Below are 72,089 nucleotides of genomic sequence, written 5' to 3'. Positions count from 1 at the left end.
TGAAAGGGACCTCAAGAGGTCATCCAGTTTGTTGCCCTCACAGCAGGACCAAGCACCATCTATATCATCCCTGCTGCTAGCTATTTATTCAACTTGTTCTTAAATAGCTCCAATCATGGAGCTTTTACAACCACTCAAGGCAATATATTCCAGTACTTAACCATCGTGACAGGAATATTTTTTTCAAATGTCAAACAAAAACCTCCCTTGCTGCAGTTTAAGCCCATTGCCTCTTGTCCTATCATCAGCGGTTAAGGAGAACAATTTTTCTCCCTCATCTTTCTAATACTCTTAGATACTTGAAAGCTGCTATCATGCCCCCTCTCAGCCTTCTCTTTTCCAAATTAAACAAGCCCAGTTCTTTCAGTATTCCCTCATAGCTCATGTTCTCTAGACCTTTAATCATTCTTGTTTCTCTGCTCTTCTCTGGACCTTCTCAAATTTCTCCACAGCCTTCCTATAATGTGGTACCCACAGCTGAACACAATACTCCAGTTGAGGCCTAATCAGCACAGAGTAAAGCAGAATTACTTCTCCTGTCTTCCTTATGTCACACTGATGACTCATACTCAGCTTATGGTCTACTATGACCCCCTAAATCCCTTTTTGAATGGCATATTACTATCCTTACAAACCTAATTCTTGGCTCCCCACCACCTTCTGACCCTCTGCTCTCTGATTTGCTCACCTTGATAATATTTTTCTGATTTGTCAACCTTGATTACTGTTTTTGGTTCTCTGTGCCTTAAATATTGAGTCTGTTCTGGTATGGCTACAATCTGAAGAAGTGGGTCTGCCCCACGAAAGCTCATCACCTAATAAATTATTCTGTTTGTCTTTAAAGTGCTGCTGGACTGCTTTTTTGTTTTCATAGTATATAAACTAGCACGGCTACCTCTGTTACTATTCAACATTTATATAAAGTCTTTTTACCTCTCTCTTTTGAGGGTTCTTTTAAAAATGTAAGATGCCTGACTGAATAGTCACAGTCAGAATTTTCCAGATCTGAAGTGGGTCTGTCTCACGAAAGTGGATCAATTAATAAATCATTGTGTTAGTCTAAAGTGTGACAGGACTGCTTGTTTTGTGAAGATGGCTGGGTGTTATGGTAACAGGAGCCATTTACAAAAGAAGAAAATGAACAGTCATGCATATACAGGGGAAAGAAAAAGGCCAAATCAAAAATAAGTCATATGTATCCAGGAAGAAAATACAGGCCAAATCAAAACTAAGTCATGAAAGCTTATGAACAACTAAATATCCAGAAAACTAAGCACACACAGATTTATCTTGCATTATATGAATCATTCTTGACACATGATTGTAACGGCAGCCTTCTTAGGAAAGGGGAACAATACAAAGTTCTAAGAAATTGAATGGGAATGCTTCCTAACGTTCAGTGGTTTGGCATTATTTGTTAACAAAAGTGAAGGAAACATATATGCAGCATTCAGTTATGTGGTGCAAATGAGCCCATGTAGAAACTTGCAGTTTTGTACACGAAACTTACCTGCCCACTGTAAAACAGAAAAAGAAAAAAACGTCCTCTCTTACTGGTATGTCTAGTCTCAGCTTTATGCACAATCACCATTTAAAAGGACCAAAATTTAAAAGGAGGCAACATTAGCCTTAAGGATGTTGGTTTTTATTGGGGGCACACCCCCATCCCCCATTTCCTTTCTCAACTACTTCCCATTCCAGCAAGCTAGTTTCCCCATATTCTACAGAATAAAATATTTTCAGAGTTCTTTCAATTATGCAACATTGGAAAAATTGACCATTTATTCACACTGCTGTTTCTTGTGGGAAGGGAGGATGAGGGGAATATCTTCACCCCACTAGCATTCAGTCACCAGTGGAGTTTGAGGCTACAGGTTAACAAAGCATTCGGCACTCTCTTCCTTTCCCCCAGTCAGCTACTGGTTAGCTGTTATACTGGTCAGCTAGGTCAATGTCAGCCAACCAGGATGAGCTTAGTCTATCCTAGTGGCCAGGGTCTTAGTCATAATCAATTATCAGGAGCCAAAGTCAAGGGTAAAATCAGAAGGCAGAAAGTGGGTACCAGAGCCCAGAGTCAAGCTGGAATCTGTGCCAACGGTCAAAACATAGTTTCAGAAACTGTAGTGAGAAGAGCATCAGGCAAGAAGAGATTCAAGACAGGACAGGATAAAGGTAAGGCTGGGTGCAAGGCAGGAGCAGCAGGAACAAGGAAAAACACAAGCAGGTATGAGCATTGAAAAGCCAGTGAGCTGCTGCTGGTTTAGGAGCCAGCCTGTTATCCTCAGCTGGCCTGGCTAATCAGGCAACTGATGCAGACCAGCTCTACTGATGAGGCTGCCTGGAGCTGTGCTTCTGTGGGCTCTGATTGCTGACAACAGGATAGACACAACTGCAGCTTCAAGAGCCTGCCTTCTGGGCCTGCTTTGTGTCTTTTTGGGCAAGCAAGAGGGTACACTCCCAGGCTAGCTCAGCACCTGCCCACCACCACTGCTCTAAACCAGCAATTACTGTTAAGACAGGGAAACTCCACTTGAGGAGACAGGGGGCTTAGGTAGCTGCAGATAAAAGAGTGAGACCATCCAGTGACATCATTTGGGGGTAAGAGGCATGGTGACACAGTAGTGTTGCAGAGTATCATGACTTTTTAGTGTTTTCCCTTAAATCCCCAGACCCTGAAATTATTTGGTATCAGAATCTCAATTGTCATTTAAAAAGTGTCCAACCCACGTGGTCCTAAGTTGTAGAACATCAAAAAAAAATTAAGACCACAAATGCATTATTTATCAAGCAATATCACGATGGTTTTGAGGCTAACTCAGGATTTTTGAAGACTTGAGGCTGGCAATACTATTATCTTCTCAACCATACATGAAGGCTGGGAAGATGACCCTGACTACCCAGCCCTACAACTGGAACTGGAAGCATTCCAGAGAAAATGCCAAAAGAGGCACTCAGCCCTAGTACTTCTAAATGTAGTTTCCAAGACCTCTCCCTCTTGTACGTCCTTATGAACATGCGCCAGCCATTACTGCAATCACTGGAAGCGTCACCATTGGCTCCATTAGGAGCCAAAAAGGCTCTTTGACCTTGCTATCGGCATGTACTATACCCATTCACTTGTGTTACCCTGTTTTACTGCTTCATTTCCAGTCATGTCTATGTTTACTCGAGAAAAAAAGTCACTCTCATGGTTAACAAACATTTTGGATGCTGTCACAAGGCACTCTCATCACTGATAGAAAACAACTCCTCTAAGCCACTCTGGGAATTAGCCCGGGGTGGCCAGTGGCACTCCTTCTCTCTTGATCCATAGCCTCCCTATCACTTCATGGGGTCTTGCTCCCTTCCAGCCAAGCCCACTCAACGTTTCCCCCTGGAAGAGTATCAAATCATATTAGACAGTCAGCTCTTCACTGCTCGATCTGTGCCACTTCCCAAGAGCTAGTAGGGGAATCTGGTCCCACTTTCAACTCCACGTTCTACCTCAGAGGCCCTCCCAGCAGCAGCCCATACCTTCCTGCTTTTCCCCTTGGCCTTTCTGGCTCTCCCCTTCTCTGGGTTTGCCAGTCCAAACTTCTTCCTTCCAGGTAATAATGATAAGCTACTCTCTATAGCCCTGAACACTCATCCCTTGTCCTAGGGAGTGACTACTGTCTACTTTACTGCCGCCCCTTTCTGATCTCAGCTCCTGGGCTCTATACAGGCCTATCTTTGCCTGTTTAAGCCCTGTCTTAAGCCTACTTTTCTAATGGGAGTGTGACCTATTCCCTGCAAGTTTCTCTTCTCAAGCAAATCCTATTTTTGCTACTATGAGAGGAATAGGCTTAAGATAGGGCTTAAATAGGCACTTATGCAACTAAGCCTCCTCTTTAAGTAAACTGTGCTCCCCAGCTCCTGCTGCAGATGCAGCCTGAGCAGCTAATTGTCCTCCCTTGCCGTCTTAACCCCTTTAGGTGTGTCAGGTGGACATCCCCCACAGATGTGGACAGAAAATCCTCATTAGAATTTCTGGATATTTTTCAAACATAAGGAAATACTACTGCCTTGGAAGGATGCTATCTGTCAAAGGAATAAAACTTATTATGAACATGTCCAGAAGTACTTCATGCCTGATCCGACAAGCACTCCATGGCTACGTCTACACGTGCACGCTACATCGAAATAGCTTATTTCGATGTAGCGACAAATAACGTCTACACGTCCTCCAGGGCTGGCAACGTCGATGTTGAACATTGACGTTGGGCAGCACCACATTGAAATAGGCGCTGCGAGGGAACGTCTACACGCCAAAGTAGCACATATCGAAATAAGGGTGCCAGGAACAGCTGCAGACAGGGTCACAGGGCAGACTAGCGCTTCCGGGGCAACAGCTAGCCGCTCCCTTAAAGGGCCCCTCCCAGACATACGCAGCCTGCACAGCACGCAGTCTGCAGAGCCATAGGCACGCACACGTCGAGCAATGCAGGCATGGACCCCCAGCAGCAGCAGCAGCAACAGCAGCAGCCAGGGGTCCACACAGCCGCCCCTGCAGGAGCAGTGCTCGCCCTGCTCCATGCCATGCAGGAGGCAGCTGAGCACCTCCTTGCCACAGAGGAGGAGCTGCCCGCAGGGCAGCAGGGCTCAACCCCCAACCCTGCAGCACCCCGCCCCCCCCACCTCATACGCCACCAGCTGTGGAGCTACCCCACCAGCACCGACTGGTGGGAGCGGCTGGTGCTCGGAGAGTGGGACAACGACCGCTGGCTCCAGAACTTTCGCATGAGCCGGCAGACATTTCTGGAGCTATGCCAGTGGCTCACCCCCGCACTCAGGCACCGGGACACCGCCATGCGGCGTGCCCTCAGTGTCGAGAAACGGGTCAGCATCGTTGTCTGGAAGCTGGCCACTCCAGACAGCTACCGATCCGTGGGGCAGCAGTTTGGTGTTGGCAAGGCCACCGTCGGGGCTGTCCTCATGGAGGTAAGAGGACCCACGGCGGGAGGGGGAGGCAGCCCTGGCAGGTGAGGGGGGCCCTGGCAGGGGAGGGCCACACACACCCTGCACACCCCTTATTGGTGCTCTCCCATGTGCTTCCCCTGCAGGTCGTCCGTGCCATCAACGCCCTGCTCCTCCACAGGCTCATGAGGCTTGGGGGCCCGGAAGCAGCCATCGAGGGGTTTGCCACCCTGGGCTTCCCCAATTGCTTCGGGGGTCTGGGTGGGACCCACATCCCCATCCATGCCCCGGAGCACAGTGGAGGACGCTACTTAAACAGGAAGGGCTACCACTCAGTGGTCCTCCAGGCCTTGGTGGACAGCTGGGACCATTTCCTGGACATTTATGTGGGCTGGCCTGGCAGCACCCACGACGCCTGGGTATTCCGGAACTTGGGCCTGTGCCGCCGGCTGGAGGTGGGGACCTACATCCCCCAGCGGGAGATCCCTGTGGGGGACACCACCATGCCCCTCTGCATCATCGCAGATGCGGCATACCCCCTCCGGCCCTGGCTCATGCACCCTTACACGGGCCACCTGTCAGCCAGCCAGGAGCACTTCAACCTGTGCCTGAACCACACGCGCCAGGTGGTGGAGCTCACATTTGGCCACCTCAAGGGGCGCTGGAGGTGTCTCCTCACCCGCCTTGATGAGGGCCCCACCAACATCCCCCAGATTGTGGGCGCGTGCAGCGCCCTCCACAACCTGGTGGAGAGCAAGGGGGAGGCCTTCTTTCACGGCTGGGCTGTGGAGGCCGGCAGGGCCAATGTGCAGCCACCTGCTGCCCCCAGTCACCAGGTGGACCCCGAAGGGACCCGGCTCCGGGAGGCCCTGCAGGCCCAGTTCAATGAGGCCGCAGGGTGAATGCTGGCAGGCCCCACACTGCATCCCCCCATCCTCCACAACACTCCCTACCCATATGCCCACACCACAGAGCACCCAAGAGCACCCCCCCACCTTTCTTGTAAATAAAAGCAGACATTTGTTCGTTAAATCAAATATCTGTAGAACTCTTATTATTATTATCAAGACTAACTATTTACAGGCAAAATCAAAATTATATATATGTATTGTAAATAAGATAAGATGAAAGGGGAAGACAAGGAAGGGGAGAACGATGTACATGGGGGAGCAAGGATCAGCATAACATCAGGGGTTTAATATAAAAACTATTTACAAAAGAACATTAAACTGGGGGGAATATATACAAAGGGTGGGGGCCACATCCTGGGCCCCACACCCCCTAATGTCCAGCGCTGGGGGTGGGCGGCCGTGACCCACGCCTCGTCCTCAGCCCTGGCCAGGGCTGGCTGGGGGCCGGGCGGACCGGTAGACATGGCCAGTGGGTGTCAGCTGGCCCCAGGTCCCCCTCGGTGGAAGGGCCCTCGGTGGCAGGTGGCGGTGCGACGGCGGATGGCGCAGCGGGTGGCACAGCGGGTGGAGCAGGCAGGGCGGGCGCAGCGGCAGCCGGCGCAGCATGGGGGGCCAGGTAGTCGGCGATACGGTCGAATGTCCGCATAAAAGCCCCCCATGCCTCCTGGCACCAGGCCAGCACCCGCTCCTGGAGTTGGAGGCGGCGCTCCTCCACCCACAGCCGCTGCTCGGCAAGCTCCAGCTGCCGACGATGGATGGCCAGCAGCTGGGGGTCCGTCGCCGTCGGGTGGTGGTGCTGGGTCCACCGTCATTGTTGCCGCCGTGGGGCTGGTCAGTCCTCTGCCGAGGGGCTGGCCTGGAGTTATGGCCCCGGTGGGCTGTCCGGGACCACTGACAACTCGCCGGCGCTCTCCAGTCCTTCCGATGGTGCAGCTGCGGAACACAGGGGGGAAGGAAGAGTGGAGACAGCCATTAGGGTGGCCCCTGAGCCGTGGCCCTTGTCCCCCCACCCCTCTGCTGCTGGTTCCCCATCCCCGTCCCTGGGAGATGCTGATGATGATGATGATGGGTGTCCCACCCCTTCCCCCCGGGGGACCCTAGAGGTTCCGCTCCCCCCAGCCCTGGGGATGGGGCATGGCACTGTCGTGCTGGGGGCAGGGACTGATGCACTCTTCTGAGGGACATGCCACTGCTGTCCTTGGGGCCATGGTCATCTGGGCATGTGGAGGGCCCTGGTCATATCTATTACCCCCACCCCTCAACCCTGGGGGTGTGCACCGGGGGGGTACATACCTGATGGTCCACTCCCACGGTCGGGGGACACCCGGTGGGCAGACGCCCTACTGGAGCTCTGGGATGGGATGGCGATCCGCAGGCCGGCGTTGCTGGAGGAGGACTCCCCCTCCTCCTCCTCCTCCTCTGGTGCCCCGGGGGTGGGCTCCTGGGGGGGCCCCCAGGGTGCGGGGCTTGCCTCCGGGGCGGACTCCACCTCCGGGGCCTGCTGGGGCTCGTCGGCCGAGGTATCAAGAGTGGCCGGAAGGGAGGAGGTGTGCCAGGGGCCCAGGATGGCCCTGAGCTCCCTGTAAAAGGGGCAAGTGACGGGGGCGGCCCCAGATCGGCTGGCCGCATCCCGGGTCTGGGCTTAACCCTGCCACAGCTCCTTCACTTTACTGCGTACATGATCCGGAGTGCGGGCAGGGTGACCCCGGGCGGCCAGGCCCTCAGCCAGCCGAGCGAACATATCCGTGTTCCGCCTCTTGCTCCCCATTACCTGGAGCACCTCCTCCTCACTCCAGATCCCCAGCAGGTCCCAAAGCTCGGCCTCTGTCCAGGAGGGGCCCCGCTGCCGCTTCCCCACCTGGCTGCTGGGCTGGGAGCCCTGGCTCACCTTGGGGGGGGGTCCCCTGGGGGCGCTTGGGGGACTCGGGGTCGGCCATCGCGGAGAGTGGGGATGTGTGGGCGCAGAGGAACGTGCAGGCTGGCCACATGGCTGTGCTGCCGCCTGCACGCTCTCTCAGCTTCCTGCACAGGAAGACAGGGGGCGGGGAGCTTTAAGGGGGCGCTGCATATGACGACCATGGAGCTCAGGGGCTGGGCAGAGCATCTCTCAACCCCTCAGCTGATGGCCGCCATGGTGGACCCTGCTATTTCGATGTTGCGGGACGCGCAATGACTACACGTTCCTTACTTCGACGTTGAACGTCGAAGTAGGGCGCTATTCCCATCCCCTCATAGGGTTAGCGACTTCAACGTCTCGCCGCCTAACGTCGATGTCAACCTCAAAATAGCGCCCAATGTGTGTAGCCGTGACGGGTGCTATTTCGAAGTTGGCACCGCTACTTTGAAGTAGCCGGCACATGTAGACACGGCCCATATGGGAAATCCCACTGTCCATTAGTCCTAGGAAACTTAAGAGTTTCTTTTGAATTATTTATAATGATATTTATTTATCTACAGGCAGATTTGTATCTGAATGCCTTGTGTACCTAAGCTTTTTTTTGTAAAGTTGCTAATGAAATAAATCAAAATAAAAGCCATATCCTTGTATGAAGATATCATGACTGAGCCATGTTCTTTCCTACAATAGAAGAAGGGATGTTCACCCAGAAGTGGTAGGCATGCATTATAGTAGCTAAATGACTATTGAACCCATAGAAATGGCCCCCAAAGAACCATGAAATGAAGCTCAATTCCATCACCTGTCAGACAGTGAATGCAGAGTCAAATATTGCACCTCTGATTGGTTAATTACGCCGGTAGTGAAGCTAGGTAAGGACCATTGCACACATTGGCCTTATAAGGAACTGGCAGGAACTTATTAGAGGGGAAATAGTAGCAGAAATAGGATTTGCCTGTGCAGAAAAATTGGCAGGGACTAGCTCATGCTTCTGTGAGAGGCATGGTCCTAAACAGGCAAGAAGTCAAGTAGGTGAGCCCTGGGGGGTGGGAACTGAGCTAAGTTTAGGAAAAAAACACTTCTGTGGAGCCTAAGAACAGCAAATATTTGTTACTTAAGCATAGAAGGGAAAGCCAAAGGCCTGGAAACTAAAGGAAGACTAGGGAAAGCATGGGGGAATGGAGAAGCAGCAAAATGGGGTTTAGAGGCAGGAAGTGGTGTACAGAAACAGTAGCTTGTATGAAGAAGTATGCCTTCCCTGGGCTGGAACCCAAAGTAGAGGATGGAAACAGGTTCTCTGAGGAAGGCACATACAAATCCAACAGGAGGAGTACTGGATGTTATGTGATTGAAGGCTCTTTTGAGTTAATATCAAATGTAAACTTTCAGGATAAACTTATCACCCTGGCAGGGGACTGTGAACTTCATACTTTAGCCTGAGAGCCAAGCCCCAGAAGATGGACTGAGAAGCAGGTGGCCTAAAGGGAGTGCTGGAGACAAGAACCAGTTGCAGCATCACACCCTGATATAAAAGGGTGCTAAATGCATTAACTTACAGACCATCTCCAGCTATAAATAGTATAGTGTTTCTTTAGCCACATCATTTGGCCACAGAATCTCTCCTCCTATTTATTTTGGCATAGGATTGAATTCTGCTAGCTTTAGTCACACTGAAAGTTGTCTTCAAATAGAGATCAAAATACCACATGATATTTCCCAAAATGGAGTTCAGAAGTTAACTCAGACACTATCTGCCAGATCATCATAATACTAACATAAGTTTTAGCTATATTGTTAGTTTGTCAAGAGCACAGTAGGTATTTCTTCGTGTTTTAGTTCAACAATTCTGTAAATATTTTGGGAAGGGATAGCTCAGAGCCTGCAATCCTTAATCACATGAATAAAACCAGTTACTTCAATAGCACTATGGATGTGCGTAAATCTAGTCTTTTAGTTGGTCAAGCTGTCTAGCTGTTCTCCTGAAAATAGAATGTTTGTTAAGAATTAAAGAAGCCAAAACAGTCATTTAAGTGTTTAAAATTTACTTAGCAGATTTATATTAAAAATCCAATTTAATCTAAGTGTTGAAAAGTGTTGCAAATAAGATCTCTTAAAGACATTCAGAAGTAAACTTTTTTTTTTCATAAAGTAATCTTTGCCTAGCAAAGGTGCCAATTTACATGAGTCTTTTTCAAAAAAACCCTGACTTTTGCATTGACAGGACCATCAATAAGCAGATTCTGGGAAGATAAGATTCATCACACTGAAGAAAATTTAAACCCCATTTGTTTTGCTACAAAGAAGATTATTAATTGGAGGCTGTCTTGTTCAGAAATTTCTGAACTTGTGAGTAGTTTATAAAAATTCCCCACCCACATTGTTCTCTGTGAAACATGCTCTTGTAGGTCTTCTCCTTCCATTCCTTTCCATTAAACTGTCTTCTTAATGCTTTGTGCTTTGCCAAATACAGACAGCCCAAGTTTTCTTTATTACAGGAAATGTAACCCAAGTTGTTTTCCTGTTGCAGTACGTTTATCAACTGAAGTGCACAGACTATTAACCCTTTCCATACGTTACATTTACAACCTAGTAACTGTGCAGTAATAAAAATAGAGTGAAATATTGCTAAGATTCAGGGGTTTTTCTCTTTATTTAAATATCTCTTTTTGGCACACATCTCTGTAAATGTTCACATATTATCCTGCTGTAGCTGAAAGTCACAAGAATGGTTTTCTGTGCAAGCCCCCTATTTTCATCTGGGTATAAAACTTCCACAAAATAATCATTTTCCCATTAAAGGTTAGTATGTTTGGCCTCAATCTGAGAAACAGGAACTTGTTTGACTCCCTCTCTCCTCCCCAACCCTTCACACACACACATACTATTCCCAGTCAACAGCACACAAAGTTGATAGATTTTGAACGGAGCAGGGCCTGAGCCATGAATTCAGATCCAGAGCTGGCTCTCTCTTTCTAGCATTTGTAGGGGTTGTTCTGATATCAGTTTCTAACCTTATCTAGAGATGGACAAGCTGCAAAGGTTTGAAGATTTGATTTGGACAAGTACTCACAAACTCCTGTCTGAATTTCCCAAGTTAGTCAGATAACCTGAGTTTCCAAAGGCAGTCTAGAAATCTAATGAAGTCATTCTGAGATGTGGCATTCTTCATTGCTTAGTCCACATTTGGAAAGTTCTTTGAAGATGTAAAACTCTGTGGTCCAGAGTCCATGTTTCTCACAAAATCAAAACTCCCACTCACTTCAGGAAATGCTCTCATAGTTCACGTAAACCATGTTTCTTTTCTATTTCCCTGTGAACAAGAAAAGGCAGAGTGTGAAATAGTCCTAACCATCAATAGAGACTAAAATCCCAATTTCCATCTCCAAAAAGCATATCCAATTAACTCTGCATAGCAGAGGACATCACCGTTAGCTACAAAGTTTGGATTCTTCCTCAGAGGGATGTTGAATCTTTTGCCCTCTTGAAGAATGATTTTTTCTTTGGGCTATGTCTACAGTGCGGGTGCTACTTCAGGATACAGCAGTATCCCGAAATAGCACCCCACATCTAAGACAGGAGGAATCCTTTCTTAGGAATCCAAGGAGGAATACAGGGATGCCAGAATAGTGCACTCTTATCTTGAAAATTGTTTTGAGACAATGGGGGCACTTGGAGGAGGAGTACAGGGATGCCTCGAAATAGGGTGTTAGTTTGGCATGTGGCGCCATTACACAGAGCCACATGCCAAAATAGCCAATTTCAAAATCAACTCAAAATAAATTACACAATTTGGGTAGCACAAATTGTGTAGATTATTTCAAGTTTAGGCTGTTGTGTAGACACAGCCTTGGATTCCCTACACAAGGAGAACAGCTTATTTTAACATAAGACTGCTGTGTAGATGTAGCCTCTGAGAGAGCAAAAGGAGTGAGAGAGAATGAGGAAGCTACATACAAGAGACTTGAAGTGTGGAGCAGACTAATTAAATGAGAGAATTAGAGAGTTCTGGTGCTGGGAAGGCACCACAAGCAGCTGGTTCCTTAGCAGAGAGCTGAAACAGTTTTTTAGGGAAGTGGATTCTGAGGCTGCGTCTACACTAGCAAGTTCTTTTGAAAAAACAGGACTCTTTTGAAAGATCCCACTGAGCATCTCCACTCACAAAACATTCTTTTGAAAGTAAATCGAAAGAATGTGGCATTCCTTTCGAACTCACTCTTCCTTTCCCGTTTCAGGAAAAGCACCCCCTTTTGAAAGCTTCTTTCAAAAGAAAATGTGTGTAGATCCTCCATTGGCTCTTTTTTTTCAAAAGAGCAGTCCTCATGGAACCTGATTTTTCAATCCTTGACCCGTTCTTTCAAAACAGCAGGGGCTGGGTAGATGCTTCTTTCAAAAGAGCAGATCATTCTTTTGATCTGCTTTTTTGTGTGCGGAAGGGATATTCCGGAAGGGCTTCTTTCAAAAGATCACTATAGTGTAGCCTTAGCTTAAGATATCTACAGTGGAGTCAGCTCTGAGCCATACTACTTCAAGCTGAACGCAGGCGGGTCATCCCTAAGAACTCATGTAAAGGAAAAGGGCCAAATGAAGGAACCCTTTCACTCACCCAGGCTCTGAGGTAAGAGCCATGCCTCAGGACAAATTTTTGTGGCTCTGAATTTTAATTTTGAGTTTTTGTCTGAATAAACCCCATACCCGGTAAGAGTAGCGACTGGCCAAGTATGTGTGTGGAATCCATGTAAAAAATGACCTGGAAGTGGGAGAATAAGGGGTTGGGGAGACCAAAGGCCAGCCAGATATTACCACATCTCATGCATGAACAGGGACTCAAACCTCAGCCGCCTCCAAGAAAGGCCATGGAGCAAATTTTAGTAGTAATGCTACAGCAGCAACAAACTACGACGTGAAACCATCAGTTTCAGGAGGCCTTTCTAGTCACTCAGCAATAAACAAGAACCAAAAGTTCCAAGTCATGGGGGCCAGGATGTTCATTCAAGGTCTGCAGAGCCATTCCACAAGAGTGTTACCCGATGCGCTTCTTTCAGGACCCACTCTCACCAAACTGACTAGCTCTGAAGACCTCAAGGCCTTCCCGATAATGTTCAAGTGACTGGGAGAGGAGCTTCTGGCCCATTGGCTCATGCTTTACTTGACTGGGAAAGGCCAAGCTGCTCACAGGATCCTAAGTGCAGAGGAATTCCTATCCCACTCTGCCCAGAAGGCTGCCAAATAGGATCAACTTGGATTCTCCCCTGAAAACTACCAAAGGAAGTTCAGTAAGGAACCTTGTACAAAAGGGAACTGCCAATGGCACACAATTTGGCCATTCACCGGCTGACCCCAGAAAACAAAACCATGGTTGACATCATGGTCAGGATTTTCTTAGAACAATGTTGAAAAAGGCTCCCAGTAGCAATTGGATTAATTGATTCCATGTCCTTTACAAAAGTATGAGAATTACCATAGGTATCCACTGTCTTCTCCCCTTTGAACATCACCATGGAAGATAACTCCAGGTTACCTTACAGCCAGTCAGGGAGTCATGGGAAACCCAGCCTACATTCACCAAATGTCCTGCGAATGGGGAGAAGTGGCTGTTCCTCCTACAACAACCTATTCCAGGCCAAACAGAGCTAGGCCCTGCAGCATAATAAGGAACTAGGATAAGGGTATTCTAACCATACAGCTATGCCCTCCTTTTACTCCCTAGAATTTAAAATGTGTAGGAGTTAATGTTTAGTTAAACGTTCTAGTATCTCTGCTATGGATTACCATACATGGAGCCAGTGCTTAATTTCTACCAGCCTTGACATGGCTGAGTCCTGACACCTCTAGGCTTGGTAGTTCATAGGCACAGCATCTACAGGTTTGTTGCATCAATTATTAATGTAAAAACATTGCTTGAGGCCCAGCACCTCTTTTATTATAAATTAAACATTGCATGGGGTATATGTCTAACCACTAAATAAGAATGCAGGCCTTGGGTTAGAGCAGGTGCTTTATTCTGGTTACAGAGGTTTTATGTAGATATACTTGATATATTTGAGGTCAGCATCTCACTTTTATTTTACTAAATATTGGGGCAGGCCAAATCACTATGAACTCTTTTCAAGAAAAAAAGATGTCCTGAAGTTTTGAACATTCTAAAGATTTGAACCATCAAACTTTTTCAACAAACCACACTGAAACACCAACAAAAATAGTTGGTATAGAAAACAAGTAAGTTGACTGTCTTCTCTGGAAGAAATATGGCATTGTAAAACCTTGCTATTATTTAATAAAATGTTTATTAAAAATATAAATACAGGATAAAGGCAGCATAGTGGGATACAGTGAGTCACCTGTTCAAATGTAAGAGGAACATTTACCAAAAGTTGTTACTTGATAGCTGTTTTATGGCCTTTGTGAAATGGGTTAATAATTCAATGGCAACTAGATGGACAGAAGGGACCAAATCACAAAGCCACCTTAGGCAACCTTGAAAAAACACATTAATAGCATTCGTTATGGAAAGCACACTATTACTCTTCTAAGCTACATCTACACTGGAGGTCTAGGGTTTTGTTTTGGTTTTTTTGAGACAAAACAGGTGTTTTGTTGACAAAAGCTGCCGAGCTCCACATTACAAATGTGTTCTGTCGACAGTCACTCCCCAGAAAGTGGCACTTTTGTTGACAGCCATCTGCCTCTCCGCCATGAGGCAGAAGACCTTTGTCGACAGAATCTGCCAACAAAAACCAAGTGTGGATGCCCAGGGTGGGTGAGGCTTTTGTCAACAGATGAGTCCTCCATGGTAGTGGCCAGCTGGCCGGGGGGGAGGGGGGACCACCATGTCCACAGCAGTCACAGCTCTATGTTCTCTGCCTCCAGCCAGTTTTAAAGCTGCAAGGAGCCCCAGAAACCCCATAGCAGGAAGCTGAAAGTGTGCAAGCAGTAGCGTGCTGAGTGGCTCCCCAACATGTTCTCAGAACCACATACCACGAGTGATGGCCAAAAGCCTCCATCCTGAGAACTTCAGAGCCCTTGGGAGACCATTCCGAGGGGTCCCAGAACCCACCCCAGGGCAGCAAATGATGGGCCCCATCCTAGACAGGCCCAGAGCTGCAGGACCTGCTGAGCCTGTGGGCCCAGGAGGCCCTCCTGGATCCCTCTGCTATGAGGCACAATGGCCCAAGGTACACCTGCTTCAACACAGCCCTGGCTGACAGAGGACACCCTGCCCACACCCTGGAGCAGATGCAGGCCACATTCAAGGAGTTGAGGCAGGGGTACATGTGGTCTACAGTGGGGTGAAAAATGGAGATACGCACATCTTGTAGAAGTAGAAGGGACCTTGAGAGGTCATTGAGTTCAATCCCCTGCACTCACAGCAGGTCCTATCACCTGACAATATTTTTGTTTTAAATCTAACCTGCCCCAGACCCTTGGAAATCCCCCTCAAGGACTGAGCTCACAACCCGGGGGTTACAAGGTGAGGTGGGGGGAGAAGGCCAATGTTTACCACTAAGCTAGCCCTTCTCCCCGCACATGTTGGCCCTGCTGCCCTGTCCCCACCCAACATCCCACTGGCTATTGTGGACCTAGCACAGTGGCTGATGGCTGCAGCTGCCCCTCCCCCCACCATGTCAGTGACCGCCCCCCCGCCCTGCTCCCCAGGCTCCCCCTGCTCTCCTGGCTGAGCCTGACCCTGCCAAATGCCCCTCCGCCTCTGTATCTCCCTGTGCTCCTGGCACCATGCAAGCCCTAACAGGGACCCCAAATTTGCAACAGGAGGGAATCCTGTGGCTGACGCAGCTCAGGGTCCTGCTCCCCTGCAGGGTCCTGGCTACCCACCCCCTAGCATCATAGAATCCTAGGGCTGGAAAGGGCCTTATGAGGTCATCTAATCAAGCCACCTGCCTAAAGCAGGATCAACCCCAACTAAATCATCCTAGCTAAGACTTTGTCAATATAGGACTTAAAAACCTCTCGGGGATGCAGATTCCACCACCTCTCTAGGTAACACATTCTAGTGCTTCACCATCCTCTTGGTGAAATAGTTTTTCTTAATATCCAACCTACACCTCTCCCTCTGTAACTTCAGACCATTGCTCCCTGTTCTGCCATCTGTCACCATCGTAAACAGCCTCCCTCCATCCTCTTTAGAGTCCCCTTTCAGGAAGTTAAAGGCTGCTACCAAATTGCCCCTCACTCTTCTCTTGGGCAGATTAAATAACTCCAAATCCCTCAGCCTCTCCTCCTAGCTCATGTACTCCAGCCCCCTAATCATTTTCATTGCCCTCCAGTGGACCTGCTCCAGTGCATCCACATCCTTTCTACACTGCAGGGACTAGAACTGGACGTGGTACTCCAGATGTGTCCTCACCAGTGCTGAGTAGAGGGGAATAATAACTTCTGTAGATCTGTTGGAAAAGCTTCTCCTGATGCACCCCAATATGCCGGTAACATTCTTGGCTACAAGGTCATAGTGTTGACTCATATCCAACCTCTCATCCACTGTAATCCCCACCTTCTTTTCTGTTGCACTGCTACTTAGCCAGTTGGTCCCCAGCCATTAACAGTGCTTGCAATTCTTCCATCCCAAGTGCAGGACTCTGCACGTCTCCTTGTTGAACCTCATCAGATTTCTTTTGGCCCAATCATCCAATTTATCTAGGTCACTTTGGACCCTATTCCTAACCTCCAATGTGTCTATCTCTCCCCCTAGCTTAGTGTCACCTGCAAATTTGCTGAGGGTGCCATCCATCCCCTCATCAAGGTTATTAATAAAGATGTTGAACAATGCTGGCCCTAAAACCAATCTTTGGGGCACCCCATTCAAAACCAACCATCAATCAGACATAGAGCCATTGATCACTACCCATTGGGCCCATCTGTCAAGCCAGCTTTCTATTCATCTTACAGTCCCTGTATCCAATCCATACTTCCTTAATTTATGGACTAGAATGCAGTGAAAGACTGTATCAAAAGCTTTGCTAAAGTGAACATATATCACATCCACTGACTTCCCCATGTTCACAGAGCCAGTTACCTCATCCTAGAAGCTTATCAGATTGGTCAGGCAGGACTTGCCCTTGGTGAATCCATGTTGACTACTCTTGAGCACTTTCTCCTCTTCCAAGAGCTTCAAAATGGATTCCTTGAGAATCACCTCTATGATTTCTCCGGCGGTTGAGATAAGACTGACGAGTCTATGGTTCCCTGGATTGCCCTTTCCTGTTTTAAAGATGGGCACTACATTTGCCTTTTTTCAGTCATCCAGGACCTCTTCCAATATCCATGAGTTTTCACAGATAATAGCCAAAGGCCCTACAATTACTTCTGCCAATTCCCTCAGTACCCTTGGATGCATTAAATCCAGGCCCATGGATCTGTGTGCATCTAACATTTCTAAATAGCTCTTAATCCATTCTTTCCCCACCGAGAGATGCCAGCTTCTTTCCCATACTGCATTGCCTAGTGCTGTAGTCTGGGACCTGACCTTGTCCATGAAGACTGAGGCAAAAAAAAAGCATTGAGTACTTGGCAGCCTTTCCCACATCATCTGTCACCAGGTTACCTCCCTCATCCAGTAATGGCCCCACACACTCCCCAATAACCCTTTTTTTTGTTATCATGCCTGTAGAAACTGTTCTTGTTGCCCTTCAGAGTCCTTGCTAGACTGCCCCAACAGTGCCCTTCACATTCCTTGCCATCCCCTCACTAGACTGAAGCCCCCCATCCCACGTCCCCCTGCAATGTATATAGTTACTTATTGTTCTACAAATAGCTGTTTGCACAGATTCTGTTTTGAACACTTTTGTCTATTGTACAGCAAAGGGTTTATTTGTTCACAAACTCCATGTCCCTCATTACTGGGGAGGGGTGGAAGGGGTTGTGGTGAGGAAGGGGTAGGGCTGCGGGCCTGAGGCCTCCTGCTGAGGGTACCGTGCGGAAGGTCACTGGGGGCCACAAGGGCTGCGTCTACACGTGCACGCTACTTCGAAGTAGCGGCAGTAACTTCGAAATAGCGCCCGTCACGTCTACACGTGTTGGGCGCTATTTCGAAGTTGAAATCGACGTTAGGCGGCGAGACGTCGAAGTCGCTAACCCCATGAGCGGATGGGAATAGCGCCCTACTTCGACGTTCAACGTCGAAGTAGGGACGTGTAGACGATCCGCGTACCGCAACATCGAAATAGCGGGGTCCTCCATGGCGGCCATCAGCTGGGGGGTTGAGAGATACTCTCTCTCCAGCCCTTGCGGGGCTCTGTGGTCACCGTGTGCAGCAGCCCTTAGCCCAGGGCTTCTGGCTGCTGCTGCTGCAGCTGGGGGTCCGTGCTGCATATACAGGGTCTGCAACTAGTTGTTGGCTCTGTGTATCTTGCACTGTTTAATGAAAGTGTGTCTGGGAGGGGCCCTTTAAGGGAGCGACTTGCTGTTGAGTCCGCCCCGTGACCCTGTCTGCAGCTGTGCCTGGCTCCCTTATTTCGATGTGTGCTACTTTGCCGTGTAGACGTTCCCTCGCTGTGCCTATTTCGATGTTGGGCTGAGCAACGTCGAAGTTGAACATCGACGTTGCCAGCCCTGGAGGACGTGTAGACGTTATTCATCGAAATAGCCTATTTCGATGTCGCAACATCGAAATAAGCTATTTCGAAGTTGGGTGCACGTGTAGACGTAGCCAAGAGAAGCTGTCCCAGATCTTCACCCTATCCCTGTGAGCTTGGTGAACCGGAGCTGCCCCCAGCTGTTCATAGCCAAGGCTGGCATTTGCCCTGCACCCTGAGAGGAAGGCATACCCCTTTTACTCCACAATGTTGTGGAGGGCACAACAAGAGGCTACAACTTGGGGGACATTGTGCTGCCTCATATCCAGCTAGGGCAGGAAGCAACTGAACCATGCCTTCAGAAGGCCAAAGGCAACTTGACCTGGTTCCAAGCCCAGTTGAGGTAGGTGTTGAACAGGTCCTGTGTGGGGTCCAGGCCTCATGAGCCAGAGTATGAGAGGGTAGGTGGTATTCCCCAAAATGCTGAGTGGTATTTGCACATTCCCAACTGCCAGCTCCTAGTGGGGGATGTAGGCTCATGACTCCATCCTCCAGTACCAGCCAGAGTTGCCGAACACCCGTGCATCATGTGCCCAGCCCAATCACCTGATGTACACCTCAAGGAACCACCCCCAGTGGTCAACCAGGGCCTGCAGCATAATGGAATAGTATTCCTTGAGGTTGATGAATGGGACCACTCTGTGGTCAGGGGCATGGATGGAGATGTGGGTGTTGTTGATTGCCCCAAAGCAGTTGGGGAACCCCAGGGCAGTGAAGCCAATCATGACTGTGTCCAGCTCTGTGATGCAGCTGACCCTCCATAGCAGGAGCAACCAAACACATGTGAGGGACTGAGGGAGAGTTTCCCTGGACCCTGGCAGGCTCCCCTGTCCTCTCCCATCCCCCTTCCACACTGTGCTGTCTGGGTACCCCCTTTATAGGGCCACCTCCCCAGCAACAGGTCTATGTGAGGGTGGAATAGCATGGTCCTCTGAGGATGGGACTTCCTCTCACCCCCACTCCACCCATCTCATCCCTGACCCTGCTTCCTGAGGGTCCCCCTTCCCATGCATTCCTCCCCCACAGGCAGGGCCTGCAGTCCAAGAGTGCCTTACCTGCATGAGGATGGCCCCGACAGTGGATTTCCCCACACCAGACTACAACAGAGCAGTAGCTGTCCAGGGTGGTAAGCTTCCATAGGATGATGGCAACCCACTTCCCCAGGGGGATAGCGAGCCACATCCAGGTGTCCTCCCTCCAAAGGGTAGGAGCAAGCCAGGCACAGAGATCCAGGAGGGTTTCCTGCCTCATGCAGAATTTCTGGAGCCACTGCTGGTCATCCCCGTCAGGGGCTCCTCCCCACGCTACACTCCTACTGCAGAAAGTGGGGCCCCGTGGAGACTTAAAAAACATCTTGCCTGTAAGCAGGCTTTTCTGTAAAATTTCCCAGGGTCATAGATTCCCAGGCCTTGCAGGATAGTTTCACTGCCACTAGCAAGCGAGAAAAAAAAAACCTACCCCAAGAAGACACAGTCGGATGTCTTCCTAAGGGCACCCCAAGCTCATAAACCTCTCTTCTGGAGAGAGCTTAGACACAAAAAACCTGTAATTCAGTAGCTGACCATTTGGTTTGAGTCACAGACTCTTCTTAAGACAGAGAAATCAGATCAGTTGTTTACAACAGTGATTTATTCACAAAATGAAAGAAAAGTAAATAAATCATGACTTGCATGCAGAGGAAAATCTTTCCCTGGGATTCAGCTTAAAAGTTACAGAGGGAAAATCTCGAGTCAAACAACAACACAAAAGGTTAAAAAACAGAGTAACCTATAATATAACAAGGTAAGAAGCCAACAGCCTATCCAAATTTAAAATAACCAGAAAGCTGAACACATCTAACTATATAATTCCCTCATACTTACACCTCAATGGCTGATCTTGCGATGATCAGGATGTGTTTGATTTTATTCCAATTGCCTGGGAGCCCTCTCCCCTCTGGGTCTTTCTCCCTGCCATATGCAGAGACAAAAATCCCAAGGGCTGCAATTGTTCTCAGTTTAAACAGAATTACTTCACTCCCATTGGCTCATCTGGGATTCAAGTACAGCAGGAGAGATTGACCCCTTCCCTGTACTCATTCAGAACAGTCCCACTGCCTCATGACCACCCAGTCCCACCAGTTGGAACTGGTGATATACCTCCAGACCTGGCTGCTCATCCCGGGTGTAGGGACAGGTGGGACCCTCAGGCACTGCTCCTTGATACTGGTTGCAGGTGCTTCCCCCCGCCAGAGGAGGAGGAGGGCAGCCATGATCGGGGTGAACAGCAGCTCAAGCAATTGAAAGTGAGTCCAGCACAAATCCAAGAGATGTTCTAGAACCACGGCTATCTGGAAAGTGCAAAGTCTTTCACAGGAAGTGTGTGACCCCTGCAGTAGCTGTGCTGTCCCTCAAAGGCTATGTCTACACTAGCCCCAAACTTTGAAATGGCCATTTCGAAGGTTACTAATGAAGCGCTGAAATGCATATTCAGTGCTTCATTAGCAAGCGGGTGGCCGCGGCACTTCAAAATTGACACGCCTCGCCGCTGCGTGGCTTGTCCCGACGGGACTCCTTTTCGAAAGGACCCCGCCTACTTCAAAGTTCCCTTATTCCTATGAGCAGATGGGAATAAGGGGACTTCGAAGTAGGCGGGGTCCTTTTGAAAAGGAGCCCCGTCGGGACAAGCCGCACGGCGGCAAGGCGCATCAATTTCCAAGTTCCACGGCTGCCCGCATGCTAATGAAGCACTGAATATGCATTTCAGCGCTTCATTAGTAAACTTCGAAATGGCCGTTTCAGAGTTTGGGGCTAGTGTAGACACAGCCAAAGAGGTAGGCAAACCTCAGCATGACCAGAGAACATGGGTTGGGGGAGTCCTTTTAAGGCACACCTGGCTGGGGCTTCTTGAAGGACTTGCCAGTTATGTGACCCTGTCTGATGAGATTCCGGGATCCATTCTGTCAAGAGAATGGCTGTGTGGCTGCTTTCTGTCAACAGAATGGATTACTTTTTCAATCTGCTTTTGTGGCTGGACGTGCCCTGTCGACAAAAGCTTTGTCGGAAGTTCTTTTCCAACAGCAACTTCTGTTGACAGATCACCCTAGCGTAGACATAGTACTAGAATAGAACTCTGAGCTCTGCAGAGATCTAGGGGTCATCTCATCCACCCCATGGTCCTTAGTGAAGGATTGGTTACAGTTGGACAAGACTATCTGGGCTGAGGGTTGAAATGTATTGCCTGTATCGTAAAACAAATAAACAAACCAACCAACCCTCTGTTTTAGTAGAACTTCTTCATGTAGTGCTCTGACTGACATTCTTCTTGAATACAAAGTTCACTGGACATACATGTTAAGAATTATGGTTGTTGGCACTAAATACTGCTTAAAATATATCATTTGCTAGTCTGGCTTTATTTTACAGCCCTTGTATACACTTTGGATTTATTAAACTTTAGTACCTTGTCTTACCAGTTGTGTCGCTAAGAACAGGCTATTTGGGGTCTTATTTATTGCTGACACTTCATTTTCAACAATAATGTATTTCTTAATATTTCTGAAGAACACAAGTTCTTCAATTAAAGCAATGGAGATGAGAAGAGGGATAAACCACTAACAGGAATTAACGGCAAGGGCATGTTATAATATAGCTGCCTCTCTAACAGTAGTTGTTATGTTTTACAACATACAGTCGGTGGGGAAGTCCCTATTCCAAACTGAGCCCTACTTTTTCTACTTCAAGTCACTGATATAGTGTCACAGAACTGAAAAAAAATTTTCATGTTGGGTGATTTGTGTAGTCTATCATGGCTGTTGAAGTGCTATTTAAACACGTGCAGGTCAGCAAACAAGCCCACACTCCATCAAAAATCTCCAGGTTCTAAAAATGTAAATACTAATCCTTCATCTACTTTACTGAAGAACAATTCTTCAGTGGTTTCAGATAGTCTTGAAAATCAGGATCATGCTTAGAAAATGCAACACTCCCCTATATTTAACTTTTTTTTTTCCTGAGTGGGAGAGAGTAAAGTATCTGCTCAAAATGTATAGAGTAATTCACCAAATGCATTTATCTTAAGGCTTCAGCAGGAAGTAAAAACAAATTCAAGATGAGTTCTGTCACAAAAGTGATTTTCATAAAACAGGGGAACCGGTTGTACCCCAGATCTATGTGTGGATTGAGCTTTCTTCATATGGCTGTCCCCTATTACACACAGAAGAGGGGTCCAGTTCGCTCTAGCACCATCCACACAGGGTCATCTTTACTCACATACAAACCAAGCGGCTGCATAGGACACACAACTATTTGGGTCACCACTGAGTCTTAATGTCCACCCATCTGTATCTTCCTATCCCTTTTCTGTGGCTCTGCTTCCTCCAGAGAGTATCTGATCAACATAAAAGTGAAAAAACCTGACAGACCTATTTGCAGAATGCTGAACCTGTGAAAGAGCCATTCAAGTGGTAATGAAACCATCTAACTAGCATTTGCCTACCTCAGATATTTCTTGTCAGTTTCTGAGTTTACTGTGACAGTTTATATGACCTTAGTTTAAAATTTGCTTTAAAATATTGCATTAGTGTGTTGCTTAAGATTATAAAATTACATATGTAAAAAATCATCACACCCCTGCCCAAGACTGCTGTCTGGCAGAGGGGCCCCAGTTTAATAGTACTACAGGGGGCCCAAAATGCCTAAAGAACATCCCTGCATCCACTCACATTGCTAGGAACCCACAGAAGGCTCTTCACAAAATTGGGATCTGCACAAGTAGAGGGATATTTCTGAGGCTGTATTATTGGATCCACATAGCCCTCTCAACGGTATCCTCCAGGGGGAGACCAGAGGGGGAGTTACTCTGCCAGTAAACAAGGAGAATGGCTCCTCACTGGAAGTGTGGAACCAATGCAGAAGTATGGGCCACTGCATGGATGGCCCTATCTTCCTGTGAATCTCTGATCGCTGGAGTTCCCTAGGTTCCTCCTGGTTACTTGGAGGCTATGCATGAAGCAAAGGAGAAGGGGAAATTACTATCGCTCACTTTCTTCCACATGTTTTTCTAGGGTAATTTGGTTGAGGTTTGTAACAGGCCTTTCCACTTCCTCCATCTCTTTTCTGCTCCACAGGTGTGAGGTGGGCCTGTCCTGTGAAATTCATTCCCATGGAAAGAGTTTAGGTGAAGCAGAACTTAGAAGCTCTACAGGGCAGGTACCTTTTCCTGTGGGAGAGAACGATGATATCTAAACAGGGCAAACTGGAGAAGGAGAGAGGACAGAATTGCAAGCAGTCATGCTGGTGAGAGAAGGTAGATGTGTCAGGAAGGAAAGAAGCTATTAAGAGGATTTTTCTTTTCAGGTACTTAGGCAAGGAAATATTTTAGAGGCCTCATAGGGAGATTTATGGACATAGTGAAATGCAGGCAGAAAAAATGCAAATTTCAGTTAGAAAAGGTCACCAATTCTGCAATTATACAATTCTCCCTAAGGGTTTTAGCTCCCATCAACACAGGATCCATGTGCTTTGCAATTCAATTACATTTTATGATGAAGTGCCGGGAGTCTTCTGGTTTACCTGGAAATAAGAGGTTCCGGTTCCATTATGGTGAGAAAGCTTTCTCAAAGACAGTATTGCAGTATGCTGTAAAAGAAGAGTAAATTCAAGGTTGTCTCAGTTCTTGGGAAGCTCATTCATTCCCCAGATCAAGAATACTTCATTATTTTTATTATTGGATTTTGTGAGCTTTGCCCTGAGTTTTGGGAGCTGCATTGTCCCAGAAGAGTATGAGTATCTTGGAAGGTCATAGATGGAAGTGAAGTTGCAAATATGAATGAGCAGCTTTGAAGATCACAACCAAGGCCTTGAACTGCCGTTAGAAGCATGAGTCAGTGCAGAGAAGAAGGGATTGGGCGATGTGTTCACAGCACCCCATCACACTGAGAAAGAAGGCGGCTGCGTTTTGCAAAAGCTGGAATTTCTGCAGTGCTTCCCCTTCCAGTGAACTGTAGCAATCCAGTCTGTGGCAGATAAAAACATTGATCACTGTGGCCAAGATTTCATCAGAGGGATAATATTTCCAAGCAATCTGAAGGTGGAAGGAGGCTGTTTTTGACATAGGTGGTACTTCATCATTTAAAGTTACTGAAAAGCGACGGCGAGAGAGAGTAGTATCGGTACTGAGATGTGGCCTTTTCCATGAGGCAGTTATATTTCAGTACTGCTAGGCCTCTGCCTGTGCTGCGACATGCTCTGAAGAATCTAGGAGAAGGGTGTCAAACATATAACCAGTTATGTACTCCCACGGGATCCTCTTCTGTGTCCTGCAGCTCCACAGCTGCTACACTTCAAAAGAACGAGCCTGAGTGGGAGGAAGGAGCTCATGCCTAATTGGTCACAAGCAGCTGAGACATTTTCTCCTTACCCACACTACCACAGCTCCTAACCAGTAATCACTGCCACCAGGACTCCTGCAGCTCTGGTTTAAAGGGCTCCTTCCTAATCTCCCTTTTCATCCTCCTTGCTGTCACCTCATGGCCCATTTAGCAAAAACAGCTGTAAGGCAAAGACCAGTGTTGGACTAGAAAAATCCTATGATTTCATAGTTGTACTTTTAAAAAAAATCCAGACGAGCTAATTGTTCAATTTAAATGTCATACAAGTAGATGGCTTTGTAGCTAGAACTTTGATTTTACATGTGGCCGTCTTGTCTATAACTCTGGAAGTCTTTTGGATCTGTTTCAGTGGATCTTTTATATTCACTTTATTGAGAACACCAAGGGTATATGGAGTTCCTGGCTAGTGCCTCAAACATTCTGAAATACCCTTCGAAGGGAAATAAGAGTATGAAAGGCAAAAGGGATTCTTTGACAGTGAGACTGGAAAGTTGATGGGGGAAACCAAAGTAATACTTCTTACTTTGACTACTTTAATCAATATATGTGTGGTGATCATCAAGTATACAATATTAACAGCAGAAGTACAGTAGCACTTATAAAGCCCATCTGAGATCACTGTCCCACTGCACATTTTCTCCAAGAGACAGCTGTGACCTCAAAGATAATTCCCCATCTATAAAGTGAGACAAGGTTAAGTGGCTTGCCCAAGTACACACTGCAAGTCTGTTGTAAAGCCAAGATCTCAGTTGTCCTGATCCTGAACCACAAGGCTACATTTGTTATGCAGCTTCTAACACTGGACAACTAAACACTTGTTTAAGACCATATTCTGATACCCTTGCACATGCTAAGTAGTGCTTTGTTGCTTGAATGTTCTCCCTTTGATTTAAATAGGATTAACGGTGGAGTAAAGCACTATTCAATGAAAATAAATTAATCAGAAATAGCCCTTTTACTCTTTAAAAGGACAAAACTTGTTATTAGTGATTGCTCAGAACCAGAACACCAAAGAGAAGCCTGGTTAAACCTAGAAATAGTACAGATCTGCCTACTATCTGAACATGGCGAGTTTGGGGCCCACCTTCAGGTTGTTTAAATTTTAACTTACACAATATTTCATTTCCCTGCAGTGTAGATAAGCTGTGCATCATAGAAAGCCTTCAGACTACCCTACCCCCCACTAAAATTGATCTTTCTTTATTGTTTTCCATAGAGTCTCTCAGTTTTGTAGCAAAATTATCCTTGCTGGTTTTCTGGACATGTTGAACTCTAGCGGCAGGTTTTCACTACAATCAAAGCTACAGAGAAGGGATTCTAGCAAATCAAAAGGATATTTATTTACCTTTTATTTATCGATAGCAGTAAAGGACAAAAATCATAGTCACTAAAGATAGCAAAAATGTAGCACACATTCATCTAGCAGTACAGTTAATCCATGTGTGGGAATAAAAATTATCAGTTCTCACCTAGCGTGCACAGTTTATATTAAGAAACAACGAGAAGTACTTTGGCACATTATAGACTAACAGATATATTGGAGCATAAACTTTCATGGGCAAAGACACACTTCTGTGTTAGTCTATAAGGTGCGCAGGACTTTTCATTGATTTTTGCAGATACAGGCTAAAGCAGCTACCCCTCTGATACTTTATGTTAAGCAAAAATATTTGGAAACTACAGGAGCAGCTACCAGAATCTGAGCCACGATAATGAGAAATACTTTGTGTCCAAAGCCAAAAGATTTTTTACAATGTTTGGATGCAATGCTACCCATTGAAAAGTATATCCAATAGTATATTAAAAATATTTTTTGAGTATTCTGCAGTCATGCCCATCCAGATTTAAGTAAACTATAATAAGAAAACAAGAGCTTGTTCTTTGATGGAAGATACTTCCTCTGCTGAGGAACTGGGATTTTAGCTCAGCTGCAACACTTATTTTTGGGACATTCAAATGTCCACAGGCCTACAGCAAAGGTTTACCTCTCCATTGTCAGATGTAGCCACTTTACTAGCTTCACTCACCTTGGAAGGATAGTTAGTTTAACCCTCAAGGTTTTATATGATCTTCCTTAGCACCCAAAATATCAGGCCACAAGGAATTATTATATGAAAGGCCTGGGTGTAGTAGTGGGGTATCATGCAATACTTGTTTAAGTAACCAAAATCTTTAGGCAGCAACTATGCTTGAGAAATAAGTTGATTAGGGCAAGATTCAGGCACAAGAAATTTTGCTGGTGATATTCTCAGTCGTAGGAAGAATGGCATCTTTGCTAAAAATAAACATTTCCCCCTAGATAATCTTTTGTGTTCAGATCAACAGAACTATCAAAATCATCTGCAATAGCACCATCTGAGAACGTCTAGTAATGCCGCAACTGGGAGTGACAGAGTAAGGCTAAGAAAAGAACCTTGCAGCCTTAGCAATGGAGTCAGCACCAGCATTACATAATCCATTATTTTACTGTCACATTGCAGTTTGGTTATAACTTGACCGAGCTGGTACTGCCAGGTCTCTCAGTGCAGGTTTGCTGAGAACTGGAGGAATTTTAGCCATCTCAGTGAGGTGCCTCCTTTTTTCTCACCAGCTTCACTGGCTTTAATGTTAATAAGACAATCCGTGCAGCCCACTTCTGGATAAAAAAGTAGTATAAAGAAGAGTGAGAAGCAGCTCCCAGAAATGTAGTCCCTCTCCAGCTAGTCACATTACAGATGTCTGAAGACGTATGCGCGTATGTGGTGTTTCTCCTCTCCCTCCCTTCTTGCAACTTACCCCTTATTTAACATGTTACCATCACTACTAAGCAAGCATTTGCATGTATTATTATTACTACATTCAAAGGTGGAAGTCAAACTGTCCCTGTCCAAGCAAAGGAAAGTACATGATGTTAAAGAAAAATTCTCACTTCATTTGGAGTTTTCTGTTTTCCTTTTTTTTTTTTTTTTTTTTTTTTTTTTAAACAACAAAGAAAAAGCTCTTCTGAGAAAAAAAAAAAAAAAAGGCAGGGGATTTACTGAAAGCCAAGTCGGTTGGTTATGAGTCACCTTCATGACTATAAAGGGTCTCAAGTTCTTTGGAGCAGACTTTCTTTGCCTAACTTGTGCTGCAGGGATATCAAGGTGACCAGACAGACCAAGAGACCTGCTGTGCAACTGGTGCTGCCTCAGTTGCTTCCCTCCTCCCTGTGTTTGTTTCATTTTCTCTCTCTCTCTCTCTTTTTAGAAGGGAAAAAAAAAAAACAACAAACCCAGTGCTCTTGGTTAACAAGTGAGACAGAACAAAGGAAGTCTGTGGCCTCCTCGCAGCATTGGTTTTACTTGCATCTTTCTGTAAAGAAATTGTCTCGTAGAAGGTAGGTTTTGGTGTTTTGATTTGGTTTTTTTTTTTCTTTTAATGAAAATGTGTGACAGCAGACTGGAGCTGTCCAAGGGAGCGGGCCCAGAGAGGGAGTTCAGAAGCTTAAATGATCAGCGCAGGCTCAGCTTCAGAATCATGTGCACACACATCCACGCACAGAGCTGCATCTTAGAAAGCCAAACACACAGCTAGGCACGCTCACAAGAGCACAGACAACATTCTTTGTGACACATTCCCTTCTATAGATTCATACACATTCATATGCCGGAAGTCACAACACACCTAGGACAAAATACAGTGGATTCTTGGGCTAATTTTTAACTCTTATTTGCCTCCCCCACTTATTTTTAACTAATTGTGAGATGCAGTTTAGAAGATTATGTTATTTAAAATGTCAATCCTAAAGGAGGTTTATGACTGAGATATAAGTATTCCCTCTGGCCCACAATTGACCATGGATACTCTCTGCTAAGAAAATAACCTGTTTTACAGATTTACTTTGACCTTTTAAATTGTAGGGAGAAAAATTAAAATAGAGAGGTAGCCAGCTCTGGACCTCTTTTTACAAACACATAATTGAAAAATGCCTCTTATAAAAGATCCAAGTGTTCTCCTGTCATTTGGGTAAGGCATTTTTTTTTTAAATATCAGCATTTGGGAAAAACTTACTCATATAAATACCCTTTATAACTTGTTTAATATGACTTTCCAGATAAAAAAAATAACAGTTCTGTGTTTTATAAGAACGCTGAAGTTTAGAACTCAGCCATAAAAATTGATTGTGGAATAAAAATTGTCATTCAGCCTTGAGGCCTAGACATGCTTTTATTTTATGCTTAATGTGGCCATTTTTAATGTATAAAAGTACAAAAACATTTTATAGAAATATATGCTGCAGGATTTTAAAGATATTTACTCAATAATGTGGTTTTTGTGTTAATATTTGTTAACTTTTGAAAAATATATTTTAAACACATCAGTCTTCAAAATTCTTCCAGTGTCTTGAGTAAATATATATTTGTTCAAGAGAATGGGATAGATCTGTCAGATTAAATACCTTTCAAATAATTTTTACAGAGTACTATACGCTTTCTAACTCAAAAACTCCATATAAATATATAGAGAGGATATGTTCTGTGTATCCCAACACATTATTGTACATGTCTAATGCTCACATCTCAAAGTTTAATATCATTAGCATTTTTAAGTTCTCTTAAATATTTAGGACTAATAGAATATACAACAATGAAATTATTTAATCCCATCTGAAACTCATACATTATGCACAACTGATGCCAAATAGCTTTTGGAGTGACGGCAGGGGAAAATAGACACAACTGTACCAAGTCACAGCCTTAATAGTAACTACACAAAAAGTAGGGCCCTGGATTTTTTTTTCTTTTTTCCTTTTATGGTATTATGTCATGTAGGTAGGAATGGGAGACTCTGGCTGACAGTTTGATTTAAACTGTTAATGAAAATGAAAGCTTGGCAGCACCTGTTAGAGTAAAAGATGGAACAGCAGATACTTTGTAAACTTTTTCAGCCAGTCTACCTGCAGAAACACACCTGTTCCTCTTCCCACCCCGCAGCCCCAAGTGTTGAGCCTTTTGTCAATAGGGCATAGACTGAGATTGTGCATGTGATCTGCATCTCATTTGAACTCAGGTATGAAAAGGCAAAAGGCTGGTACACTAAAGCCTGCACAAAACCTCACTGAAGTCAATAGTGGAGTTGACTCATTGGGCTTTGACAGCCTGAGCATTCAAACACACTCTAAGTAAAGCTACCGGTAAGTACCTACAGAATTTGGGCTCTAGTGAGCTGTTTCTTTTCCTTTCCACTCCCCCACAATGAGGAGGGTTTGTAATGTAAGTGTTGGCACAACCTTCCCTGTAACATCACAAAGGGGAATGTTGTCATGATTTTCGGCACCACACATTTCCTTTATCTTCCCTGAAATGACTCTGCGCTTTAGCCAGCTGAAAAATGAATTATGTCAGAGAAGTAAAATAAAAATGTGTTTAGTGTTCTCCAAAACGTCTTATTTAGTGCATATTTAAGGGGGCTTTAATTGGCAGCTTCCCCGCTCTCCTTCTGGATCGAGGACAACTGATCTGACAAAATTATGCCCCTCAAAGTCAATGGAAAACCTATTGATGTGAAGAGTCCAAAATTTCACCATGGTGTTTAGCATTTCTTAGTGTGATCTAACCTAGTTGGTCTGATTATAATATGTTTTTAGTTTGTTCTAAAGCACTGAAATACATTGTACCAATCACACCAGAAATCACAGCAGCATTCTAATAATCTCTCTTTTACTACATCTGAGTGTGACAACCTGGCTTGACTAGCTAATGGGAGTTTTATTATTGACTTCAGTGGGACCAGAATCTCACCCTAAATTGGCAAATTAGATTTTTTCCTCATTAAAGGATCTTGAGGAAAAGAAATATTGAAAATTGCATTTGCTTTCAAATGAACAAATTATTTTCTCTATTTCAGTGTTTATCAAAAATCATCTACAACTCACAGAATGTGGTATCACCTAATCAACTTTAAACACTTCAATTCAACAAAAGCAAATACAATGTAAAAAAGAAAATGCAGTATCTTTAAAAAGCGTTAAGTGGCATCAAAGACCAATTAATCATTTGTCTTTAGGGCAAAACAGGACAGGCAAACTATTCAGAAAACAGCCTGATTTGGGTCAAGGCCACATAGTTGCCTATGTAAAATAATAGTGAAGAACAAAAACAGAATGGACCTAATTTGATTACAGAATTTTTCAGGCTGGAAATATTGTGCAGTTCTGCTCTTGCAGCAGGTTGAGGTAGTTAACTCCTTATTTCTGGTCCTATTAATGTCTAAGGAGTGGTTAAATGCAATGGCGTGATGTTTGTAAAGGGATCTGATTTGTAACAATATTACAGAAACCAGACAACTGTGAGGGCCAAATTCATTCCTGGCATTCATCCCTCCACTGACTTCACCACTTATCACTGACTTCAGTAAAGTTATGCTGGTAATGAATTTTTAGTTGTTTGCAATAAATGCATAGTTAAAACAGACTAGTTTCATGTGCTCAGATACATTCATTTTTATAAAGAAAAGCAAGCACATATGATTAGGAAATAAGATCAAAAATAAGGAATTAAGTATTTCAAAAGCACTTAAAGTGCTTCATATTGTGCTAGTAGGCAAACATAAATTTAATATGGAAAACATCAGATTGGTTGAAGCAATATGTTGTGTATTGGTTATTTCAATAACAATAACATGACTTTAGAATTGGCTTTCCAAGTTAGTGACAGGAAAAAAAACCAAACAAACTACATAGAGTAGAGTAGGAATTTGATCAGAACTCACTCACATTAGTTTCCCTTCATTGTAACTCCATTAAGTTAGGGGATATTAATCATACTTTACACACTGCATGTGAGATCAGAATTAGTGCTAGGGCTTCCATGGGGTACCACGGGTAGATGTATTTCATTCACAGAGGGCCCGCTCCTGCAGCATGTATTCAGGCAGAACTCCCATTGAAATTGACGGGAATTTCAATATGTATGGCAGGGAAGTAAATAGACATTCAATCAAAATTAGCTCAGGGATGATGTGAAATTCTCAGATTACACTAAAATGTAAGAATTAAAGATTCTAATCTGTTTCCCACTGAAGTCACTGGAAAAAAAAAAAAACAATTAAATTCAGTGGGGCTAGGAGCACATCCAAAATTGAATGAAGCTATATTAGTAAAGTTAGTGTTGGGACAAGTCATTTGGACTTGTGCTCCTAAATCATTTTAAGTGTTTCTGAAAATCCCAACTGCAGCGTATATGGAAAGGACTGGACTAACTATTTAGACTATAGAGCAGTAGATTCATGAAAAATTGTAGTCACTGAATTACACTGGATTACATACCCGGTTTATCTATTCACCAGTTTATTCTATCCCTGAATTCACGGTTGGATTTGAGACAGATTCTGCCTCTCTTACTAATTCTGACTGATGCCTTATGCTTTGAGAAGTGCCCCCTAAATCAAAGGAAGTTGAAATCAGCACATCAAAGCGTGCAGAACAGTTTACTTGTACATCCCCTTACACAGGTTGAGATAGTTGCACACTCTGCAATGTACGTGTTCACGTTTTGAGCAGCAGCAGAACTGAAAGGAAGGCTGAGCTAGCAGTAGTGCATTATGCCCCGTGGTCTTCAGAAACAATCAATTCAGACTTACAATAGTGAGATATGTGTTGGTACTGCATGTGCCTAGGAGATTAAAGATAAATATTGATTCTATCTTAATTATTTATTAGGTTTCCACTAATAATCCAGTCTTTGAAAAGCAGGACCTTTTACTGAACTATAACGTAATAAGAACATTATGAATGTGGTGAGTTGTCATACTATAAAAGAAGTCTTCATTGCAAAATCAGTCTCATATGAAATAATAACGTATCAAAATTAATGAATCAGAGTTACCCAGAGGCCTCAAATAGGATCAGGAGCCTGTTGCATCAGTCACTGTACAGAATAAGAGGTGCTCATCATCTTTGCCCTGAAAAAAATTATATTGGAGGCAAATTTGATATTTATACATATATGAAAAGTGGGACGAAAGGCAAACAAATTCCTATATAAGTTTGCAATCTTTCATGTTGCATAATTAAATATCAGTGTACCCTAACTGCCTCTCAGCCTAACCAGCAGGCTCCTTGTCGATGTCATGGCGGAAATGATCTTGAGGTGGGATCTGAAGTGAGAGAAGGGAGTATTTTTTTCAGATCTGCTCATGTAATAAGTTCCATGCATAAGGTGGGAAGAGGGAGAAAATACACGGAAGATCATGCAAAGAGTGGGTAAGTGGAGTAGGTGAGCAGCTGAGGCAGACATTATTGATCTGTAAGGACAACACAATCAGAAACAAGACCACAAAGTCAGGAGGGCAGAGTTCTGACTGACACTGAAGATTGCAGTAAAACTCAGGAACTTGATGCAGTTCAGCTGGAGGCATCACTGAAGTTATCTTGTGGTATAGGAAGCCAGAGCAATGGACAAAGAAAATTATTTAAGCAATTGCATGCTTGATGGTCTATGAAGATGTCAGGGAAGTCAGAGAACAGGACGTTGAAATAACCAAAGCAGGAGACAACAATTATGTGGATGAAGATTGTAGCTGTCTGACTCTCAGCTTATTTGCAGAATTGATGTGGCTGCATTGGTCCCAGGATATTAGAGACAAGGTTGGCAAGGTCATGTCTTTTATTGGGTCAAATTCTCTCAGAGGACGGTACAAGCTTTTGAATCACACAGAGTTCAAAACTTGTACCTTCCACCGACAAAAACAAGTCCAATAAAAAAATAAATAAATAAAAAAGACCCAATCCCTCCCACCTTGCCAGAAAATACGGTGATTTCTTTAAAGAGTTTTAGAGAATGAGAAGAATAGAGAGGGTTTTAGAAGCAAGATAAGAAGTCCCAGTTTGATCATATTAAGTCTGCAGTAATAGCGAGACATTGAAAAGGAGATGTCAGGGTGGTAAACTGAGATTCAGGATTAGATAGAGGGCTACCAGTTAGAAGTGGAGAGGTAGATCCATGACTCATTAGGATATAGATAGTACCATGATAGTGGAGTGGTCACCCAGTGAACAGAAGTAATACTCATCATGGAGCTCTAAACACTCCAAAAAAGAATGAGAAAGGGGAAGTCCTGCTGAAAGAGACACCAAAGGGAGGATCAGTGAGACAGGAGGAGAGAGAGAACAAAATTTAAGAAAGGAGGGTGTGGGTGACAAGGTTAAAAAAAAAAAAGGCAGATGGATCAAGTTGGAGGAGGAATTAGCCTATAAGAAATAGACAGCCTTTGGCAAGAGTGGTTTTCAGTGAAAGCCATATTGGAGGATATCTTGGCTGGGGTTGGAGGTTAGGTAGTAAAGGCAAAGGTTGTAAATGGCATTTGAGTTGGTGAACAAGCAAAATGCTTTGGTATCATCATGAGTAGGAGGAGGGGGAGGTCACACAATGTTTTATCAATCTTTTGTACAAAAATGTGCATGGGGAGCTAGGAGGGGATTTTTTATTTTTATTTTCATTTATTTCTTTTTAGCATGGGTGGAAGGACAGAACATCTTTTCCACTATCAAAAAAGCCAGTTTCTACAACCTGGCACGAGGGCAGCATCATATCCACAAACTTGCTAGTGTAATGAAAAGCAGACAGCTGTGCAAAAAACTGTTACAGAGGATCAGTGAGAGGAAATGTAATTTCTCACCACTTCCTGATAAGGCTCAGTTGTTGTTTTAGAACTTAGAAGCAAAACATTTAACAGGATTGTGGAATTCACACAATGACTGGAGCATAATGGGATAGCCAATTCACTCATATGTGGAGCCCACACAAGGCCCACTTTCAGTCCCACACTGATCTCTCATGGAGCAGTGGGGACAGCAAACCAACACAGAGAGGATCTTTGTGCTCACCAGAGCTGCCTCCCCTCCAGAGTTTGGATGGAGGAGCCAATTCTCTGCACTATTCCCAGGGCCCAGCCTGCTGCCACTAGGTTTCCTGTAGCTAGATGATGATGTGGGATGTATGCATACATAGCTTTTCCTCCCAGACTCCACCAGAGCTTGGAGGAACCCATCTCAGCTATACCCTTTGTATTTCTGTCTCAGCCTTTCTGTTACGAGCAAGTGCACTAGTGGGACAGATTGGAAAAGGAAGAGTGCCTCCTACAGCAAGTTGCTGATACATGTCAAAGACGCAACATTGTTTTTGGTTAGTAAAACCTAGGGGACTCTGGGAATACTCAATAGATTTAAATACATGGGGGATGGGACAGCATGCTGCAAATGATGCATACCTTGGACACATTTCAGATAACGCAGGCTGATGAAAAATGAAGTGCACTGTTTGTATATGCTGATGGCTTGTGAACTCAGACTCTTCTGATAAAAATCAGTGGCAGTGGTGCCGGTGATTTCATTGGGCTTTGGGTCGATTGAGATGTAAGCCCATTGGACCATAGAAGGGAAATAAACAACAGGAAATGTAAATGCTTTAAAAAGGGAAATAATACAGTAATTATATCACTGGAAAGTCTTCAGCTCTGTAGTACCAATTAATTTGGATGCTTTGTCTGCAATAAAGCAGCAAAAGGTTAATCTTGGATCTCCACTCCACACTCACCCCACCGTGGTACTGAGACATATATTACAAGAACTTTAGAGACCTTTTACCTCATTTAAACATGCTGTATTGCATTTACATCTATAAGCAATAGCTGTGTTCACTGGGAGTTTTTTCAGAATAAGTCATGCAGACTATGGCCTTTAATCACTGTTTCAATCCTGGGTCTGGAAATTTCAAACCCACGGCTATTTCACTTGATCATGCACACATTTAAGTGGTTTCATTTTGAGTGAACTAAAGCTGAAGGTAATTTCCCTAAAATCTCTAAATTAGACCACAGATTCATGACATTTTAACTTCCCCTTTGCACTTGTGTTGATAAATTTAAGAATGGTATAAAAATGGACAGACGTCTCAGTCACTTACACACAAAGAGAGAGCTCCAGAACTGTGTTTTTACAGACCAAGTTTTGTGAACTTATTTCTGGATAAAATGGCTATTGTGTGGAAAGAAAAAACTCAGAACGGAACCATGTCTAAAATCTACCAAGACGACACTATTTTCTTTCAAACAGTTGATAAATCATGCCTTTATCAAAAGATGAGGCAGATTTGGCAGAGAAGTAACAGAATAGTATATTAATTAGACTGGGAAAGGACAGTTGTCAATGGTTCTTCCCCTAAAATTGATGTAACTAATTTAAATTTGTCCAAAATTTATGCAACTTGTTTGTTAATGAAAGAAGACAGTCTCACCCTTCTTTCTTTAGTATATTAATTTCCATGTGATCATATATTTATATTTGAAACATTATATATAGTGTCTTATCTCAAATACTCTTGCTTCCTTGTTGCAACATGATTACTCTAGCTTTCAGGATGTGAATCACAGATGAGATTAGAAGACTAACCCTTAATAATAAATACAAATCTATGTTTAACAACTTTTTCTGTATTGCATGGTATTTATCCCCATATTATTAAGTCTTCTCCAGTAAGGCATCAGTGTCCTGTAGGTTTTAAGAGTGCTTATTAGACAATGGGCCTTTCAACAAGCAGGGGCAAAACCCTCATTTCTCTCTCCAACCCCTATTTGAAATTAGTATATACTTCTGATATATATTGGCTCCAGTCCTTCAGTTAGATCCAGGGAAGGGCATTTCCCCCTACATGGTGCCCAATGAATCTACCTGGGGACTCTTGCCCTTTATTCAACCAAAAGGGCATGTATATAGATATTGCTATAACTGTATTTCCTGTATTTTTTTCAGAATACCTAGATCCTGTGACAGACATTTTATATATGTATAAAGAGAATATAAAAGGTGCACTTATTATAACCAGCTGTTGATCACAAGCTCTTTTTCAGACTTGATTATTTAGAACTCTTAAGTATCTCGATTAATTATGTATTCTAAAGATTCAAATATATAAGACAATGTAAGCCACAAAATAACTAAAACATGTTCTCTCTCCTTACATCACCATCTTTCTTCTTGTGCAATGCAATTTAGGAAACAAGACCAAAGGAAAGTAAAACTGAAGTCATAGGAGAAATACTTCAGTAAACCTAAGAGATTGTTTCTTCTGACTGATATTCCAAATATATTACAATTATCATTATGCTATTTTGTAAATTTAACTACATCTTTTAAAAAAAAAACAAAAAAAACCACACACAGTGGTCCCTGTTCTCTAACAATTTACTAAATGCATTTCTCTCTTTATATTACAGATAACAAATTGGAAAAAAAAACAGTTCAGTTCTCTGTGGCTCATACTCAGTTTTCTGGAGTTCTTCTGTAGGCTGTATGTTGTTAATGCTAATCGTGATAGGGGTTTTTACCTATGACTGACTCCTACATGTTAGCATTAACACTGTATGATGCCTTTTTACCAGAACTCACATGGAACAAACTGCCACTGTGGGAGGAAGACAGAAAGCATGAATGAGTCACTACGATGCTGGGAAAGCCTCCATTCTTCATGTAAAAACAAAAGGGGGCAAATATGCTATATATATATGCAGGTCAGAATGTATAAGTTTATGGTTGCTGGAAATAGGGGATGGATTTCAATGTCTCTTTAGGATTTATAAATGGATGCAGTTTGAGCTCCTCAGCTTATTTTTTATTTTACCTTTCAGATTCAGCAAGGTTCTTCTCACCCAAGTCTTCATTGCTTCATCATTTCTTTGTTGGGTATGACAAATTAAAACTTTGGCATGCCTAGTTGTGCACTTTAGTCATTTGTAAGATATTTTTATACATATGAAATTTACCTCCCAGAAAAATACCTTTACCATGAATTCATGTACTAGTACTTTTTATATTCATGTTTAGTACTTTTTAAAGTATTGCTTTTCTTAGGAAACAACAATATCTTAGGACACCTCTTAGTTAAGAATGGCAAGTGCTGCTCTGTGCCTGTGAAACAAAAAAGTATTACCATAGCCCTTCTGCAGGTGGAAAATACCTATTTACAGAGCAAGTGGGTGGCAGCCAGACTGGCTGTCAATCTCTCATCCTCATTACATCTGCTTTATTAACTCAACAATTTGACACTTGAGACCGACAAGGAAAAAAAGTCAGTGGTGACTAGTAGAGGTAATGGGATTCATATTTAGGCATCTGGAAAAAGTATAAGGTTAAACTGTCACAGAACCCCAACAGTAAGCTGAACTTCCAACTACTGTAATATACAATTGATTCAGAGTTAATTGTATAGGGCCCTGATCCCACAAATGCTTATGAACATAACTTTACATGTATAAATAATCCCACTGAGTTCATGTTTCTGCTCATTTACAATTACTCTCAGCTGTTAAGTATTTTCAGCCTCTGGCTTTTTAAAAAAAAAAAAAAGACTGATGCATTCTCTATGAGAATATACACAATGCTGGCAAGGGAGAGTAGCACACATTCATTCCTCTAGAACAGAGAATATTCTGATTTTTTTAAAAGTGGAACATATTTCCATGCATTTCATTGGCTATTTTAGCTGTGTTATCGGAGGAAGAGAAGGTTGCTAAAAATATCAAGATTTTTTATATTTAACTTTGGGGAAAAATGTGTAAAATACACTGCTTTAAAGGATTAAGTGAAATTTGTGAATAGAAACAGTACATAAGTAGATCCTGGCTGACAGAGTTAAAGATACAGAGCATTTTCATTCTAAGACCTTGATCCTTCCAGTGAGCAATACGTGGGTAGACTTCTGCAACCCTAAAAGCAGAATGTATAGGGACCCTTTCAATTGTGTGTAGCTATACTTTAAAAAATACTCATGGAAATTTAGAGACTCGTTCTTTACTCAGAGGGTTTTTTTAAAACAACTACAGTAACAATACCTCGGCCATTTTCGTGGGGGAAACTATCTATTTTAGCATTTTCAGTGAGTTGATAAGAAGCGGCTAGTTCCTAAGCCCCAAGGGCAAGCAGAAGGGGGCTGTCATGAAGTCTGTCTCTTGGATTGTTCTTTGTAGCTTCTGTCATGGTGGGACCTGCTGCTTGGAGAAGGGTAGATAGGAAACAGCTCCTATGAGCGGACTAGATCTGTCAGTTGTGGTATTTCAAGGCTGCTCCAGATGGTGCTGTGGAGCTGCTACAGTTGTCTACATGCCACTAGAAAGGGACATTGTAAGCCTGTTTCCAGTGAAACACCTGGAAGTCAGAAAATGACAAAGGCTGTCTCTACAACCTTAACTTGTCCTCTTGCATGTCTGGTTGGATTACAATACAGTATTATGTAATTATATTTTATTACTTCTAAGATAATGGTCATGACTGAAGGAGGCAGCTACTTGGCATTTTAAGTCTCCTTGTTCACCACACATTCAGAGCTGCAGTGAGTGAGGCGTTCTCTTCAACAGTTTTCATCAACATCACATTTGAGCTTCTCATAAACCTTGCTTCATATTTCTGAAAAGTATTTAATATTTGGTAGGTTGGGCAACAGGTATTGTGCGAGGGTTTATTTAGACAGGAAATTATTTCAGAATAGCTATTCCTGCTTCACTCCATGTGTGAATTCTCCTATTCTATAGCAGAAGTGCTTTATTTTAATTAGCATAATCTAAATGGATTAATTATATACACCATGACAGTATTTATTTAATCCAAGTGCTTTCACCTAATGCAGAATAAGGCACTCTTCTGGAATAAGAGCACGTACACAGATAATTAATCAGGTATAGTTAATCTGCTTTAAAGTCACATCCTACCTTATTCTGGTTTAATGTTTATGTGTAGACAAGCTGTTAAACATACCATTCCTGCTTTCATGGATTGGTTTTACCATGTTAGTCATTTTAGTTATTAAATTCATTACTTCTAACATTATGCCAATAAATATTTGCTAACAAAAGAGACCGTCTTGCCATTCACTGTTCTAATTCTTAGCAGTACTGTGAGCAAATTATACATATCTTCTTCTATGTTGTCTTCTTTACATAAATAGATATGAACTAAAAATATAGGAATTATCTACCAGATATAAATGAGCATCACACACTTACACATAACCTTTTGTCTACAAATCTGATTCCTTAGAAGTATGTTAGAGTTTTGTCATCACATTTTTAAAAATAGATTTTTACTCTGAAAAATGTTAATGCTGTCCATGACTGGGGTTTCATTCTTCTGAAAGACCACAGCATGATAGCATTACCATTTTCAGATGGTTGGTATTCTTCAAGAAATGTCCATTGTCTGCTCTTCCAATAAATTGCCTCTTACAAGTTGGATGACTTGCTGTACCTGGATTTCTAATAAAATTCAATAAAGTTAACCATGCCTACACAAGCAAGTTCCTTGACTTCAGGTGAAACCATACTGCATTTAGCAGAGTTGTATGGCATTAGGGCAATTACTGAGTGGTAATAAATTAGTTCTCACCAGTGGTTAAAGCCTATCAGAGTCTATCACAGCAGTTTTCAAGCTTCATTGCACCATGACCCCTTTCTGACAACAAGCATTACTACATGGCCCCAGGAGGGGAGATCAAAGACGAAGCGTGCCTGAGCTCCTGCCACCCAAGCCCTGCTGCCCTGGGTGGGATGGCAAAGCTGAAGACCAAGAGTTTCTACTATGGACATGGAGCAGGTAAATTTAACCTTGGACAGTGGGGGTTGGCTTTGGGCTTCATCCCTGAATGGTGGGACTTGGACATCAGACTTGCAGAGGCCTGGTGCCAGCATCAGCTTTGGTGACCCCCATGGGGTCCTGACCCACAGTTAGAGTATCCCTGGCATATCTAAATAGAATGGGCATCTCAACCCTTCTGTTGGTCATCATGGTAGGACTTGAAAATGCAGGATTATCACTAGACTATCAGTTTGCTAATGGGATACACAATGATGAAGAGGTCATTTACTTCCTCCAGGAAGAGTTTCACTTACCTGGCAAGGAAGAATAAACTCCATTGGGTGAAATTCTCTGGCCTTGTTTGCACAGAAAGACTAGTTCCTTCTGGCTACATCTACACAAGAAGCCTCTGTTGACAGAAGTCACTGTTGGAAGGAATTTCCCAGCAAAACTTCTGTCAACAGATAGCGTCTACATGAAAAAAAGAGATTGAAAGAGCAATCTGCTCTGTCAACAGAAAGCAGACAGACTGCCCGGCCCTCTCTCGACAGAACAGCTGACTGGAAGCTCTACAAACAGGGCTGCCCAGTGAACCAGAAACCCTGACTGTTGAAAAAAGGGCCCTGGAGCATCTACACGTCTGTTTGTCAACAGCACACTGTCAAGAGAGGTATTATACCTCAATGTGGAGAGGTATAACACTGCCAGCAGATATGCTGGATTTTGTCAGCAAACTGTTGACAAAGCGCATTTTGCACGTATAGGCTCTGCGGTTTTCCCCAACGAAAGCCCAATTTTGCCAGGAAAAGCCTTTTGTGTAGACACAGCCTCTGACTTTAAATTATGAAAACATGAACAAAAAAGAGAGTTTCTGAAAGGACTGCCTGTATCCAAGGAGCTCCCTAGACAGGAGGATACATTTGAAGTAGGGTTGTGAATTACTTGCAGTTAACTCAGTAACATACTAATCACAATTGATTAAATTAGCTGTGATTAATCACCGGTTTGATCTTTTTGGTCTAAGAAAATTACCTTTTCTTGAATATTCCATTCTTTCACAACATCCAAGAAATGCTTTCCACACATTTCAGCATGTCTCTCCTCAGTATGCATTACTGTTAAAAGCAAATGACTATGGTGTACATGCAACATCAATCAGGTGTGCCACAACTCCAACATACCTGTAATTGCTCTAGGATGTTTAATGATCACCAGCTAAGGCAACCGCTAGTGCATTCTTCAGTCTTCAAACTTTGTAGTCTTTGTGATGCAGGGTTCCTTGGGAGTGCCAGGTATACGACTGATTGGAAGATGTAATTTGATCACATCTCTTAACCTCTGTGGCTTGCAAAGTTGAGTGATATGTAGTCCATAGATATCCAAACACATTGGTTAAGCTGCTGCAGTTTGTTTGACCCATACCCTGGTAGCGATCCTGAACTTTTGTACATGTCGTCTGTCACTACTGGCGGGATTAATTTGTTGTCGGTGGGTTATCTGTGGTGCAGGAACTGGAGGCACAAGGCATGTTCAGTAGGTAGGTGGTACTGCAGACTTAAAGGTACAACTACATTTCTTCCAATCCCTCAGACACAGACAATCACTTGCAAGACCTTTACCAAAACAAATTAGGAAGAAAGGTGCTTTCGAAAACAGGGCTTCCTTTTAAAGGAACCTACTCTACACAGTTATTTTGCATTTCGAAAGCAGCACATTCGACGCAGCAAGTGGCTGTTGTTATGCAACTGAGACACTGAATATTCATATCAGCGTCTCCTTAGCATTTCTGATCTTCTGCATTTACACGCCCCTTCTGAAAGGGAAGGGTAGTGTAGAGGCAGCCTGTGTGCATGTACAAATGGAAAAAAAAAAAAAAAAAGGTAATTTGCTTTAACTTGTTATTGTAAAACATGCAGATGTGGGTAACGGTCCACTTGTAAATAACTTTGGAAGATAACTTTGTGTATCCCCTGAATGCTAGTTCAGTTGTTTCATTAGCCATAAAAAAACTAAAGCAAAAACTATTTTGCATGATTTTTAAATGAAAATACATCATATTAGTGCAGATGGAACAGCTCCTGCTAATTAATGGCTCCCTTATTTTCCGTGTACCTAGATAGGATATTTATAAAAGTGGCAAGTCTTGAGGGGTAGCCATGTTAGTTTGAATCTGCAAAAAACAACAAGGAATGCTGTGGCACCTTAAAGACTAACAGATTTATTTGGGCATAAGCGTTCATGAACAAAACTACACCCAATTAATATGTTAGCTTTAAACGTGCCACAGCACTTTTTTTTATTTTTTTTTATTTTTTAATAAAAGTGGGGCACTCACAGAGTAAAGATTTATCAGAATCTGGGATCATGAAAACATTATGAATTAGGTCAACATTACCACAAACAAAACATTTATTTTGTACTCTCTTCAAGTTTTGCTCAGCTCAAATTATAGTTTTAACAAATGCGGAAAAGCAACCCAATTGAGAAAGTAGCCTTTGTCTCTGATTTAGCTTTGTTCAAGTCTTCTTAGTTGTCAGGACTGAATTTGGGATTTTAATCTTTATATATAAATTCACAACACATCTAAAATATTTTTATTTTATTAATTTACACAAGAACATTAAGAATTATTTTGATGTACAGGTTTTGCTTCCAGAATAACATCTTTTGCTTCTTGGCTGCTGTCTTCGGTGACCTGCAAAACATCAGTATTTGGCATTTAGGTGTAGTTTGATTCTCTCATCACACCCTGTACATTCTCCCCTTCTACTGTACTATTCTTCAGCAAGAATAGAATACAGCAAGAAGTACTATTGCCTTTAAAGTTAATTATAAACATTTTCCAATTGGTTTATTCACAGAGAGAGAGAGAGAGAGAGAGAGAGAGAGGGAGAACCCTGTTTGTCTGCTCCAATAGGCCAGACAAAAAATAATCTACACTCCAGATAAACTGGAGAATGGGAAAGTTCCATGCTGCAGCAGCAGCTAGACGCCACAAGCAAGATCATCTCCTACTGGATCTGCGTGCCCTGCTTTTCCAGTTAATATGGAGAGCTGGATATGGAGGGTCAGATATTCAGGGTTCTTAGGTACTATTTCTTAGTTTTAAGCATACTTTTTACGGGAAGGGTGGTACAGAATTGATATGCTTTTACTTTCTGCTGTTATTCAAACAGCAATCAGAATACAGGTTTAACTTCTCTAATCTGTCACTCTCTCATCTGACAACATTCATAATCCAGCATGGTTTTAGTTAGCCAGATGTCCACTTATCATGAGCATTGCCAAGTTTCCTGTCATCCCATCGAGTTGTTTACAGCTTCCAGTCCTTGCTCTGTGTTCTGTGATGTTATTTAGCTGTAATTTACACCTAAACGTCTTCTAAGTGCCCAGTAAGCAGTGGACGTGCTGGTAATGCTGCTAGATAATATTGAACTCACGTAATTTGGCAAATTCTTTTGTCCTGCAATGGTCGGGTCCCAAGGATGCTGGACTAGAGAGATTCAAGCTGTAATAGTTTTGGAAGTCTAAAAGTCTGAAAATTTTACTATTTAATCTTTACCAAATTTCCTCAAGTTTATTTATGTCTAGATGCTACAGCACCTTTCCACTTTCTTTATTCCATGAACATGTTAATGTGTTTTCTGCATTCATTCACGCACTCTAGATCAGGGGTGTGGAACTTTTTTTTGGCTCGGAGGCCAATGAGCCCTAGAAAAAACAGCTGGGGGCCGCATAAAAGTGCAAAGCAGAAACAAAACCATAAAACCAAAACCTTGAAAGATACCTCACTCACTTCATGCTCCTGTCCCAAAGTCAGGGGTGGAGAAAGCAGGACTAAGGTTCAGGGCTTTCCCCGGGCCAGATTAACTCTTCTGGGGGTTTGGGTGAGACCGAAAATGGGGGGGGGTGTGCAGTGTGTGACAGAGGGCCACTGGTGAGCGGGTGTGGGGTCTAGGCAGGAGGGAGGGTATTTGTGGTCTGAATGAGACAGAGGGTGCAAGAACAGGCTATGGGTGGGAGGGCCTGGGTCAGAAGAGGGTGCAGGAGCATGTTTAGAGTAGGGATTCTGGATGGAAAGGAGAGGGCAGGAACAGGCTGAGGGTGGAGGAATCTGAGCAAAAGGGAGGGTGCAGGAGGGGATGTGGCGTCTGGGGGTGGGGGGTGCTTACCTGGCAGAGCTCCGTGCCACTTCCAGGCACCACCCCCTGCTCCTCTGGATTGGTCACAATTGCAGCCAATCACAGAAGTGGAGGAGAGCCTCCAAGCAGTACTGCACTGCCATTCCCCCAGCCAGACGAGGGGAAAATGGTAGCATACAAAGTCACTTCTTCCCCTTTCCCCCCAGCCAGAACCTATGGGTCACATCTGGCCCAGGCTTGCCTGACTCTGACCGGCAATGCTGGAGACTCCACGCCCCTACATCCCACAGCAAGCCAGATGCTGGGGAGGGAACACCAAGCCTTGTAAGACAAGTGCTTGAGTAGCCACCCAGGAGAGATGCCAACGCTGCCCAGCTAATTAGCTGAGTGCCTGCAGCCAGCAGCATGTTTCTATCAATGGTGCACATCTATGCATACTTTGGTGCACATAAAATTTATTCCACGTCTGTATGGGAAGAAATTAGAGGCAATGGTGCCACAAAGGATCAATTATTTTATTATGAAAATAGTTAGATTATTCATTTCTGTTTATATTCTAAAGCTGCATTCATTTTTTCCTTAATATTTGACCTGGATTCCTTCACATAAATAAATACGTTCTTGCAGGTATCTCCCAACTATGATTTTCTAACTTCTACAATATGACATTAGGCTGTTTTCTACTTCAAGGAAAATAAGTCAATAAAGCTTTGTATTTAGCTACTAGTTCAACTTACCAGTCTCTGAGACCTTTCTAGCAATCTGTGCCACACTGTGTGATGAGCCTGAGGAAAAAATGGTGAATAAGAGCAGTGAATTCCCTATAATTAAACAATAAGCAGGTTATCCTGCAAATTAAAAGACAGCCAAATCTGTGAGATAATGTTTTATGCTGTTTGTGAGAGAAGTACTTTTGACCATGCAACAAACTCTTCTTTAGGTGCAGAAAATGTATGACTATATAAACACTGCAAACAAAACTAAAAATACAGGCAGTTTAATGGCTCACGTGGAAGCAGTTAATTTAATACAAACATAGAATCATAGGGCTGGAAGGGACCTCAGGAGGTTATCTAGTCCAATCCCCTGCTTCAAGCAGGATCGACCCCAACTAAGACATCCCAGCCAGGACCTTGTCAAGCCAGGACTTGAAAACCTCTAGGGATTGAGAATCCACCATCTCTGGAGGCAACACATTCCAAACATGCACATGAACAGTACCACTGAAGTCAATGCGCCTATTCACATAAGTAAATTTAAGCAAATATAGAAATGTTGGCAGCATTGGTTTCTTGTTTATATATTTCTTGGTATTAAAATATATAAATATCATATGTCTTGAATATAAAGTTAACAGCCATAAACTCTCTCCTGCCCTTTTATTCAGAGAACTTCCACTAGCCCCTTAGTAAGTATTCAAAACAAAGTTACGAGGTGTACACTTCTATTTATTCAGAATAAAAGACCAAACAATCCTTATTTTAGAGACACTGTCAAAACAATCCTTATTTCCCAAGGAGTAGGAAATGTAATGTTTAAATAAAATCTACAAACTACTGTTAATCACTGTGCAAAAGTTTCTCATAATTACATGAGGAGGGAACTTCTCTCTAACTATGAAGAGCATGTCAAAAGGCTGAGAAACAAGAGTAGCATCTTGTTTACCTATGAACATGGCCTATTGCAGTCTAGAAATTGAGCAAGTTCTTAAGGTTCCAGAGGTCAAACTTCTCTGATACCGCAAAAGCCAAATACAGAAAATAATTCATCCACTTTCTTCAAGATAATTCTCTTGCTCTTTTATTCGGTACTATACAGAATTAGAAGAATGTACTGAACATGTTCCCTAAATTTAAAAGAACTATAAAGGATGTTTGTTTCTGCATAAATGACTGGTGCAGTATAACAACAGCATCTGGCATTAGAAGGGAAATACTGAAGTGTATAAGCACTTAACACAAAGCCTGGAATTATTAACAGAAAGTGCTTAATAAGGAAAGAGGAATTCCAGATAATAGTCTGGAGAATTCAGAAATATTTTCAAGCAAATCAAACACATGAAGACTCCCAACAAAAAAGGATCAAAATTTGTTTTAAAATTCAGCAAACAATCATTTGTTTAATAAGAATTGATTTTTTTTCCTTTCATACTGGGTTGTTTTCACATGTTCTTTACCCATAGTCTATTTTGATAGCTAAATTTCCAATTGAAGCATTTCAAAATGAAAAGCTGAAATAAACCTTGTAAGTGATCAAAATGAACTCTGATTTTCAAAGTATTTTCCTTTTTTATTAATACAAACTAATTTACCAAGCAACCAAAATTTAGGAATAGTTTCAGTGGCATCAAAATGCACTTTTTAATGAATTTACTATCTGCCTCGCTCTAATTATACACCATTGCCATCTACTGGATACCAGCAGAAGTAACAGAGAAACTAAAAATCGAAAGCTGAGATAACTTTTGGCCAACGTCCAAATAAAAGAAGACTGTCCTGCTCCAGCGAACCCTGAAACAGGATAAATAAATTCAGACTGCTCAGTGAGGCCCAGAGTAAGCTGAATCCATGCGGGCTGCCTCTCCTCTGTTTAGGCCGTCCCTAGTCTCTGTATGTCAGAAACTAGGAATGCGTCACACAGTAATCAGCTGTTCTTTCATTCCCTCTGAGGCATCTGGCATTGGCCACTGTCAGAAGACAAGGTACTGGGCTAGATGGACTTTTGGTCTGACCCAGTATGGCTATTCTTGCATTCTGTTCTTTAATATGAACAATGTCTGAGTTAGTCCGCGCTCTTTCAAGTTAAATTTCCGCGTGGGGGTGGAGAACCCTTGCCGTGCTGGCCAGATCAGGGTTAGACCCTGGCAGGCTGCCAGATGCTTTATCTAAGAGTCTGCAGATAGAGCCACTTGCATCTTCCAGAGGCTGCAGTTCACTGTTCCCAGCCAATGGGAGCTACAAGTGGCAGTGGCCCAGTGACTACTGCTTCCTCCAGCTCCCATTAGCTGGGAACAGCGAACCACAGCCACTGAGAGCTGCAAGCGGCCATGCGTGCAGATGCTCAGGCGTAAGTGATTTGTGGTGGCACTGAGAAAGTGCACCATCCCTCTATGCCCCCGCCAAAATTTTAACTGCTGAATGGGGTGATCCTACATATCTCCTCCCTGTCGCTCTGCATGGCCCTACCTGCACTCCCTGCCACGAGAGGCACCAGACGCCTCACTGCTCAGGTAAACAAACCAGCTGGCGGTTTGTTAATCCTGCTAACTGCGTCTGGCCCATGGAGCAGAAATTCAAAGGCAGGTAGATGTGTAAGAAAGTTACTGCAACAAAAAAGTAATTATCCGTTGTAAATTAGCTGGGTGCTATAGGTGATAGCCAGGCACCAAAGAACTGATAACTGAACACTATGAAATACATGTACAAACAAACCTTGCAATTTGTTTTATTCTCTGCTATAAGTGCTTAACATAAACACTAGTCTTTATTAATCGCTTAGAAGACTATATCTGACGTTTAGCACATGCCTAGAACATTTGCTGTATCTCAACTGAATTTATGAACTGTTGACAGTATACTTATGTTGTTCTGGGTGAATAAATGAACTGTGGATTGGTTAAGAGTAACTAAGTGTACTGATCAGAGAAATGCTCCAAGGTTAATCTTGAACTGAAAAGAACACAGTGTTCATTAGCCAGCTAGCGTTCCCTAGAATCAAAAAAGAGATTACTCTAACTTCAACGGCAATATAACTAGCAAATCCACTTTGCTCAATTTCAGCTTAAAAAAAAAAATCTAACTGGCACTTCAGTAAATTCATAAAATTGACCTCCCATTACACTAGCAGTGTCACAGGGAGAAGGGGTAGTGAATTAGAGTAGACAGATATGCAATTAAGTGTCAGCTAGTGTTAGGGTTTATACATACTGTCTGTTAACCATGCCACACATTCTGTGACTATTAGACACACTGATCAGACATCCGAACCATGTGACCAGTCCAACGAAGATGTTGATGAATGATAATGGCTTCAATGCTGGTCATGTTTGACTCTTTGGGACACTACTATTTGTGCCCCTATCCTATCCACCCAAGAGATATTTAGGATTCTCCTGAGGCAGTGTTGATGCCTTCAAATGACACTTATATATTGTCCAGGTTTCACATGCATATAGTGGTGTTGGAACCACCACTGCATGTTATACAAGGACCGTTGTCTTGGGATAGATGTCCTGGTTCTCGAAGACTCTCTCTCAGGCAGGCAAAAGCAGAGCTTACACGGGTCAAATGATACTGGATTTCCGCATCAATGTTGACTTTAGCACAAAGATGACTTCCAATGTATGGAAAGTGCTCCACATTTCCCAGCAGTTCTCCACTGACGTCACTAGAAGGTGCATGAGAGATTGTTCCGTCGGTGAAGGTTGGTGGAGCACCATGGCCTTTTTGATGTTCAGTGTGAAGCTGATATTTTCATAGGCTTCAGCAAAGGCACTTAAGATGGTCTGCAGGGCTGTGGGAATAAAGCAACAACCATATTGTCACCTGCGTATTGGAACTCCATGACCTAGGTTGTGAAAGTCTTGCTTTTAAGCCTTCAGTCTCCTGAGATTGAAAAGCTTCCCATTCATTCTATGGACAATCTTCACACCATCTGGAAGCTTGCCATCAATGAGGTGAAGAGTCATAGCAATGAAGATGCAGAACAGTGATGGAGCAATGACACAGCCTGGCTTGACTCTCATTTTGAGTTCAAAAGGGTCATTCTGGGATCCATTGTTGCTCAATACTGGGGCAGTCATTTTGTTGTCAAGCAGACTTAAAATGCTAATGAATTTTTTGGAGCAGTTGATCTTTGAGAAGATGGTCCACAGGATGCTACAATTGAGTCTAATGCTTAGGTCAGTTCGATGAAACCCATGTAGAAGGCTTGGTTGTGTTCACGACATTTTTCCTGCAGTTTCCAGTCAGTGAAGATAACGTCTGCTGTTCCTCAGAATGATCGGAAGCCACACTGAGATTCTGGGAGAATTTCTTCTGAGAGCGACAGGAGTCGAGCTAAGATTTTCCCTGTTGTTGCCAGGAGGGAGATGCCATGATTGTTTCCACAGTCCGACTTGTCACCCTTTTTGAAAAGGTTGATGATCAGTGTCTCTCTGTAATCTTGTGGCATCTGCGCTCTATCCCAGATTTTGAGAATTGGGAGGTAGAGCTGTTTGTAGAGGTCTGGCCAACCTTCTTTGAAGATTGAAGCGGGGATTCCATCTAGACCAGTTGCCTTGTTGCACTTCAACACTTTGATGGCAGCTTGGACCTCACTCAGGGTAAGAAGTGTTGCAAGGTTGTCTCTCCAGGTGGTTGCTGAGGCATTTGATCAAGGGATTCTAGAACTACGGTGGAGGGGGAGTTCAAGGGCTCATTATAGTGCTCTCTCCAATGGAAGCGATGGCTTCATCGCCTTTCAAGAGTTGGGTACCATCCTTTGATCTCAGGGGATTGACTCTATGGTTTTTCCGTCCATAAACATCTTTAGTAGTATTGAAGAAACCTCTTGTATAATCGATATCTACAAGATGCTGGAAGTCTCTTCTTCCTCCCATTCAGAAAACAGGAGCATTGGTGGCCAGCAGAAGCAATAGAAGAACATGCTGAAGGTATACATGAGAAAAGTGCAGCATTGGTATCCACACTTGGGAGAGCCTTGCCCAAAACCATCCCCAATGGAGAACAGTAATCCGTGAGGGGGTGGTGCAATTTGAGAGGTCCCACCGTAGTGCAGGCAAGGACAGGTGGAGAAGAAGAAAAGAGCGTCAAAAATTGCCCCATGCCCTTCCAACAGCTAGTAACACCTGCCTCTTCCATGGTAAGAGCTGCAGCTCCAGAATTAGGCTGAGCAGCCATCAATGAACTCACAAACAGGAGGATGACATGAAGACACCCTGCTCATTATTGAGTGACCGCCAAGAAGAAGAATTAGACACACTGTAAAGGATATTACATCTACTGAAAAAATATTCCATTACTTTTAAGAAATTCTTTTAAGGAAGATATTTTCTAACTAATAGTTTCTGCAGAATAATGAAGGCCATAAGGTCACTAGGGTGAGACCCCATATGATTTTGCTTTCATGAGAGGATTCTCTCTCTCTCTCTCTCTCTCACACACACACACACACGAAAAAACCTGACCTGTCTCAATGAGGACAAACATCCCTACCCTGCTGTGCTGGCAACTGAGGGAGAGGACTGTGGGATAATAAAGCTCAAGGTAGCCCCAAACAAATTAGTGAACAATTTAGAAAAGCGTACGTATATATGAGAGAAAGAGAGAAACAAAGACAGGTGTTAAAACTAGAACTTTGAATTCCCCATATAGATAGGGCTATGATATAGAGCATAAGCTAAAAGTTAACTGACCGAGGTTACGAAGAACTTTATGGCAAGCGCCTCACACTCACAGCCCATGGGCTATCCCCCGGAAGGCAAGTTACACAATCCAGCCTGGAAGTACACTCATCCCATGTTTAACAAGTACTCCACTTACAAGTACTCGGTAAAACGATGGACACACACACTAACCTTTCTTCACTAAACGCATGAACTTCCCCCACTTATATGAGCCAGCTGCGGGGTGCCTGGCTGGGGGCGGGAGACCCATAGCCCTGCGGCTGGCTCTGCTCCAGCCGCAGGGTCCCTGGCCAGGGGGCAGGAAGACCTGCAGACGTGCAGCTGGCTCGGCTGCAGGCGTGTGGCTGGCTCGGCTCCAGCCGTGGATTCCCTGGCCTGGGCGCAGGCAAGACCCGCAGCTGGAGTGCAGCCAGCCACAGGTTCCTTAACCGGGGGGGAGGGGAGGGGAGACCTGCAGCCCAGCGTCTGGAGCAGAACCAGCTGCAGGGTACTTGGCCCAGGCGTGGGGAGACCTGCAGCCCTGCAGCTGGCTCCACTCCAGCCGTGGGGTCCCTGGCCAGGTGTGGGGAGCCCAGTAGCTGGAGCGGAAGCAGCCATAGGGTCCCTAGCTGGGGGCGGGGAGACCCGCAGCCCCATAGCTATGGCCTTCTCTCTCCCTTCCCTCAGGCATGCAGCTGTCTGACAGCCCTGCGGCTCAGGGAAGAGAGGGAGAAAGCTCTCAGCCTGGTTCCCTCCCCTGCACTGGTAGGAACATGAAACTGACCAGCCATGAGCTGATCAGTTTTTCCGGTACCACAAGCCATCGGGAGACTGAAGCCAGCCTGCCCCTGGTCCCCAGCTCCTGCCACTCTGGAAGAAAGAGAAACTGACCAGCCCTGGTGGTTCCTGACTCCCCTTCCCTTGCAGGAAAATGCAAGCTATGCAGGGGTTGCAGAAACAACCCCTGGGTAACTTGAGGGTTTACTGCATTAGTACCCGTTCCCTCCTGCCCCACAGACCTCACCCTCAGCCAGGTTTTAACCCCCACCCCCAGGTCCCAAACCACCCCCAGCAGCCCCAAACTGCCCCCAGCCTTAGACACTCCCTGCACCCCCAAACTGCCCCCAGGCTTAAACACCCGCCAACAGCCCCAAACAGTGCCCAGCTTTACACCCCTCCAGCAGCCCCAAACTTCCCCCAGTCTTAGACCCTGCCTGCATCCCTAAACGGCCCCAGCCTTAGACACTCCTCCTCCACGCACAGCCTCTTCACTGCAACTGCTAGGCTGGGCGGTGCTCCCAGCCCTCCTGCTCCCAGCAGGTAACAGTCACTGAAAACCAACTAACTCAAATGTTAAGGTTTCAGCACCTAGGCATAAGGTAATTGCTATCCCTAAGGATAGGGATAGCTGCTGGAGATGGCAGCTCTCTCTATTGATAGATCTCTGCCTGAGGCAGCAGTGTTAAAAAACTGCAAATGGCTTCTTAAACAGCCACATGCAGCTGGGAACTGCCCAGCTGGCAACCCTTAACAAATCTAATGGGACCCATGTTTGGGCCCCAACCCACAGGTTGGGAATCCCTGCTCTACATACATATACTACATCCTATTTCTGGTGCCAGACTATTCAAATACGTCAGAAAAGTACCTAAACTCAGCTGGTTTATGTCAAGTTACAAGCACTTGGAATGAACTGGAGATGTTTACTTGTATTTTAATGGGAATTTAGTGTTGCTCTTTTGAGTTTTCGCCTACAAGCAGAAATCTGGGAACCAACTGTCCTCATATAGTGAGGGATGAATGTACTGGTGGGCTATGGGGTGTGACTCTCCCCATTCTTGGTCCTCAAGCCTCACAACCTCTCCACAACGCACCCTGTCCCATAGCCTCAAGGATTATGAGGGACCTGGCACACCAGGGCAGCAGAAGTCAGGGCCTCTCCTCACCCTGCCCCCATACACACACTCCCCTCAACAAAGAGTTGCAGGGAAGTGGAATGCACTCACTCTGCTTCTCTTCACTTCCTCATAGCTCCCATCATCCTGGGGAGTGTGAGAGGGGCTCAACTGCTGCTGCTGCCCTGTGGCAGGCTCCCCATAATCTCCAAGGGTGTGACCCTGGAGGATGGAATGCAATGGGGTGGAGGGTTGGTGGCAAGAAGGGGCAGGGATTGGGGCACAGGAATGGACAGATCCGTCTCCATCTCCCCCACCCTCAGGTACTCGAGGGCTGGATTGTGCAACTGTTCTGGCGCGGGATAGCCAGCAGGCTGTGAGTTTGAGACCCCTCCTTTTGAGCAGGATGATGGCAAATCACTCCTTGCAGAGTATGATCACCTGCCATAGAAGTTGTGGATCCTCAGGTGGCTGATCAGGCCCATCCTTAAAACAAGTTTTATTACAGCGAGGACAGACGTTTCCAAGTACGGCAGGAGGCTGCTGACCATGACAGAAAGTGAGTCTCTCCTTCCTCCTATGCCTCATCCTCATCAGGTTGTTGGAGGGCAAGTTCAAAACGCAGGGGATCATTGTGTAGTACTTCTCTCCATTGCACGCACCCCAAATGTCAATATTGCACTTCTTTAAATTAACCTTCAGCAAGTACTTACAATGCTTCCGTTGTCGTCCTACATTATGGTACACTTCTTTCAGGTGTCAGTACAGGACCGGTTTTGGGACGCAATGGTCTGGCATCCAGACAATGTGACCAGTCCAGCAGAATTGCTGATAAATTATCATTCCCTCAATATGGGTGGTCTTTGCCTCTTCCAGAACACCAGCTGGTACATAGGTCTTCCCATTCGATCTTTAAGACACTGCGACAGCATGGTCGGCGATTCCCCTCAAGTGATGCCTGTAGGTTGTCCAGGTTTCAGACCCACGCAACAATGTCAGGAGAATAACATCTTGATAAACAAGAAGCCTGGTATTTGTTTGTATGTCATGATCTTCAAAAACCCTGTGCTGCAAACGAGCAAAGGCTGCACTGGCACAGCTCAGACAGAGTTGGATTTCTGCATTAATACAGACCTTGGATGAGAGATGACTTCTAATGTAGAGGAAATGATTGAAATGATTCTCCACTACTTCTCTATTAACTTTAATAGATGGAGTGTGTGGTACCTCATTTGGAGAGGGCTGATGGAGCTCTTTGGTCTTCTTGATGTTGAACGTGAGACCAAGACACGTGGAAGGAAAACACATTCAGTATACTTTAAAGACCTTTCTCAGAGTGGGTAAAACCTGCATTGTCATCAGCACACTGAAACTCCATTATAGATGTGGTGGAAATCTTATTCTTAGCTGTCAGCCTGCTAAGCCTCAATAGCTTTCCATCCATTCTATAAATTATAACAATGTCAGCTGGCAGCTTCCCAGCAATTAGATAAAGAATAACAGCAATAAAAAAAAACCACAAACATGGTTGGAGTGATGATGTAGACCTGTTTGAAAGATTCACTTTGGGAGACAGTACTATGAACACTAGGTTTCATGTTGTGAAGCAACTTCAGAATATTTATATATTTATCAGGGCATCCAGTCTTCGAAAAAGTACAAGCCAGAGGGCACTGGGATTCACAGAATCAAAGGTTTTAGTTAGATCAGTGAGAGCCATATACAGTGGTCACTTTTGCTCCTGACATTTTTCTTGCAGTTGCCATGTTGTGAAGATCATATCTGCAGTTGGAAACCACTCTGACCCACTGGTAAAATTTCATCCAAGGAGCAGAAGATGAGTTGCAAGGATCCAAGCCACAACTTTGCCTTCACTGGCAAGGAGAGAGATATGACAATAGTTTTTACAGTCTGCTTTATTTGCTTTCTTGAAGAGGGGGACAAAAAGAGTTTCCCTCATTTCACTGGGTATCTCCTTGTGATGGGATGGACTAAGCCTCAATGCCCCCTACAGGAGGCCAGGGGGCTTGCCATGCCTCATCCTAGCGAGAGGAAAAGTAAAGAAAAAAGAGGGCCTTCACCAGTATAGAGTGGCTTCTGTACAACAGCTAGTCAGGACCCAGTAGGCCAGTATAAAAGAAGCTGCTGGGCTAGGGCCTGGCAGTTCACCTCAGGAGCTTGACCCAGGCAGGTCTATATACACTGACTGGGAGACCAGCAGCACGGACAGCTCCAAGTGCGTGCTGAACTTAGACCCTGGTGAGGCCCAGGTCCAATTGTCGAATACTGGCCACAAGCCTAATACAAGAACCGACAGTATCATGGAAAAGGCTAGGCATAATACTACCCTCAGAATCTTGAAGACAACCAGGCAAGGCAGCATCAAAAGGGAAGTGACCAGGAAGCAAGGAAAAGTACCAGAGGACCAGGCAAAGACTTTCAGTGAAAACCCCTTTGCCACAGAGGGGTACCTCCCCAAGCAGGTAGACTCCATTACACTCCTCCTTTATCCAGACTAAGGATGAGCAGATAAAGCTGCCAAATTAGCTCTGGACCAGATTTCAACCAGGACCACATCTGGATGTGCTGCCTTGTTGTCCTTCATCTGCTTAATGCCAATTGGAAGGGTCTCCAAGCTCATCCCTAGAGTGTCGTTGGGGGATTTGCTCTATGAGCAGAGTATTACACAATTGTGACAGGCTTTTGCATCTGTTTCTGATTCACCTGGTACTTAACTAGAGGAGCCACTGTCTGATTCTCTATGGCAATTCTTATTTTCTCCTTTGGAACGAGGCACAGTATACTCAGGGATTGGGGGTGTTCTGTGCCAAAACAATACTTTACATACACCAAAAAATTAAGAAATCTGCACACAAAATTTTAAAATTCTCCATGTTTTATTAAACAACACACACACACACACACACACACACACACACACACACACACACACACACACACACACCCAACAAAATATAAATCACTCCAATTTCAATTGGAATCAATAGCCAAAATAAAATACCAACCTCACACTTTGCCAGACCTGCCTGGGGTCTCCCAGCCTGTACCCATCTGGGAGAATGAGGTTCAAAAAGCCTCCAGCGCTAATAATGGCTTGAAGGAAATATGAGGCTAGTTTAACAAAAAAACAAAAAAAACAAAAAACCATACCACACACAAAACACTTCAATAATGTCATGAAGCCTGGTGTGGCTTTAAGAATTTTGACTTAATATCTGAAATAGTTTGCAGGAAAAGAGATTTGATTGTTCTAACACAATCATGTTCTGGGCCTTCCACTCACCTTTTTCCCAGCACTGAGAACTATTACAAGATATTGTCACTCAATATACTAAGGATGTGATAACATGCAAAAAGACTTCTCACACTACAGGCTGAACCTCTCTAGTCTGGCAACCTTAGGACCTGACCAAAGCTGAAAAAGAGAATTTGTCAAACCTTGGGGAGGTCAATATTGTCTAGCACATTACCAACACTTTCACTGCTTACTGGGCTCTTAGAAGACATCTACGGGCAAATTACAGCTAAATAGCAGCACAGGACACAGAACCAGGACAGGTAGCTGTAGACCAACTTTATAGGACCATGGGAAACTTGGCCACAACCATGACAAAGGGTTGTCCAGCTACTTAAAACCATGCCAGACCACATATGCTAGCAGACTAGAGAGGTTCAAGCTGTTCTTCCTGCCCCAAGAAAAATATCTGTACAGAATGCATTACTTACCTTTAAGTGAACTGGCAGAGACACACCCTGGAACCTTCGTATTATAGGCTCAGACTGGTGGGATTGGAGATTGTGGGCAGCTGTCACTTCGTACTGGAAGCAAAAACTTGTTCTTGGAATGTGAGGGCCTTCACTAATGTCTACAAAATCACCAAACCTAAATGGAGCACAATAAATTCACAGTGAGTATTTTTGTAGTGGCATTATTAACATGCCTATTTCTCTGCATTATCGCTTAGCACATGCCTATTTACAGGGAATTATAGGGAACCTCTTTCTAAACCAAAACAGAAAACCCACATAAATCCCAAAACAAACTTCCCATTACAGCTCTGCATTCTGGTAACTGAGGAAGAAGTGCCCTTGAAAACTTCAGGTTCAGTATGGTTTTCCTAATATGCATCTAAGCAGTTTAAAACTATTAGGATCTGCTCCTGAAAGTACGCTTTTGACAGAATGGTGTTTATTACTTCAAGAAGGACTCCCCCTATCCTCTCTCTGAAAGCTCCAATGCTATGAACAACCAAACCAGGAAAAATACAAAATGCAGGAGAATATAAAATAACCCCAACCTTCACATCACACTCTTCTCCTTTAAAAGATCAACCAACTCTTTTGTCCCTTCTATCCTCAGTCTCCACTCTTTGCATTGCAGACTTTCCTGAGCAGTTTTACCACAAAAAGGTCTATTCCAAAGCTAACCATGTCTGCAAAGCCAGTTTTTTTTCTGTAAGGCACTTCCAAACCCTTGGAACCCATACATGGTAACACGCAAGTATCAAGCAATCTGAACAGCATGCATGAGGTTAGACCAAAAATGGATGCTTTTACAATTTGCAGACTATCACAAGTACTTCTTCCCTTCTCAAGCAATTTCTCTCTCCACCATTCAGACTCCTACAAGTGTCTTCTGCTTTGCTTTCCCTTAGCACCTTTGAGCCCCAGTGTAAGTAATGCACAACAGAAAAAAAATTTTTTTGGGAAAATTTTAGTTGGCTTTAAAAATATTTTTCTAATATATTTAAATTGTTAAGAAACAATTATATTCATTTAGAACCTTAATAAAGTGCCTTTCGAGGGCTGAGGGCCTGGGGTTTTTTTTCGGTATTTACCATCAGTAAGGGATGGAAGGATGGGAGTGGAGAGGAAACGTATCTTAAAAACTTTCTGGAAAGTTCTGAAAAGTTTAATGATGGTGCTGTGGAAGAACCTATAGAGTTTAGAGTGCAGCTCACCTAGAAAGCACCTCAGCAGTGAATACAGCGAAGTTTAATGGAAAAAAAAATATAGAACAAGTCACTGATCTTTCTTTTGGATACATATAATTGTTCCAGTGAGGTTGACAGTCACTGTAGATCCGGGGGCAAAGTGTGGGGGGAACTGGTTCCATGACCCAGAAGGGGCAGCACCAAGGGCAGTCAGCTTGGAGCAGAGTGCTGGGCTCCCTCCACCCCCCAAAACCTGTGCAGAGCAGCAGAGTGGTGCTCCTGCAGTGTTTCAAAGGAGTCCAGAGGTCCAAGTCCCTCTGAAATGCCAAGTCCCTATGCAGCTATCCCCATTCTGTCCCACCCCCCACCCCCGTTGGCTGGCCTGAATTTTCCAAATTTTGCACCTTAAGTTACTGTGACTCATTACAGAATAAAATTCAAGTTTTACTCACCTATATAACTTTACTATTCCTTCAGGATTTTGTGATGCTTTCTGTTCTATTGAATCCACTTTGCACCTTTGAAATAAAACAGGACAAAACAGCATACTTTACAAATTTGTAAAATATTAAATTAGGAATGTAAGGAAGCAAGAAACAAAACGCTGCTTCATATTTTTTTTAATTCAGACATAAGTGCATTGACTCAAATTTATCAGATAAAGAGGGTTTTACACCCAAATGTTATGCTCAAATGAATGTTAGTTCTGAAGTGCCACAGGATACCTCTTTGCAAGAGAAAGACTGGTATGGCTACCGCTGAGATGTTTTGGTTTTGTAATCAAAGTGTCTGACGTAGAAGCCCATTGAAGTCAATTGGAGTCTTTGAGAACCCAATCCTTAACTACAGAATTAAATTATTACAGGGGAAAAAAATGGGAAAAACTTTGAACTATGCACTAACGTGCTTGATAGTCATGAGATCAGAAGCATTTCAAAGCCATACCTTTCCTATGTGAAGGCCTTGTTGTGATGCATGTCAAAAAGTATGTGTATCATGGATGAGTCAATCTACCTCAAAGCAGTTACATTAATTTTATCACAAAAAACACTTTCAATAAAAAATAAGCCTTTCTAGATTCATGGACAATGCCAGAAGGGACCACCTAGTCTGATCTACTGTGCAACAAGGTCCACAGAGGTATACCCAGTTACCCTGGTAATAAGACATGACCTTGTATTTAACCAAAGTATAATCTCCAGAAAGGCATCTAGCATTCATCTGATGAATTCAAGACATAAAGCTACCACTTCTTTCTGTAGTTTGCCCCAATAATTAAATACCCTCACTTAAAAAAAAAATAAAATAAAATGCCCAGTTTCTAATTTGAATTTGTTCAGCTTTAACTTCCAGTCAAAAGCTGTTATGCCTTCTTCTGCTTGACTAAGTAGTCCTTTAATATCCAGTATTTTCTCCAGACAATTAACAGGAGGGGAAAGAAAGGCATAGAGAGGTAAAGTGACTTGTCTGAGATCATAAAGTAAATCATTGTCAAGCCATGGATAAAACCCAGGTCCTCATCAGTACCATCTCTTAGATCAGTGTTTCTCAATGCGTGGTACACATACCCTTAGGGGTATGCTAGGGAAATCCAGAGGGTACGCACACTGGAAACACATGCAGCTCTTTGACCAATAAAATGCTCAAAGCCGCAAGAGTGCTGTGCGCTGCTCTGCACACACGTCTCTGCCTAGCACTTGGAGGGAGAAGCATGTGGCAGTGGCAGCTCCTGGATTACAGTAGGGGGAAAGAGGTGTCTGGATCTGGAGGAGAGGACGATTGGGTTAAAGTTGGGGTGGGGAGGGCTGGGATTGTCTGGCTCTGGAGGCGGAGGGGGGAGATTGAGATAAAGTGGAGAGCTGGCAGTGCCTGGCTCTGGGACATTACACTTGTTACCTGAAGTAAGTGGTAAAATTGCTATTTGTACAATTTTAGTTTAGTATTTATAATTATAAATGAAAAGGTTTAAAAATGGACTGATTCCTTGTGAAAGCAATAAATAAAACTGCAGATTTGGAAGAAGGAAGTACACAGGAAACTACATCAGAAACATTGATTTAATTGTGGTCCTCACCACTTTGAAACCTGGGTTTTAATATATGATTTCATCCAAACAAGCTCAAATTTCATGTTAAATTAAAATTTTGCTTCTAATTTCATTGATCACTGTACATTGATGTTTGCATAAAAATACATACATACAGCTGATCAAAAATACGTTTTTTAATCATCTAATTTTTTTTATTTATATTCTTTGCACAAGCATAAGTACGATGGCAAGTTTATTGGCTATAGGCAATTTCTTCCAACCAACTAGTAACAATTACGTTGTTTAAACAAACATGTTGCAATGGCAGAATAAAATTTTGCATGTCTGAAAACTGTGTGTACTGGGGGTATTTTTTTTTTAAAGGGGTAGTTTAGGGAAAAAAAGGTGGAGAAATACTGTCTTAGATTATACTGCCTCCCATTTAGATAGTTAGGTGGAGTGTCAAGCATAGCCAGTCACCAGTTTACCAAGGTTTATGGTAAGAAAACAATGGTATTGATAGGGTAACTTCCTAGGCTCACTTTTTGAATTTGAATCTCTTATCAGCATGTGCCATATAGAACAAAACTGACGAGAATATGCATGTGAGGAATCTCATCTCAAATAATATGGTGAAAGAATTTTAAGATTTCACTAGTTTGATATTAAATATAAAACCTCGTAACTATCTCAGTTTCTTAAACCTTTCAGTTATCCACAGTAGTGCCATTTACTGCATGCATTCAACGGAAATAACTTAGCGACTATCCATCACACCTGATATATTTGTTTAGCTCTAGTAGAACTACTTTAATTTACACTGGGGATTTAGCCTCTCCAAATTTCAATTGTCATATTTAAATGTTATATTTTCTTTAGCAATTCATTGTGGTCTTTACCCTTTGTTTAAATGTGAAATAAAAACTGACCTGTTATGCTGAAACATTTCTAATGCCACTTTTGCTTCAACGTGCAAAGTTTCAAAAGGCAGATCCTTGAGTATTAGACTGTATGCTTCTTTTGTAAGTGACCGGAAGTTGTCCTTAAAACAAATACGTGGATTATGTCAGCACTGTTCTTCAGCTGCTCTTTAATACACATATTATAAGAAATATTTTAACTAATAATAAAAATGGTAAAGAACAAGATTTTGAGGATTTATAAATTCCTACAAATATACCCATCCACAACAGATTTACAGTTGGGGAGACATTAGTATTTTTAACTGGGAAAGGTCCATCGTGAGCATAAAGTCAATAAATAAACTGATTACTCACTCCAGAAATCGAACTTTAGTATTTATAAGACATTAGAAACAATCAATATGGCTCACAAATACCTTTGGAAGTTTTTCAAGGTTGGTAAATTAAACTAAGGCTTGCACTGAAGTGAAATTCTGAATTTTATTAAGATTGCCCCTTTAGCCATATATCTTTTCCTCCACTTCTTCAAGTGAAAGTGCACTATAAGAAGAAACACCTGACCAGTGAAATATTTTTTCTACTGAACCTCACACGAAGTCATGAGGCTTGATTAAAGGTCTGTAAACAGCTTTGAGGCCCTTTGCTGAAACATGCTATGCAAGTGCAAACGACCAAGGACAATTATAATTTAATACACTCAGAATATTGCTGAACAAGCATGAAGCACATACTCTATCGTGGGAGGAAAAGCTGTGCTAGCTTCAGACAGTTTTAATTTAACAAGGCTGCAAAGTGTGGCAGAGGTTTACTCAGGGGAATCAGGTTGCAAGACAGGGTTCTCTAAGCATTTGGCACAACAAAGCAAGAGACTTTCCATGTTTTTAAAAAAAGATCACCAGAAGGAGGAGTAAACCAACAGTTATTTTTCAGAAAATAAACTGTACATACTTTTGTTGGTTTCCAGTCATCAAGCCTACTGTCCAAAACAACATCATAACAGAAAGCTCCAGAGATCACTGTAAAGTCAGAGAAAATGCTGTTATTTGTAAAGAACTCTATACATTTTACTTCTTGGCCTCACATCCATACAAAAACATTACTAGTGTGAATAAATAAGAGCTAAAACAAGGTTGTTTCTGTAATACAAATATAAAAAAACATAATCTGAAATCTCTGGATTACAATTACAGCTAGACATCTTGAGTTTTATTAAATCAAATTACAGATTGTCTTGTAAATATTCTCCACAAAAATCTAATTAGGGTATATATAGTTTTATAAGAGTTCAGCAATCTGTATCGATTCATCAAAAGGCATACACTGAAGTTGCCAAGACCATATATGAAACGTGTTTAACAATTTTCCTGGGTGTGTAATAAACTCATGCCCACATCTTTGAAGTACTTCTACACTCTGTTTGTACAGAAGAGTGTAACAGATGCCAGACAGATACTATACAAAGACTGAAGACTTATCTACAGAGAAGATAAGATGAGCAACAGCAAATCTTACTCTGACAACATGGGGTGAAAGGAGACAGCATGGCCTCCATGTATGTTCATCCAGGCCTTAGCCTCTCTAACAGCCATATGGAGTCACGGCAAATTATGCAAAACAGACTGCTCAGCAGCGTCATGCATATCAAGTGATTAGTGTTTTTCTATATGAAGACTCAGTGCACAGTAACCATATTATACTGCATGTGACCTACTGGCTACATCTACACGAGCCAAAAACTTCGAAATGGCCATACAAATGGCCATTTTGAAGTTTACTAATGAAGTGCTGAAATACATATTCAGCGCCTCATTAGCATGCGGGCGGCCGCGGCACTTTGAAATTGATGCAGCTGGTCCAGACAGGGCTCCTTTTTGAAAGGACCCCGGCTACCTCGAAGTCCCCTTATTCCTATGAGCAGATATGAATAAGGGGACTTCAAAGTAGGCGGGGTCCTTTCGAAAAGGAGTCCCCTCTGGACAAGCCGCGTGGCGGCGAGCCGCATCAATTTCAAAGTGCTGCGGCCACCCGCATGCTAATGAGGTGCTGAATATATATTTCAGTGCTTCATTAGGAAACTTCGAAATGGCCATTTGCATGGCAATTTCCAAGTTTTTGGCTAATGTAGACACGGCCACTAAAATCACTGTGTGGACCCCACTACAGCACACGAAAAGTTTAATAGTGCACTCTGACATAATGCCATATATCCAGCCAATTTCAGGCTTCACTTGAGTATCCCAAGATCTTTAACAATAAACATGAAAACCCTTTTGCTTTTGTCAATTTAAATAGTTTAAAAAAAAAAAAAGTCAGACTACAGATTTAAACAGAAAACATTACTGTATTTTGCTATGATGCTTAACTATTATAGTTTCCCAATATAACTTGCTAGTTTTCTAGTAAGCCCTCTGGCAATTTACACAAAATAAGCAACATTAAACTAATTGCTTAGCTAATCAAATAACATCTAGAATTCAAGATCCTCCTCCTATGCCACCTACAAAGTCTTAAACCAAGTCAAGTCAGAGACCACCTCTATTTCTGCATTGTAACAAAGAAGCCATGATCAACTAGGACACAGCTACTGAAAAAGGCCAGACTACACCTGATATTGGTCTGGACCATTGTATACTCAATGGAGGGTCAAAGTCTACAAAACTTGCTGTCAGCAGAAATGAGGCTGTTCAGTCTTGCCACCTTCACAACATGGTACAAGAAAAAAAATTTCACGCAGGTATTTTGAGTGGGATTTCACCCATGGGGGAGGGGGTAGCTCAGCGATTAGAGCATTGGCCTTGTAAACCCAGGGTTGTGAGCTCAGTCCTTGAGGGGGCCTTTCAAGGGTTTGGGGCAAGTTAGATTTAAAAAAAAAAAAAAAAGTTTGTCAGGGATGGCGATAAGCCCGGCTGTGAGTGCAAGGGACTGGACTGAACAACCTCTCATGGTCCCTTCCAGTTCTATGATATCATATTTCTGAAAACCCAATTATCACATATACATTAATGAACCTACTCCACCATCTCTTGGGCCTCTGACCCTTGAAATGATGTAGGAAAAGAAGGGAAGAGAGCAGGCAGAACTGGGCGGTGCTCCTTAAGTACATATTCTTTGGGCATAAGATGACTGTATGCAGCACCTAGGCATTACAATGGCATGCATTTATAAATGTAGGAAAAAATAAATTCCTCTCATCAGTAGGAAAGAGCCCCTAAGTGTGCCAGAATACCATTTCTGAGACCTACACTGGAGCTATGCAAGCTTATCAAAAAATAAAGTATTTAGCTCACCTGGCACTTCTGGAGCTCTGATCAGACTGACTGAGTATTCATCTTTGAATGCCTGCTTTAACACACATGCCATGATCACGGCACAGGAACGCCAATAGGCCTGTAATAAAGAGCATTTCAAACAAACAGATGTATTACAAAGTTGCCAGTTTGTCAGATTAGCCCGGCTATTGAGTCAAATGGTGACTCTTTCTTTACAACTAAATTCCTCAAATATTTGTTAGTTTCCTTTGTGCATGAGTATTTTAATACATTGTACCAAATTATCATTTAGACATTGCTACAAACACAAGCTTCACAAAACAGAATATTACATGCACCTTTTTTGAAGAAGTTCTGAATCAACTATCCTGATCTTTTAACAGTCCATTCACATGCATACAATTTCAGGAACATGTTACAAGAGACAGGGCAAGTGAACTGGAAAAAAAAGGGTGGAGGAAAATTATACGTTAAAAAAAAACAAGCTACAAAAGATTTCCCAAAGAAAAGTGGCCTGAAGGAAGATTAAGAGTATATCTTGCATTCTGTTCAACTTACAGAAAGCAGCATGAAAGAGAGCGACACTGAAAAATATGACAAGGTGATAAAGGAAGAGGAAAGGAGAGAGGTATGGCAAACAGCATTTCAAGTGAGAGGGGAATTAACAGCAAATGAAAAGTTTAGTGAGATGAAATTATGAAGATCTTGAAGAAGATGAGGATAGGAAGTGCTAGCTATATTGGGCCTGATGACCCAGATATACAGTAAGTTCTAAATATCAGAGAAGTAGCCATGTTAGTCTGTAGCATTGAGAACACCAAGAAGTCTTGTGGCACCTTTATAGACTAACATCTATAGACAGATGTTAGTCTATAAAGGTGCCACAAGACTTCTTCTTGTTCAGTAAGTTCTAAAGTGTACTGTATTTCAAGGAAGGAGTGGAACTATAAGAGTACACAGTAATTTTGCGGGTTGGTTCTTTTCCCCAGTAACCATATTTTATTGTCCATAAGCTAAAATTTCTTTGCAAAATTAAAGGCACTAATCCCTTGTGGATTGAGAAGATAAACAACATCAAAAATGTCTAAATTTCTACATTACGTGCATCTGACAAAGAGGGTCTGTGTGTGCGAAAGCTTATGCTCTGATAAATCTGCTAGTTTATAAAAGGTGCCACAGGACTTCTCACTGATTTTGCACATGCAGACTAACACGTCTACTCGATTCAAATTTGAGAGCCAGATGTAAACTAGTTGCTTCTGCAGACAACCTAAAACAATAGCTCTGATGCCTCAACTGATTGTTTAAACATCAACATTGTTAACTATAATTCATGCCCACAGAAACCAAACCAAGGATGCAGATCAATGTGGAACTTAGAGTTGTGGAGACTACCACTTATTTCATCCAACATGACCCAGTTTTAAAGCAAAGGAAAGGATAACCTCATTTATGCACTCTTCAGCCAAAAGATTCTTTGCTGAAATTAGCATCACTGACATAAAAATCTAAAGTAGTAAATATTATCAGTTTTAGTGTGCAATAAGTAATATTTCTCACATTATTTCTGAAGGTATGTATTAAATATACTCTGACCCTTTTTACATGTGGATTAATGGATAGAATGTTTGTGACTAACAAAAACACAAACACACACCACACAGCCAGGAATGTGACTCCCAATCCTTTGTATACTATTATACTTCTCTGTACTTACCTGTGGTCTCATATTCTATACCTGGGGTGGGAAATCTTTTCCAAATCAGGGGCCAGTAAAGCTACTCAACATGGCTATTCCCTGCTGTTACAGTGTCTATCATTTGTTCATATGTATCCTGAAGGAAAGGGTTTCTTAATATCTTACATTTTCAGTTTTACTACAACTTTTCTGTTTCTCTAAAGTGCAAATTAAGATTTTGCTTTTATACATAGTTACAAAAACCAGCAGTGGTAGTAAAGAGTCCAAACAGCAATATATGTGAAGCCAAGAAGAAACATGCAATTGTAACAATTCTCATTCTTTCATGAAACTAATGGAGCTAGAATACCATTCAAAATATTACAAGGCCCTAACCTAACTCATTGAAGGCAACAGGAAAAACTTCCATAGGAGTTGAATCAGGCCCAAAAGACAGGAAAAATGGCATAAAGTAGTAAGATGTTAAATTACTTTGTTCACTTCCTCTGGATTTTCATCTTTGAAAGTAAGAAACTGAATTTCACATGATTTGGTCAAAGGCCGATACATGTCCCAGGGCTCTCCATCCACAAGTGCCAATACTGATTTCTTACAATGCCATTCACTTAAGTCTAAAAAAGAAGTGAAAGAATTGAAAGCAATTATCAACCTTTCTCTAACGTAGCTAAAATCTGCAATTTAGAATTCTACTCTTGTTATATCAAAATGCAAGTCTGATTGCTGGAAAAAAATCTCTCTGTGGAAATGCTATTAGAACCCATGAAAACGAATTTTTTCCTTAAATCCACTATCTGTATTTTATTACACATGCCAAAATTGAAACACTATGTTTGTATGTTATGTCACATGGACCACTATATTTGTCTTTACCATCCAAATGGGCAGATACTACTGTAGCAGACACTGCAAATACTTTTATCGGCAGAATGGTTCCAATAAACAATGGGACAGTTTGTGATTCCATTCACTTACGCATAGCACAATTGTACGGAGTAGACAAAGCTTTGTTCATAATAAACAAAGTGCCAGGGTGAGATTTGCCAACATATTTTACTTCAATCTTCTCAATTCGTGGACAGAGAGACAACTGTCTTTTTTTCTCCTTGGTAAAGAGTTCGTTGCGCAGCTGAACAATCTCAGCTGATGACAGTCGAGAGGCAGGAGCTGTTGCAATCCATCCTGGGGGGTGGCAGAAAAAGCAGTCTAATTAAGCAACAGACAGCTTCTCAAGATATTTCACAAACAGATATTAATAGACTAATTAGCATCTTCAATGAATAGAAAAACACGAGCCACTAATCCAAACCTTTAATTGTAATGCAACTGTATGCATATTGAGATGGCACTAATTTCCAGTTCACACTTAACATGTGTAATAACTCATAAAAAAACCCAAAACCCTGAATATTCAAAAGTTAAATAACATGTTCTTTAAACAGAAAGGCTCAGCACAGAATTCAAATGTTACTTCTAATCTTTCAGATTCTGTACTGACTCTATTAATAGCTATCATTGCATCAATGCCCCTCTACTTTCTCCTCATGAATGGGTAAGAGGAATTGCGGGATAATTCTTCCACATAACAATGTGGGTTCTGAATCTGTACGGTAAATCCCATAAATTGTCCTTTGAATTGCTGCCAACCTGATGGGAATAAAGTGATGCTTTAAAAGAACAAAAAAACCCAGGCATAATTAGCTTAACTATACAATAGACCCCCAAGATACTAGCACAGGAGTTTCCCCTGCTCCTCTCAGGGGTGGTAGCCTACTCAGCTGCCACCACTAACAGGAGAGGTTTCACCACTCCTTTCAGTGGCAGCAGCCAAGATGTTGCTGCTGACAGGAGCGGCTCCCGACAGGAGTGGGGAAACCGCTCCACAGGGGGCAGCCTGGCTCTTGCCACCCCTGACAGGAGCAGTTATCCCTGCTCCTGTCAGGGCCAGCAGCTGCTCCTGTCAGTGGCAGCAGCCCAGAGTCAGGCTCTCAGCTGCTGCCACTGACAGGAATGGGGAAATTGACCAGGAGAGCAATCCTGGTCTGTTTCCTGGCTCCAGGGAGTGGAGGGAAGGGGAACCAGGAGGCAGCCGGGCTCCCCTCTGCTTGCAGAGCCAGGGAACTGACCAGGGCAGTAATCCTGGCCAGTTTCCTGGCTCCAGGGAGTGGAAGGGAGCTGGGTACCAGGCAGCTGCTGCCCTGGTCAGTTTTATAAGAACATAAGAACGGCCATACTGGATTAGACCAAAGGTCCATCTAGCCCAGTGTCCTGTCTGCCGACAGTAGCCAATGCCTGGTGCCCCAGAAAAGGTGAACCGAAGACAATGATCAAGCAATTTTTCTCCTGCCATCCATCTCCCGCCTTCGACAAAAGGCTAGGCACCATACCTTACCCCTTGCTAATAGCCATCTATGGACCTAACCTCCAAATATTTAACAGAGTTTAAAAAAAGAGCTAGATAGGGTCCTGGTCTTCACAGCGTCCTCTGGTAAGGAGTTCCACAGGCTGATTGTGCGCTGTTTGAAGAAAAACTTTCTTTTATTAGTTTTGAACCTGCTACCCCTTAATTTCATTTGGTGTCCTCTAGTTCTTATATTATGGGAACAAGTAAATAACTTTTCTGTATTCACTTTCTCCAAACCGTTCATGATTTTATATACCTCTATCATATCGCCCCTCAGTCTCCTCTTTTCTAGACTGAAAAGTCCCAGTCTCTCTAGCCTCTCCTCATATGGGACCCTTTCCAAACCCTTAATCATTTTAGTTGCCCTTTTCTGAACTTTTTCTAACACCAATATATCTTTTTTGAGGTGAGGAGACCACATCTGTACGCAGTACTCAAGATGTGGGCGTACCATAGCTCTATATAGGGGAAGTAAGATATCTTAGTCTTATTTTCTATCCCTTTTTTAATTATTCCTAACATCCTATTGGCTTTACTGACTGCTGCTGCACACTGCGTGGATGTTTTCAGAGAACTATCCACCATAATTCCAAGATCCCTTTCCTGATCTGTTTTAGCTAAATTTGCCCCCATCATATTGTGTGTATAATTACGGTTATTTTTCCCAACGTGCATTACCTTACACTTACCCACATTAAATTTCATTTGCCATTTTGCTGCCCAATCACTCAGTTTGCTGAGATCTTTTTGAAGTTCTTCACAGTCTGCTTTGGTTTTGACTATCCTGAACAGTTTGGTGTCATCTGCAAACTTTGCCACCTCACTGCTTACCCCTTTCTCTAGATCATTGATGAATAAGTTGAACAAGACTGGTCCCAGGACTGACCCTTGGGAAACGCCACTAGTTACCCCCTTCCATTGTGAAAATATACCATTTATTCCTACCCTTTGTTTCCTGTCTTTTAACCAATTCCCAATCCATGAAAGGATCTTTCCTCCTATCCCATGACCACCTAATTTACATAAGAGCCTTTGGTGAGGGACCGTGTCAAAGGCTTTCTGGAAATCTAAGTATACTATGTCTACTGGATCCCCCTGTCCGCATGCTTGTTAACGCCTTCAAAGAACTCTAATAGATTAGTAAGACACAACTTCCCTTTACAGAAACCATGTTGACTTTTGCTCAACAAATCATGTTCCTCTACGTGTCTGACAATTTTATTCTTTACTATTGTTTCTACTAATTTGCCCGGTACTGACGTTAGACTTACCAGTCTATAATTGCTAGGGTCTCCTTTAGAGCCCTTTTTAAATATTGGTGTTATATTAGCTGTCTTCCAATCATTGGGTACCACATCTGATTTAAAGGATAGGTTACAAACCACCATTAATAGTTCCGCAATTTCACATTTGAGTTCTTTCAGAACCCTTGGGTGAATACCATCTGGTCCCGGAGACTTGTGACTGTTTAGCCTATCAATTAGTTCCAAAACCTCCTCTAATGATACTTCGATCTGGGACAGTTCCTCAGATTTGTCACCCATAAAGGACAGCTCAGATTTGGGAATCTCTCTAACATCCTCAGCCGTGAAGACTGAAGCAAAAGAAATCATTTAGTTTTTCCACAATGGCATTATCTTCCTTGATTGCTCTTTTTATGTCTCTATCATCCAGGGGCCCTACTGCTTTTTTAGCAGGCTTCCTGCTTCTAATGTACTTAAAAACCATTTTACTATTGTTTTTGAATTTATGGCTAACTGTTCCTCAAAATCTTTTTTGGCTTTTCTTATTAGATTTTTACATTTTCCCACTCCTGTCAGTAGTGGCAGGTGAGAGCCTCACTCTTGGCTACTGCCATTGACAGGAGCAGCTGCCACTCCTGACAGAAGTGGGAAAACCTGTTCTGTCAGAGGCAGCAGCCTCCCCACTCCACTCAGGGTGGCAGCCTAATTCTCGGCTGCTGCCCCTAGGAGAAGCAAGGCGGCAGAACCAAGAGTCAGGCTGCCATACCTGAGAGGAGAGGGGAAACTGACCAACACATCTGTGAGCAGAGCCAGCTCTTGGCTGCCTGCCACTCACAGGAGACATGAAACTGACCAGTGCTGCTGCCCTAGTCAGTTTCCTGCCCCCCCACCCCCCAGTTATGGGAAATTTGACTTATGTGGTGTTGCACAAGAATGCAATCCCTGCGTAAGTTGTGGTCTACCGTACAATGGTGTCCCTGAGAAAACATTACTTTCTAATTCCTACAACAACTGTCTTACACCATGAATCCGAGACTTGGTTACCTGTACCTAGGACTGAATAACTACACATTATAGTCCACATTTACCCAGCAACATTTTAAATGCAATGACTACCACATTCACAGCCAGAAAAAAGCAAACATCACAGACCGTGATATCCAGTACACCACCACCAGCACCCCCGGCTGAAATCTGCTCTGCTGTGTGCTTTTACCCTGTGTGACACAGACCTCCCAGGCGGCACACAAGCGCTTCTCAGTGTGGCGGAGCTGTGGATACACCAACGCAACCCGCCACAAGAGGCGCTGTGCGGGTGGGACAGCTACGGCCTGCCCGGGAGGTGCGTTGCGCTACGTTGCTAGGGAAGAGCTTTCGCGCCTCTGGGTGTAAACTGGCGGATCTCCCTTGACGAGCGGCATTGCTGAACCCGGGCACGTGCCCTGCGGCTGTAGCACTCTAAGTGCGCATGTGGGGAGCCCAGGGGCGGCCGCTGGTGCCGCACCTCGCACACTGCCAATGCAACGCAACCGCCACGCAACGGCCCCTGCTCTCCGCCTCTGTCTCACCCCCCCCCCCGTGCAGGGCCCCCGGCCCCGGCTCTCCCCGCTCTCGCGCGGCGTCACTCACGGGCCTGCTGACTCCACAGGCAGCGGGCCACCCAGCGCGCGGCCATGGCCCAGCAGCTCCCGCCGGCCGCACGCGCACTCCGCACAGGCTCCCCCGGAAACACAGACCGCGGCGCAGGGATCCGCTCGCTGCTCCTGTCCTCTGCCGAGCAACGGTTGCCACGAGCCGCCACAGCGTTATCCCTCCGCGAGGGGCGGGTCGCACTGCGCGCGCGCTCTGACCCACCGCCAGAGGCCCGCGCTCGGGGTGCGACGGGACACGTCCCATGTCGTACCGGGGCCACTGCACTACTCCCCTCCTGGCACGTTTTCAAGAGCCAGCGCGTAGGTGCGAGGCGGGCTGCCACACACCCCCCTTCCCACCAGCCCCGGCTTCGCAGTGTCTGGCTGTGGCTGAGGAGACCTTGACATTCAAAATGTTCCACCACAAATTTTCCTCCCGTCAAAGAAGGTTTGAGTCAGGCCCAGAGCGAGGCACAGCCAGCCTAAGGAGATGACTTCTTCAGTCTGGGCAACTTCTTCAACGGCTTAGGCAAGTTTTGTGACAGTTTTGCTGGGGCCATTCATGACGGGGATGGGGCCCGAACACAACATGGCTAGGAGATGACAGGCGTCGAGCATGTGAGTGTTCAACCACTGTTGGGACAGCAGGAGCCCTGGCAGAAGTTAAAACAGAAGGAAAGAAAATTGTGTTGCACCCACATTCATGATTTAAAAATAATTTAGAAAACACTGACAGAGTTGCAATGAATCTGCATCCAGTGAAAGAGCTTTCTATCTTCTGAGGAAATATGCACCAGGATGTTAACGTATAGGATTGGGGACCAGGACTTGGGGGTGGGGTCTATACGTGGCTCTACCAGTGACTAAAGCTGTATTAGGCCAGTGTAGCTTACATCAAACTAATGTCAGTATACAGACTTTTTCCCCCTCCACAGTCTGGGGTTGTACAGGCCCAGTGGGGACAGGAGTCGGGGCAGTGCAGTCATGCAACCAGGAGGAGATGCCGCCAGTGCCAGGAGCTGGCTCCTGGGTGCAGTGGCACCACATTCTTTTCCTTTGGCCGTTGCAGTTCCTGGGAGTGGAGCTCTGCAGATTCGTGGATACTGATTTCTACACAGGGATAGCTGTACCTGCAAATAGAAATTTATATGTACACAGGGCTCTCAGTATGTGCCTTACTATGTTGACATAGTAAGCCCACTTCCATTAGAGGCATAGCACTTATGTTGGTGTACTT

General features: G+C 43.5%; 1 protein-coding gene across 1 annotated transcript; it reads right to left on the bottom strand.

The window, feature by feature from the left end:
- Positions 1-42,696: 42,696 nt before the first annotated feature.
- On the bottom strand, positions 42,697-70,971 carry MRPL39 (mitochondrial ribosomal protein L39). The gene is made up of 10 exons (XM_074983461.1): positions 70,851-70,971; positions 66,549-66,755; positions 66,048-66,187; positions 63,896-63,995; positions 61,557-61,624; positions 60,615-60,727; positions 58,109-58,174; positions 56,449-56,605; positions 45,159-45,206; positions 42,697-42,974 (listed from the first exon to the last, which is right to left on the bottom strand). Exons 1-10 carry the CDS (start codon positions 70,894-70,896, stop codon positions 42,900-42,902), a joined length of 1,020 nt encoding a protein of 339 aa, XP_074839562.1. The 5' UTR covers positions 70,897-70,971; the 3' UTR covers positions 42,697-42,899.
- Between the last annotated feature and the right edge of the window lie 1,118 nt (positions 70,972-72,089).

The sequence above is a fragment of the Carettochelys insculpta genome, chromosome 1, assembly GCF_033958435.1.
Source record: "Carettochelys insculpta isolate YL-2023 chromosome 1, ASM3395843v1, whole genome shotgun sequence".
NCBI classification, from domain to species: Eukaryota; Metazoa; Chordata; order Testudines; family Carettochelyidae; genus Carettochelys; species Carettochelys insculpta.
This window is presented reverse-complemented; position numbering and strand designations above follow the sequence as displayed.

Coding starts and splice junctions, on each gene's coding strand:
- MRPL39 (XM_074983461.1), bottom strand. CDS start 70,896: ATGGCCGCGCGCTGGGTGGCCCGCTGCCTGTGGAGTCAGCAGGCCC. Junction 63,996..66,047: donor ATCCAGAGGAAGTGAACAAA/GTAATTTAACAT, acceptor TCTTTATTACAG/GCCTATTGGCGTTCCTGTGC. Junction 56,606..58,108: donor GGAATAGTAAAGTTATATAG/GTGAGTAAAACT, acceptor TGCTCCATTTAG/GTTTGGTGATTTTGTAGACA.